The sequence below is a fragment of the Solanum lycopersicum genome, chromosome 6, assembly GCF_036512215.1.
Source record: "Solanum lycopersicum chromosome 6, SLM_r2.1".
Lineage (NCBI taxonomy): Eukaryota > Viridiplantae > Streptophyta > Magnoliopsida > Solanales > Solanaceae > Solanum > Solanum lycopersicum.
In genome coordinates, this window is record NC_090805.1 from 370,347 (window position 1) to 428,525 (window position 58,179).

General features: G+C 32.4%; 6 protein-coding genes, 1 long non-coding RNA gene and 2 other non-coding genes across 10 annotated transcripts; 4 read left to right on the forward strand and 5 right to left on the reverse strand.

Annotated features, from left to right (window-relative positions):
- Positions 1 to 803: 803 nt before the first annotated feature.
- On the reverse strand, positions 804 to 2,058 carry LOC101250698 (transcription factor MYB48-like). The gene is made up of 3 exons (XM_019214156.3): positions 1,834 to 2,058; positions 1,572 to 1,701; positions 804 to 1,472 (listed from the first exon to the last, which is right to left on the reverse strand). Exons 1-3 carry the CDS (start codon positions 1,946 to 1,948, stop codon positions 1,007 to 1,009), a joined length of 711 nt encoding a protein of 236 aa, XP_019069701.1. The 5' UTR covers positions 1,949 to 2,058; the 3' UTR covers positions 804 to 1,006.
- An 8,669-nt stretch (positions 2,059 to 10,727) lies between these two features.
- LOC101250995 (ras-related protein RABE1c) lies at positions 10,728 to 20,090 on the reverse strand. The gene is given in 9 exon segments (XM_069298934.1): positions 10,728 to 11,076; positions 11,160 to 11,252; positions 11,327 to 11,389; positions 11,605 to 11,702; positions 11,911 to 11,976; positions 12,448 to 12,548; positions 12,639 to 12,711; positions 19,571 to 19,705; positions 19,950 to 20,090. Coding segments are annotated over 8 exon segments (666 nt in total). The 5' UTR covers positions 19,644 to 19,705; positions 19,950 to 20,090; the 3' UTR covers positions 10,728 to 10,977.
- LOC101251888 (actin-depolymerizing factor 2) lies at positions 16,952 to 24,630 on the forward strand. Of its 2 annotated transcripts, XM_069298935.1 has the most exons (4): positions 16,952 to 16,968; positions 21,839 to 22,068; positions 23,749 to 24,008; positions 24,165 to 24,630. In XM_069298935.1, exons 2-4 carry the CDS (start codon positions 22,066 to 22,068, stop codon positions 24,313 to 24,315), a joined length of 414 nt encoding a protein of 137 aa, XP_069155036.1. In that variant the 5' UTR covers positions 16,952 to 16,968; positions 21,839 to 22,065; the 3' UTR covers positions 24,316 to 24,630. The 2 variants fall into 2 exon arrangements, with proteins under 2 accessions (XP_069155036.1, XP_069155037.1); XM_069298936.1 differs by lacking the exon at positions 21,839 to 22,068 and having other exon boundaries at positions 23,698 to 24,008.
- A 758-nt stretch (positions 24,631 to 25,388) lies between these two features.
- Positions 25,389 to 25,460, reverse strand: TRNAK-UUU (transfer RNA lysine (anticodon UUU)). The gene has a single exon. It is a non-coding gene; the product is annotated as a tRNA-Lys (tRNA).
- A 4,378-nt stretch (positions 25,461 to 29,838) lies between these two features.
- LOC101251587 (uncharacterized) lies at positions 29,839 to 33,844 on the forward strand. Its single transcript, XM_004240307.5, has 6 exons — positions 29,839 to 30,229; positions 30,411 to 30,786; positions 31,450 to 31,595; positions 31,902 to 32,178; positions 32,379 to 32,651; positions 32,997 to 33,844. Exons 2-6 carry the CDS (start codon positions 30,478 to 30,480, stop codon positions 33,474 to 33,476), a joined length of 1,485 nt encoding a protein of 494 aa, XP_004240355.1. The 5' UTR covers positions 29,839 to 30,229; positions 30,411 to 30,477; the 3' UTR covers positions 33,477 to 33,844.
- Positions 33,845 to 35,744: 1,900 nt separating this feature from the next.
- LOC101251292 (F-box protein At3g58530) lies at positions 35,745 to 43,641 on the forward strand. Its single transcript, XM_004240306.5, has 12 exons — positions 35,745 to 35,979; positions 36,118 to 36,177; positions 37,293 to 37,376; positions 37,771 to 37,901; positions 38,005 to 38,080; positions 41,243 to 41,313; positions 41,600 to 41,686; positions 41,848 to 41,920; positions 42,029 to 42,096; positions 42,186 to 42,254; positions 42,576 to 42,681; positions 43,175 to 43,641. Exons 1-12 carry the CDS (start codon positions 35,830 to 35,832, stop codon positions 43,238 to 43,240), a joined length of 1,041 nt encoding a protein of 346 aa, XP_004240354.1. The 5' UTR covers positions 35,745 to 35,829; the 3' UTR covers positions 43,241 to 43,641.
- A 559-nt stretch (positions 43,642 to 44,200) lies between these two features.
- TRNAK-UUU (transfer RNA lysine (anticodon UUU)) lies at positions 44,201 to 44,272 on the reverse strand. Its single transcript has one exon. It is a non-coding gene; the product is annotated as a tRNA-Lys (tRNA).
- An 885-nt stretch (positions 44,273 to 45,157) lies between these two features.
- On the reverse strand, positions 45,158 to 45,574 carry LOC109120503 (uncharacterized). The gene is made up of 2 exons (XR_002027912.3): positions 45,486 to 45,574; positions 45,158 to 45,364 (listed from the first exon to the last, which is right to left on the reverse strand). It is a non-coding gene; the product is annotated as an uncharacterized lncRNA (long non-coding RNA).
- Positions 45,575 to 49,828: 4,254 nt separating this feature from the next.
- LOC101252186 (histone H2B.7-like) lies at positions 49,829 to 50,505 on the forward strand. The gene has a single exon (XM_004240309.5). It carries the CDS (start codon positions 49,886 to 49,888, stop codon positions 50,327 to 50,329), a length of 444 nt encoding a protein of 147 aa, XP_004240357.1. The 5' UTR covers positions 49,829 to 49,885; the 3' UTR covers positions 50,330 to 50,505.
- Positions 50,506 to 58,179: the final 7,674 nt, after the last annotated feature.

A 58,179-nucleotide genomic window follows, 5' to 3' on the forward strand; every position in this document is an offset into this window, starting at 1 on the left:
ATTCAAATAAAATAATACTTCTTTTTTGTCATATGCACATTAGCAATTAAATTTCTACTTGAATTGAATGATCTATAGGCCAAGGGTGGATATTTTTCAATATCAAATTCCCTTTCATCAAGTTAACAAAACTCAAAATATTATTTGGCATTTTTTTTACACCTAATAAACATCTTTAATTAATTCATGGCCATCAACTTTAGAAGAAAATATTATCTCTTATATCATTTTATTGATCTCAATGAACTGGTTTGAAAACTAAAATAATTGTAGAGTGATACTATGTCGATGCAAAATTGTTTCGACGAGTATTATTATGCCCATGAGAAATGATTCTTACAAGTATATGGACCTTATGAGTCGCCTCGAATTTCGAGATAGATCTTTTCATCACCTTAGTAATCTTGGAAGGATATCTTCCCTCCAATTATTAAAATCTTTAATATCACAAACCACATAAATAAATTTAGATACTAAAAAGCAAAGAAACTTTTCTGCCACACCCCATACTTCTTTATTTTATTCACAACAACCATCATTTTTTAACAACAACTTAAATGGATTGGATTATTTTATTTTTGAAACTTCAAAATAAAACTTAAGTGTTTGAAGTCTTACTTTCTTCACTTGATCAATTCCTTAGAGAGAAATTTGTTAGATCTTTCATGCTTCCTTTGAGGTAGTTGCATTAGTCACCTTCGAATGTGAGTGAGAGATTGTAGATCATTACTTTTTATACTTTCGAAGATATTCTTTTTATGTTAAAATAAAGTTTCTTCATTCATGATTCTGATACCACGTTGTTGTTCGAAAATAACACCTCAAAAGTTTTATTTGCAATTTGCATTACACAAATGATAGTCATATTGCAACTTGTTTACCCATCTTATTTTTCTTTATTAACATGTTAGAGCTACAAACTCATCTTTCAATACCTACACCAACTATCTTCAAAAAAAAAACAAATAGCCTTCAAACAAATAACCCTTTGTTAGCCAAAATTGTGTTATATATCCTGGTTATCCAAGCAATAAAACATAGGAAACATCTTATTTTCTTCTTGATCATCAGCCATCCATAGAGTGTTTGGACAATAATCCCATATAGGTGATGACATAATTTGTTTAGTACTCTTTGTTTCATTTTCTTCTGACAATTCAATGTCTTTCCATATATCATCCATAGAGTATACCTTCATGTTTTTTCCTTTATCATGATCAACAACTTTCTTTTGTAGTCCACCTGTATCGTAGAAGTTTCTTTCATTGTTTTTCATAATGGGTGTGAAATCCACATCAGGACTATTAGATGAGAAAGATGAAGTATTAGAGAAGGATGAAGATGGAGAAATAATAGATGATGCTTTTTTTAACTTCCTCTCATCTTGAGCCTTCTTCCTCATATGAGTTCTCCAGTAATTCTTGATTTCATTGTCAGTTCTCCCGGATACTTCCCTCGCAATTCTTGACCATCTAAGTACATAAAGGAATTTAATTATATTATATTCATAGCGCGGTTAACGAGAAGAAATTAAAACACATAAAAGAAGTTTGAAGTATGTATAGTCAAACCTATTTCCCCATTTGGAGTGGAGTTCAAGAATAAGACGTTCTTCTTGTGGAGTCATCTTTCCACGTTTGAGACCAGGATGTAAGTAATTCACCCATCGTAATCTACAACTTTTTCCGGTTCTTCTTAAACCTATTTACAAAACATAAATACAAAAAATTGTATGTAGAAAAAAAAAAGAGTTAGAATTTGTTCAATGAAAATAAGATTTCATGTCTAAGACAAGCCTACCTAATTTATATGTCTCCCTCCAACCTTAAAAACCTGAAACTTTGGCTAAGAAATCCCATCGTCGATCGCCTAACAAGTTCACATAAAATGCAAGTTGAAGGTCTTCTTGTTCCATCCATGGTCCTTTTCTCATAGCTTCTTGTGCCATCTTCTTGCTCTTTTTCTCTTTTGAGTTGTCTCCTTAGCTATATCTAGCTTAGCCTTTTTCTTTGAGTCACTTACTTTGTTGGTACATAGTGTTTATGTACATGGATGATATTTATAGTGGAAAATATACTCATGATCAAAGGCATAAACGGATAGGATGTTTTTTTTAAAAATATATGTGGGTATATTATAGTCCATTACATTGGGGGTCCCGTTTACTATAAGTTGATTGTATTAGTATAAGGATATTTTATGTTATAATTAATATAATTTTAGCGATAGCAAGTTAATGTAATTTATAGAAAAGGTGTAGCGGCAGAGTTAGAAATTTTTTAAAAGATATCTAAGAATATTGATGTGCGATTATTAAAAAGAAATATTTGGTGTTTAAGATCAGAACTCCTGCACTCAAATGTACACTCATTATTACTACATCAAAGGCATAACTTTTGTCAAGGGTGTTCAACTTTAGATATATATCTTTCAAATGTACTACTTCCGTCCATTTTATATGTCACCTTTCGAATTTCAAAAGTCATATAAGCCTATCTTTGACCATATATTTTTTATAGATAGTTTAAACATTTTGAATTATCAATTATTCTGAGTACTTTTCACGTAGTTTACAAATATAGAAATTTCATTTTTTAAAAATTGAATATTCCACGTGAATCTGGCCAAACTGAAACTATTTGACTCTCAAAACATAAAAAGTGATATAAATTGGAACAGAGTGTGTGTATATATATATACACACACATGTTTAGAAGACTCTCACACATATCACTAGATTATTAAGTCTGAGTTGTAAACGTTCATTATTATTTTTTTCTTAATTTTTGTGATGTTTAATTATTGCATATTGATCAAGTTCAACACTAGTGTATAAGGTACGACCATTAAAGGGATAAACCGTTTACAATGGGAAATACGAATCAAGTTCAAGACTTTGAGGTTAAAAATGGAGGTAGTGCAGCCATCAACGACATGTGTCCAATTATGAGGATAATAATTTAGACCCTAATTACTTAAAATTTTATCGCTGGAATTTCGATCATAGTTCAAACGTGCTTATGTGTTATTCCTTTAAGAAACTAAAAGAAAACGATGAAAAATGTTCTAGTATATTGATGATTTATGTGATTTACGAGCTATTGTATAGGAATAAAATTTTACCCAGTGCGTCTCCAAAGAATAACAGTTGTTAATTTCTCTTGTCATCAAAAAATAATAATAATTTATCCTATAATTGTCCTTCATTAACCTATCAACTCATGGCGTTATCATTTGTTTCAAACATATCTTTGGACAATAAAAAATCATTCAACTATGCTTTTGCACTAATTTTGGAAACCACATAGAGGCATATTGTGACTTTTCTAATTGTTCAAAGAGTATCTTTGAAATACTTTAATTGTTTAAGGGTATATTTGACCTTTTAAATTTCTCAAATGCATGCATTAAATTAATATATTTGATATTAAATTTGTAGTTAAAGAAAATATTTTGACCCTTTTATTTAAAAAGATTAAAAAAAAAGAAAAGAGGGGTCCATCATCACTAGCTAGTTCACTTTGTAAGTGGTATACGACGGTCCATTGCCCCATCGTGGTGGAAAGAAGCCAATGTTGCATATATGATGTAAGCCACTAAAAGGAAAGTGCCTAAGTGATGATAAATGTTAAAAATAAGAGGTTGATATGTTGATGCAACTTTCATAACCAGCTCTCCATTTCACTATGACACTCATTGGATCGATAGTATTGGATCTCGATAAATTCAAATTAGTACTGGTTTACATATATTGAAAAGTGTTTCTTATTAAAGATTTTAGCATCTTGAACTTAAAATCACTGATTAATGAAAAAGCATCTCATCGACTACAATATATCCTTTTTTTATGGTAACTTTAGGAAAACTTAAATATGTAAATAGACGTGTGGGATGCACAAGTTTTTCCAACTAGGATTGCTATTTTTAATATCCAAATCCACCAATAAAGGTACGTAAAATATTGGAGGAAGACATTATCAATCGGTCAATGTTCATGGTTACAAACCTTTTAGTAGACGTCTAGAATCTTCCTTCATTTGTCCATTAAGTAGTGCTTAGTTATTCTCAACCTATGGACTATATTTGGTATTGAAATCTTATTAATTCCAACTTTATTTTCATATTCTTCGGAAAGGGTTCGTGATCTCATATTTATTGTTCATTTATTCAAAACAAGAAAAAATTAAATAGTACACAATACACAAATGTCTAATTCAAAAATAGCATATGAGTGAAGAAGGACATGATATTCCAACAGTTCTTTTGTTGAGTGTGCAATCATGACGAAATTGGAGGAAGAAACTATTAAAGCACTATCATCTTTGAATCGGCATTCAAGATTATATGATGTTTTGATGATTGATAAATCATGTATAAGAAACTGATAAAAAATTAAGCTATTTCTTGTATAAGAGACTGGGGCAGCTTTTACGTACCTCAATTAATTTCAGAGATATCTATCATCTCGCATCAGCAACAATGATCATGTAACTCTATCCACCAAGGCTAAGACAGATGAGAAGAATCACCCTACTGTTTTATTTTGTCTCCACTTAATTTTGAATCTGAAACCTCAGAATTCTCAACTACTTCATTGACCACGACCACACTCGTGGTGCATTAATCACCTTATAGAATTTTCTAACAAATGTGCATATCCTCGAAAATACAATGAGATATTTTGTGCTAGGAGCATAAATTAAGTCAAAACACTTCATTGCATGCGTCATTTACTATAAGATGTAATCTTTCCATATTCTTACTTAACCTAATCACTTTAATTAAAAAGGCAAATTCTATTTAACTAAAGTTTAAAGAAGTATCAACCTCAACATATATACAAGTACTAGTTAAACACCAAACATGGTTACGCGGACTTTTACAAAATACAAAATGATTAATAAGAACAAAGAAATCTAGAAGTGGGATATGGCATCATTTCATTCATTTTGCTAAAATCACATTGGAAATTTTGTTTCACAAATTTATAATTATTTTTAACCAAAACCAACGAATACAGACTTAGGCCTCATTTGTTTGAACTTAATAAGGATTTGAATCTTAATAATTTAGATTCAACTCATTAAGTGCATTTGATTTTTAGTCTGAATCTTAATCATTAAAATTCATTTTATTAAGTCCATTTGTTTCGTTTTTTAGAAAATCTCTTAATGGATCTTAATGAGTCTGAATGAATCATATATATAACAGAGTTTGAATATCATTCAGACTCTATTAATTAAAATAATAATTGTTCTTTTCATAAACAAATTATCTTCTTCCTTACTTCTCTTCTGGACAGACTCTATTAAAAATAATAAGTGTTCTTTTCATAAATAAATTCTTTTCTTCGACAAGTTTCAAGTTTACTTCTCTTAATTTTTTTATCTTGATAGTTAGAGTTATGTGAACATTAGTAATTATGCATAGATTAATTGTGCGTGTAGGAATTAGCTATGCATATGTGAGTTATATGTTGTTAAGTTATTTCATCTTCTAACTTTCGTAAAATAATAGAGAAAAGCTAATAGAACTCTGATCTTGTGAGCTATACTCAAAAATTCAGAAGTTGGAAACCAAAATAAGCCACAAAAATATAAAAGTAACTAAAATAAGCCACTATTTTAGTAAGTAACTAAAATAAGCTTAGTGGAAGAAAAAGTTCCACTATATCTAATTTTCTAAACGTTTTCCGTTACTGTCATAACGTTTATTTTTAATATATAACGGAACTTTTTCTTTCACTTTATAAAGTGGAACTTTTTATTCCACTTTATAAAATGGAAGATTTTCTTCCACTTTATAAAGTGGAAGATTTTCTTCCACTTTATAAAAAGTTACCTTTTTATCTTCACCTTCACCTTCTCTCCTTTTTCTCATGGCTTCAAAAAAAATCACTTTGAAAATGGTCATCTGCATCAAAAATTCACTTTAAAAAATAAGTGTTAGACATAGTGATAATCATCTGCATCAAAAGTAGGCGAGACATGAAAATTTGAGGATGTCTCAACATTTTCCGTCATTTCAAAGTGTGAGGACTGACCAAAATAATTATTTAGTCCATAACTTGGAGCAATATTCCTATCTTGCTGAGGTAAACCGCTACAAAATATATAATACTAAGAATAACAAATAATATAAATTAATAAATAATTGACAAAATCAACAAACAATAATTGAAATATAATAATTGAGCATTATCGATCACTATCATTGATAGTTTTGTTTAAATCAAAATCATATCGGCTGGTAAGAGTATTTTGATAATGAGTCATTTTAGGAAAATCAGTAGATTGAGTTATCGGAAATCCATCAATGCTATTATGATTTTCTAATTAGGGATGAACATCGACCGATAAAGGAGAACGTTGTTGACTAATCTTAGGCTCCTTCCTAACATAGATTCCAAGTATTGTTGACTTGATTTGATCTATATAGTCATTTGGAACCCTTAAAAAGTCAGTCAACGATTCATCATTATATATAATTCACTCTCTAAAATTTACTTGTCCTTGTGATAAAAATGAAGTAGGGTATTTTCCGGCTATAATCAAATTATAATCGTACTGTTTATACCCATTCTTTTATAAATTGATGAAATAAATTTATGATATCGGACATTTATTGGATATTTAGCATTGTGTTTGGGAGGACAATTAAAATAAATGGTATTTTCGTCATGTATAATTTCGCCATCCCAATAAATTGAAACTTTAACTTTAGGTGTAGAAGATATTTTTTTTAGATTGAAATGAACAAATATAGAAGACTTTATGTTGTAGGTGCTATCAACTATGCATAAACGTCTTTAAATAGATTTTTCAGAATAAAATAATAAAAATACATAATGAAATATTTTTTTTTGTTTTAATGACATATCAAATCAATATAATTTATATGACAACACTGTAAAAGCTTCTTCAAGACGTGAAAAATATTCTTCTTATAAAGTGTAATAAAAAGTTCTATATTATAAAGTGGAATAAAAAGTACCACTTTATAAAGTGGAAGAAAAAACTCCACTTTATAAAGTGTAAGAAAAAGTTTCGTTATATATTAAAAAGAAACGTTATGAAACTAACGGAAAACGTTTAAACTATTGGATATAGTGGAACTTTTTCTTCCACTAAGCTTATTTTAGTTACTTACTAAAATAGTGGCTTATTTTGATTACTTTTATATTTTTGTGGCTTATTTTGATTCCCAACTCAAAATTCAGTGACACATTTTATCTTTATAGGGCATATTATTTACCTATACTATTTTGAAATGAAATAAATATCGCCTTAAGAAATCATTATTTGGACTTTGGTAATTTGTAATTAGAATTATTTATATATTAGTTATGTGATTTTATATATGAAGATATTAATTATTTCATCTTCTATCCTGAACAAGATAATACTTCAACTTTCAAATATAACTTATATATACATTAATTATGTGATTTTCAAAATCACAAATCAAACCTCATACTAACTTTTACATAAATAACTTATTTTATAATTAGTTGTCAAAACACTATATAACTTATTCAGAATTAATACATAAATAACTTGTCCTAAATACCCCCAACTGTCGGTAGCATGAAGAACCAATTCTTGATAGGCAGAGAAATACACATACTGTCATGTGTAATATCACATTTTCTTTTAATTTCTTTAAAATATACCTATTTTTTCTTCCCTTTATATTTTAATTTTAAAACATAATATATTCAACCAAATCCAAATATCAAAGATGAGGAAAAGGGACAATCATTATTGTTCTTGTATAAATTTAAAAGCCATTGGAGGTGTGATGAATATATTTGAAGGTTGTTGAGGTTTTTAAGTTGATATTCAAAGTGTTAAACTCATGGTAGATCAGCACATAAAAGATGCAAAGAAATAAAGAAAAGAAAATATATTAAGGATATACTTAAATGTAAAGTGTATTTCTGAAATTTTATTCATAGGTCGAAAGTTTATATGCTTTTTTTTGAAATAATACGTAGACCATCATAACTTATATATGTATTAATTATTCAAAAAATAAAATTTCGATGTACTCGACTTTTTAAATATGGCAAGTGTCTTTTACACATATAGATGAAATGAGGAATCCGCCCATACATACCGTTAATTTTGAAAGACCACAACCGATTCTGATAGCAAATGAATGGTAAAAATAGCATGTCTTATAAATAGAAAGTTTTTTAAATTATCGATTGTATCAAAATAATCCCTTATTTCACGATAGTTGGTTAGAATGTAAGTTATTCATTTATAAAATTAATAGAACGTCACATAACTAATTTATGTATAAGTTTTTTTTTAAAAAAATAGATCTTTTATTAAATATTATTCAAATAAAAAACGAGTACATCAGTAATGAGAAATGGAGGGTTAGTATCCCACTCCATCCAACCAGACAGAAATAGAGGCTTTAAAAAGGCAGTGAGCAACCTGTTTCATAATTTTGGATGATTACAAGTAGACACTTCAACTTGTACAAAATTGAACAAGTAAACACATGAGTTCTACGTGGCATAATACACTTAAGACACCACGTAGAGTGAAAATTGTCATGTAGAATGTCACGTAGGACGTGTATATATCTATTTAACTTTATACAAATTTAAGTGTGCTTGTAAGTTATAAACATCTAAAATTAAAATTGGAGAACATAAATATAAATAAAAATTATGTATTATGTCTAATTTGAACTCTTGATAAATATTTATACCTACATAATTATATCATATTTTTTCTATATTATTAATATTTGCATAACATTAACCAGCTACTACTGAACCATCTTTCCTTGAATAGTAATTACTATTGAAAGGGTTTAAATAGTGCAACACATATAGTGAGAACTTAGATAGATGGTGACTCCTTTTAAGTGGTAAAGTTTAGTGGTGGCTTCTGCGGCTCTAGGAAAACTTGGCCCAAGAAAAGATGAACAACATATTGACGTGGATGTCACCACTATTATGATAATTCCACTAAGAAATTAATTTACTTAAATATTTTTAATAAAAAAAAATTATACATATATGGGCAAGCATTTTTCATGATATGATAAAGCAATGGCAATACTATAATATCATTCACCACTTTCCACAATTTTAGATATGACAAAGCAATGCCAAAATACTATATCATCCACCAATCATAATCTACTCAAAGAAGTTACTTTATTATTATATTATTCGATTAATTTTTGTACACTTTAACTAATTTTAAGGATATAGTATTTTTTTATCAATAATATGTAAGTTCTTTGTCTTTATGACAGATGAAAAGAATCACTTAATATTCTTTCATTGTCAATCATATTATGATCATCGAGATCAATTTTCTCACACTTAGACTAATTTCATGACATGTTTATCACCTCCTATCAGGTTCAAATATCCAGTAATTTGTGTCCGAAAACTATGATAGATGGAAAGACCTACATAAGTAATGTTATCTCTGTTGGAAATATTTGAATCCGAGTGCTCATAGCTTTTTGATCACCTTATTGATTATTATGATTAATAATTAACATATTTTGGATTTACTATTCTCATTATTTAATTTTGTACGATATTGTTATTTTAAAAGAAGGAAATTTCTGTGTGTTTGGAGGTAGAAAAAAGTACCAAACATTCAATTTAACTAAAATGACACTTTAGTACATTTACTAATAATAATATTTATGAATATATTTAAAATTGTGTATTAAGAATATTTTAATATGACACAAATCTTTTTTATCAACAAAAGTGGTTTCTTTATGTTTGAAATATTGCGTATGTTTGATTATTTAAAAAATGAGAAAGAATGAACTTTGAAATTTTTTTCCCTTTAAGTATATTTTAGTTTCTCCTGAGGAGTTCGGCATCTAAATAAGCTATAAAAAGTAAAAATGAGTGATTATTTTAGGAAGTAATTAAAATAGGTTTAGTGAAAGAAAAATTTTACTTTATCCAATATTTTAAACGTTTTCGTTAGTCCATCACGGATATATTTTAATATATAACGGAACTATTTCTTCCACTTTATAAAATGTAAGATATTCTTACACTTTATAAAATAGAACTTTTTCTTACACTTTATAAAGTCAAAAGAAAAACTTACATCCAACAAGAAGGCATATTTTTCAAGTTATGCTCTCTTTATGATGTTTTTGTAGTATTTGTCATACAATTATATTGATTTGACATATCATAAAAATAAAAAACTTATTACACAATGTATTTTATATATTTTTTTTAATTTTGAAAGCTCATTCAAGCTCTATTTAAGGACATTTAAATATAGCACATTCAACATCTTTAGTCTTCTATTATTCTTCATTCAATCACAAAATAATGTATTCTTAATCGAAAGTTAGAGTTTCGATTCACTGGGATGACAGAATTACACATGATGAAAATACCGTTTATTATAATTGTCCTCCTAAAAATCATGCTAAATATTCAATTAATATCCGATATCATACAATATTTCTTTCACCAATTTATAAAAGAATGGGGGTATAAATAATATGATTATGAGTTAGTTTCTGTAACTTAGTTTTAATCCGAACCCTGCAACACCCTAATCAGAAACCCTCTGCCAACAAAAGAAGTTGCATATATCCATTATAGATAGAAGTAGTATTTCTTACATGTAAACTTGAGAAAAATGTTAGGTTATGAGTTATCACATTCACATCCTTGAGCTAATGAAGTAGAAAATGAAACAGGAACTGTGTTAGTAACACTTTCGACTTCTCAAATGGAAATCAACCTATCCTTCACACTCTAACACAAGTTTCAAAAGAATGAACAATAAAAATATTACAAGCCCCGAAAATATTTCCTTCAAAATTAGCATTTGCTTGTTCTTCTCGGTGGTTTAGAGATCAAAGAGTGCACCTGCTCCTTGTAAGGATCCCATTTATGAACCACAACAAGATGATTTTTGGCCAGGTTGACCACCTCCAGCTCCTGCGTCTGGTTGATTAATTTTGATAGTTGAAGGCTGCAACATCACAACTATTAGCCTTCAACATAGGGAAAAAAGAAGTTATCTGGTATCCTTTTTCCGTTCTCACCCCAATCTGCACAACTCCTTTGTTTTATTGAGTAGGTTATCGGGTATGAGAAATTCTATTAATTCAACCAAACTAGATCAAGTGCATACCTTCGCTTTGGAGTCTGTGTCTGAAAGCATTTGCTTTATATCCTTTGCTATTGACATGAAAACTTGTTCCACGTTAAGATTTGTTTTTGCACTCTGCATGGGAACAATCTCTTAGTACCGGCACACCAACCAGAAGTTATTTCCATAGGTTCTCACACCATACTTACACTTTCAAAAAATTTGATATCGTACTCATCGGCAAGTGCTTAGCCTTTAGAGGTAGGGACAGCCTACAAAAAGTTCAACGCAGCAGAATATTAGACTTGAGAGGCTCATGCTTAATAATTGAAATACAAATCCAAACTTATTTTTTACACCCTCAACGTTTTTCTTGGTTATGTTGTCATGCATTTTTGATGTTTTTCATCCATCGTTTTTTTTTTCTTTTAAGGATGGGGGGACATGTAAGGTGACTGATAAATAGTTGAGCCAAACAATAACCTACCCTCTTGCTTTCATCCATATCAGTCTTGTTCCCTACAAGTATTTTGTTGACATTGTTTGAAGCATGCAGCTCAATGTTACGAATCCAGTTCGTGATGTCTGCAAACAGGTACAAGACAATTACATTCCATCCACAAGGGGGAAAGGGAACCATTTCTTAAAAAGAAAAAAAAATGGTATTCTCCTGCACAAGAAACTGATGACAGGGCTATCTGGGGTCATCCAAAAAATTCACCAGAGTCAACTAAGGTGAGCTCATAAAGAACTAAATTTTCGATGACATGAATACTAGGGGAAAGAACCTTACTGTTAAAGGAAGATTCGTCAGTAACATCATAAACCAACAATATACCCATGGCTCCACGATAGTAAGCTGGAGAAATTCTTAAACACAAAAAAGGAGCCAAATAAGTACACAGGTAAAACATAAAGCAGGGATCTAAAATGAAATGTTCTTTTATAAGAAAAAAACAAGCCAAGTATTATGAAGAAAAGGAAAATGTATAAATGTTTCCAAACTTGGTAGCTTACTTCTTTCTTTTGAGAATACTCAAGCTTATTTAACTTTCTACTAACTTGATACGTGAGGTACATTATAATTAACTTTGTATTTAGTGAGGCCATGGGATGAATGACCACGTTAATCTGTAGGGATGTTACAAAAGGCGACAATGACATGACAAACAGTAAGCTTTTAAAGACAAAAACATGACACATTAATTAATAAAACAAATGAAGGGTTCCTTCCTGCTATAATGAGATTGTTTTGTACAAATTTCCTGTTATGATGACCTTAATTTTGTATCATGAAAAGATAATTTGGTTAAAAGTCGTAAAATCTTACCCGTGGTGATTGTTCGGAACCGTTCCTGACCAGCCGTATCCCAGATTTGTAGTTTGATCCGTTTCCCTTTGAGCTCAATGGTCCGTATTTTAAAATCGATCCTGACAGAAAAATAACAGTCATTCAAACTTGAGAAGCATTTAATTTAGAAGTAATACCAAGTATAGAACACCCAGAAGGAGAGAACTAACCCAATGGTGGTGATAAAGTTTGTGGTGAAAGAACCATCAGAAAAACGCAAAAGAAGGCAACTCTTACCAACACCTGTAGAGTGCACATCAGAGCAAAACAGAAAACTCAGTCATCTTTTTCTATAGCACTAACCAATGCAGAGACATTAGATATCTCCAATCACGATGAAGAAGACGCATAATACAAACTTGCCCAGACTGGACAATATTCTGAAAAAGGTTAATGCAGGAAAAATATTTATGGAAAAATGTTTGTGCAAATGAAAAATGTACTTGGTGAGAGGATTATGTGAGTGAAAGAGACTGCTTGGTTGAGAAGGTCACTCAAGCAACTTAAATCAAAAAAGTTTCTTGAATTTTTTTTCTCAAAGTCCCTATTCCTCCAAACATCTCCAAAATCTTTTGAGGGGAAGGATATAAATTCTTGTGTAGTTACCAAAGAGAAGCAGAGTGAGATTGTTAGTGCTAACTAAGCTGGTGACATAAGTTTCTCATCAGGAGTAGATGAAATATTTACCACCTTTTATGATAGCAGTAATAATCTCTTCTTTTTTGGAGAAATAACTGTTGCTGCTAATCATAAAAAAGGTGGTAAAATATTTTATCTACTCCGGATAAGCAACTAACATCTCCAGCTCTCAGTGGAGTAGACAGAAATATGTATACAAATAATTTGGCCACATTGGTAGGTCGTCCTATAAATCATGTTTCAGCTTCACATAAAGGAACATCTAAAATTCAATGTAGTTGTGCAATCAAGGGTATAATTAAGTAACTAACTAACAGATGCAACAAACAACGCATGTATGATAATGACATGGATAATCTCCTGGGCTGGCTATTCAGCTAATCATAGCCTCCACCGTGATCCCATCAGAACTAATTTAAGTCCAAGTTAATAGAGTTGAGTCATCTCACCGTTTAGAAATCAAACATGCTTGCCAAAATGAATCAATGAGAACAACCAAACTAAGATAATTCAACTGAGCATCCACAGTAGCTGGTACAACTAAAAGTGGCCCAAAAAACGAAGAGATTAAAATAGCAAAATCAAGCAACCAACCAAAATCACATTTCTTTTCCTTCTCTTCGTAATCAAGTTGATTGAACTCTCATACCCAAAACTCATACTTCTGCATGCTACTCCTGGTCCTAAAGTTGCCTTCAAAAGGATATGTAACCCCACGCAATAATTAAGACTCTACGGTCCAAGCACACACAATAACTAATGCCATATTCTTTTAATGATTCAAAAGCAACAGTTATGAAAACAAAAGCTGACAATACAGATCCCTTTAGGCATGCAGACTGCAGCCTACCCAAGAATAAGCTTCCCTCATGTATCTAAGACATTAAGTAAAGGGTTTATACTATCTGGTTCTGTAATGACCCGGAAGGTCATTTTTGGAAATTTTGAATATTTGCTTAACTTGAGTTAATTAATGAATGAAGATTGCATGTGAATTAAAAAAAAGAATTTGAACAGAAAATTACGTGAACTGTTAAAAAAACCATTTGAATCATTAGTGGATCAATGATTGGTTCATGATGAGCCAATCATTAGTGGGTCAATGATTAGTTCATAATGAGCCAATCATTAGTGGGTTGAAAAAAAAACATAATGTAGAATACGTAATGGCATCATTAGGCGTAAATTTCAGAATATTAGTTATTATATTATGGTTCAAGTTTTGATATATTTATAATAGAAGAAGAGGGCAAAATTCAGCGCTACAGGGGAAAGCTTTCGCGTTATAGTTAAAACCACAAACCTTCTTTTTAGTTCCTGGGAAACTATATTGCTGCTAAGATATGAATATCTATAATACTATAATGTATGGTTAGAAAGCAATAGGAAACATTGGTTCTTAAATAGCTATGGTAGACAATTTGTGGTGGGTACGTAATGATTGACAATGATTACCTTTTTGAGGATTCAATAATAGGAATGAGGAAGGATATATGTAGTAAATTCATCATTTTAAATAGTTTACATTCTGCAGACTATATTTTGTAGTTAATTTATTTCGATTTCGATTTTCACTATCATATTATAAGTATTATTTAATACATTGAGATAAGGGTTTGGTGTGATGAGTAAATTGCTAATCTAAATTAATATAAGGGTGGGGTGCATAATTCCTACGAATTATAATAGTTTCTATGTTTTAATTTCAGTTTGGGAATACATCTTACAATCGTGTTGTAACTTCAATTCTTTTAATATGCATTGAGATATGTAATGTGTATTATGTTATAGGAGAACTATTAGGGTTTTAGTGTTAGAGAAATAATGACTTAATTTTACACTTTAAATTTAAGAAATATGGAATTTGACATATTAGTTGGGATCAAGACTTAAGAACATGAATATAGTAATATGAGTGTTGTTAGTATTAAAATCTTATTATAATTCCTCACTTGAATAGATTGCTTTGAGTGAAAGTTCACCGAAGGGAGAAGGCTCAAGTCCTGAATTGATTGTTCTACTATTTGAGGCAAGTGGATTTCTAAACTCTTGTTAAGTGTATGAAATGTGTGTATTTCCTTGTGGTATATGTTTTGGAGTAACAGGATTGGTGATAGATTGACTTGTCCACATTGATTAATTCTAATGATGAAAAAAAAAAGGGATAACAAAAGGCAATGTGATTAATTGTTTATGTGTGATGTGTTGAGAAAGGGTTGAAGGTTTATTGAATCATTGTTGATGTGATTTCATGCTTGTGTGGTTATGAACTGTGCAATGTTATTAAAATGGTCATCTCCTCATTATTTGTGTGAACTTGTCATCTGCATTATTATGAGGCATTGGTGGTGACAAGTGTTATGTGCATTGAGAAAGAATGAGTACTTAAGAGGATGTACCATTTCGAGGGATGTATTGCGCGCCGCAATGGATACTATATTTCGAGGGATGTATCGCGCGTTGCGATGGTTACTATTATTGAGGGTCGTGTTGTGCGCCGCGACAGATGCATGGATAGCGGGTGTGTATCACTAGGTCAGACATGCATCATTATACTTGACATTGCATTCCATTGCATTGTCCATACTTATCATTAGTAAACTTGATATCGTGTTTTGTTGATCTTCTGATTGTCTTTCTGTGAAACTTGTGATTGACCAATATTAAACTTGTTATTGCGGATATATAATTTGTTGAAGTATTATTGTTGAGGATATGTAATTTGTCAAAATGTTGTTATTGAGGATATGTAAAGCGTTGTTGTTGAGGATATGTAATTTGTTGAAGTACTATTATAGAGGATGTGTAATTTGTTGAACTGTTGTTGAGGATATGTAATTTGTTGAAGTATTGTTGTTGGGGATATGTACTTTGTTAAAGTGTTGTTGTAGAGGATATGTAATTTGTCTAAGTGTTGTTTTTTTTAGTTACGTGCTATGTAAACTGTGAGTTGTTAGGTTGGGCTGATGTTTATGTAGGTTGTAGTTGTGGAGGTTCGGTTGGGGGTGGTAGGAGTACCCGTATTTCATCCCCTTAGCTTGTGTTTACAGGTTTACTTGCTGAGTACCGTGTGGTTTGGTACTCACCCCTTGCTTCTACAAAAAAATTTGTAGGATATGAGCCTGGATTTTTGTTGTACTTGTCATTCTCTTCTTTTCCGAGGCTTCTTGGAGATTTGTGAGGTAGTTGTTTCCATCTCAGCAGACTTTCTTCTCCATAATTATGATCTTGTTCTATTCTAGAATAAGTTCATTTGAGACTTGATTTTTTCTTTTGAATCAATTCTAATACTTTAGAGGTTTGTACACGTGACAATTAGGTTTTGGGGTATAATGTAAGTCGATAGTAAATTTTCCGCATTTTGTTGTAATAAGTTGAGTTTTAGGCTGACTTGTCTTGGTGGGATAAGATAAGTGTCATCACGTCTTTTTTTGGGTCGTGACAGGTTCAGGATGAACTGCATTATGAAAAGTACTCCCTCCGTTTCAATTAGTTTGTCTTAGTTTCACTGAGCACAGAGTTTAAGAATGTAACGACCCGTTTAGTCGTTTTGAGCAACAGACTTCAATTCTGGAAAAACTGGCAGAAGCGACGGACCCCACGACGGACCGTCATGGGCACGACGTACCGTCGCAGGGTCTCGTTTCAAAACACTTAGAAAATCTGAAATTGGGTGCTGAAATCGACTCTCTGAACTTTGTGACGGAATGGCAGGACGGACCGTCACAGGTGTGACGGACTGTCACAGACCCTTGGTGGAAATTTGGGTCTCTGAACCTTGCGACGACCTGCAGGACGGACCGTCGCAGGCACGACGGCCCGTCACAGGTTGCGCAAATCCCAGGCAGAATCGGATTTCTGGTTAAGTTTTAAGGGACGTTTTGGGACTATTCTTTCCTTAATTATAGATTTCGTGGGTTTATATTAATAACTCAAATTCTTGGGGGTTAAAAGAGGTAACCCTAAGTTAATTAGTGGGGTATTATTGCCATCTTTTATTCTTAATTGTATACTAATTAGGGTAAAAGAAAGAAGGTTTGAATAAAGAAAATTTGAAAGAACAAAGAAAAAGAAAGAGAACAAGGAGAGAGAAATTGATCGATCAAGAGGCAGAGGGAATATCAAAGCTTGGGAAATCGCTTGTTGATTCCAATTCTTCGGTGGAGGTAGGTTATGGTTTTCATGCTTTCATAGTAAACTCTTAATAGAGAATGATATGTATTGGTAGTATTGTAAACCCTACTATATGCTTAATTGTATGTTTGCATGAATATGATTATGTGATTGTGATAAGATAAGCATGATGAAAATATTGAATCCCAAATCTTGAAAAGAAACTTTAATATACATTATTAATGATGATGCCTTGGTATAGAAGAAGGCTTGATGAATTAAAGGAATGGGATTGATGATGCCTTGGTATAGAAGAAGGCTTGATGAATTAAAGTAATGGGATTGAGGATGCCTTGGTATAGAGAAGGCTTGATGATTTACAGAATGATATTAGTGGATCGGAGTGTCACATTCCGACACATAAATTTAGTGGATCGGAGTGTCACGTTCCGACACATAGATTTAGTGGATCGGAGTGTCACGTTCCGACACATAGATTTAGTGGATCGGAGTGTCACGTACCGACACATGTAGGGGATCGGAGTGTCACGTTCCGACACATAGAATTAGGGGATCGGAGTGTCACGTACCGACACATAGTGGTAGGGGATCGGAGTGTCACGTACCGACACAAGAGGAGGAAAGATAATGAATTTTGAAAGATGATAATATACTCAACTTAATAAACTTAATTCCCAAATGAGTATGGTGTTGAGGCTTGAGCCCTCATGGATGAACTTGATGGTGCTTATTGATGATTATAGTACTTGTTGTTGTTACATGCTGAGTTTTATAGTTGATTTACGATAATATTTGATATATATTGTTCCTTATTTTGAGTTGGCCGATGATATCTACTCAGTACCCGTGCTTTGTACTGACCCCTACTTTTATTGTTTTCTTCTTGTTTAATTGTGGAATGCAGCAAACGTGCCGTCATCTTCGACTCAACAATAATTCAAGTCAGTCTTCGTCACACCGGATCTTCAGGGTGAGCTAACGCTTCTAGCTTGGACTGGATCTCCTCCTTCATGTCTTGATGCCTTGAACCTCCGGCACGGACTAGCTTCTTATGTATTTTTTTATTTTTATTTTTTTAGCTTTTAGAATACTCTTAGTTTAGTCATTTGATTGTAGATGTTCTTGTGGTGATGACTTCCAGATTCTGGGGATAATGATAAGTTTTTGAGTTATAGAAATTGATTATTGATTTTACTTATGAGCTTAAGTCTTCCGCATTACTTTCTGTTGTTATTGCATTGAAATGTTAAGGTTAGATTGGTTGGTTCGCTCACATAGGAGGGTAAGTGTGGGTGCCAGTCGCGGCCCGATTTTGGGTCGTGACAAAGAATGTAAAGAAAATTAATGAATCTTAAGGTTGTTAACAAAAAAGATGTATATTATACTAAAATGCCCTTTAATTGTGTGGTCATAAAGATGACATGTGGAATTTTACAATTAAAGAGTTGTCAAATTAGGAAAGAGTATTCTTTTATAAACTGGCTAAAAGGAAAAGAGAAACAAATTCAAACAGAAGGAGTAACTAATATGCTTCTTGATTGGCTACAAAACCTTATCATCTCTTCATTGCCTCTAGGGAAAGATTTGTTACTTTCTTTTTCTGATTAGTCTTGTAACACAAATTCTCTATTATTCTCTGTAGCTGAACTTTCTTATGTAATAAGGAAAGAACTTAGTACTGAAATAGAGTTGGCAAAAACATCATAACCAGAATCATCCATATAAGAAAGAGCAAGATAACGATGTTATTTAGGAATAGAGGCATTTCTAACAACGGGACTGGCAATAAAAGAGACAAGCTACTCCAAAGACTCTTGGAGTTATCCCCCACCATGCTCATATTGTTACTTGATGAGCTTAGTTCTACCTAGTATGTAGCATATACCCACCACTACACTCACGACCCATATAGACATTAATAAAACAATACCATATCCTGGTCATTTGACAAGTCATACATCAAAATCCCACATTAACCTACGGCAGTCCGCTGTTGGTGCAGCATATACTGTTCTGTATGTTTCAAAAACAAGTCACACCCAAGGACAAATAATGGGGAAAAAAGGTCCAGCGAAATAGTAGGCAAGGCCATTAGAGGTTAATCATCTGCATGATCATGAGAAAATAGAAAAGTTCCACAGAAAAAGAATGCAGAAAAATGACCAAATCTAATAAACTTAAAGTTGTACTTTTGATATAAAAATGCATGACTCATATAGATGTCAACAATACGATCCTCGATACAGTCAAAACTCGGGATGAATCAACATTTTACCAATATGTGATTAGATCAAAGGATTAATAGAGAAAAATCTCATAAATCACTTACCGCTGTCGCCTATCAAGAGGAGCTTTATAAGGTAATCATAATCTGCTCGTGCCCTTGCCGGTGGTGCGGCCATTGAATAATCAATTCAAAATCACCTAACACTTCGATTAATTCAATATCCACACACACACCTCTCTGCACACAATCAATCACAGAAATCAATTAAGCAAAAAACATTAAATTTCATCCATATATATACATAACGGAGCGGCATTGGAGTGTTTCACAAGCAGATCTAGGATAGAAACAATTGCAATTATATAATGCATCCATTGCCATCAACTCCAAACTACATATAAAATTAATCAAAAAAAAATTGAAAAATTTATGCACTGATTTCAAATTCTTGATTCAGGAGAGAGAGAGAGAGTAGAATTACCTTTGCACGTTAGCGAACTGTTGGCAATGGCACCGAGGAGAGGGCGGAGGGTGAGAGATATTTGCGGTGCTCACGCGCTCGCGAACAAATTTTGAAAAAAGAAGTGTGCGTCGCGGCGAATTATTATTGGGGGAATTTTTCTTTTATATTGGGTATGTTTGTTCGTTATAAATTGGTAATGGATGTTTTGTGTAACTTGTTTTTAGATATGAATACTGAATATACATAATAAATATTTAATTTTAATAAAAAATTGAATATTTATTAAAAATGATTAATCAAATAAAATTATGATTTTAAATAAATGGAAAGCTTAATATACTTATCGGTGATAGTGGAGATAGTTTGTAATGGTAATAGTTATTGTTAGCGGCTGGTGAATGGTGATGATAGTTGTGCATGGAGGTGGTGGTTGTTACATTGACTATCATAATGGTGAAGATTACTGTTATCCAATATTATTGTATTGTACAAGCCACGAGTTTGAGAACAAGCATTGAATCTACATATATCATAAAAGGATGTAATGTAGAGAAAATTATGTGTCAATGTATGAAATGTACTGAACATTTAAAGAATACTAACATAATCATATTTTGAGGCATATGTAGGAATAATAACATAAGGTTTCCAAAATCACACACATCAGAAAAGAACATTAGAGAAAACAGATGAAGTTAATGCATAAGTATCATTTAAACTTCGTTAAAAACATATACAAGGATGAGCCTAATCCAGTAGCCTTACATGACCATATACATAATGAGACCATATTTGTAATGTCTGAAATAAGCTTTTACTAGTCAGGACAGAAATATAAATTTGACGTAACATAGCCCTCCAGCTACCTTAAAATCAATGACATACTATAAGAACCAAACTAAAGTCTAACTAAATGCATTTCATAAAGTCCATTAGAGACGGATTTACCAACTGTAATCCAATATTGTTGTAAGTGCACTAACTGCGAGTCTGAGAACAAGCACTAAGTCTATATGCACCATAAAAAGATGCAACGCAGAGAAAAGCATGTGACAATGTGTGAAATGTACTGAACATATAAAATAATATTAAAAAAATAAGTTTAGAGGGGAGAGGAGGGGTAATAGGATCTTAGTTTAGTTAAGGTGTGTCTCTGGAATTTCGGTCATTGTCTAGGGGGTATTTGTGCATTTTACCTATGAAATTATCCCTGGTTAGACATAAAATATCGAAAATTGTATTACCAAAACAAGCAAAATTTTTTGTATTTGGTATGGTATTTGGGAGTAAAATTTTAGAATTATAATAATCAGATTTGAGTTTGTTACGAGGTGTTAAAATCATTTGGTATTCGGTATTTTTCGAATATCAAATTATTTACTTAATGAAGGTCATATATCAACATATTTATTACTCATTAGTACAAGTCCAAAGAGTGTTAAAGAAAAAACATGAATAATCCAAGTACATGTCTTTTAGTTGTATCACTTTGCTTTTCTTGATGTCGTGTTGATGTTCTATTGTATAGTGTGTCCACATTAAAGAAAATAGAAATAATTTGAGAAATAATATTAACTTTGTAATAAAATTAGCTACAAATTCAATATGGTATCACCGAATATCGTGTCAAATCGAATTTAATATATAGTTTCTTGAATTACAAAATCAAAACTTGAAAATTAATATTTGTTATCTACTTTTAACTATGGATTACCGAATTATCAAATCCCAACTTAATATCCAATGTCCATCCCTAAAATTATACATTAATTTTATAAGGTGTATAAATATTATTTCTAGTAAATATTTGGATAACAAATGCATGAATGAGTCTAAAGGGGTAATTCAGTCAATTCAATGAAGCACGTGGCGTGTTATAATTGGTACAACTATCTGTAGCTTCAAAGTATGACCGCCATCATGATATTTTTCGTAGGGTCAGTGGGGTAAAAGTAGGGGTGGGTGGTATCCACCGAATAGCAAGGGTAGAATTCGGGATTCTTCAGACAAATTGCCTTTGTTATCTCTACAAGTCTTCTTCTAGTCCTCAACGCTCCCTCTACCTTTTTTTTGTTCTCTCTCTCTACATCTGCATACGTTCAAAAATTATCAGCTCAGATCCTTCGGATTCATCATGGTAAGACTTAATTTTTGTTGATTTATGCTGTTTTGATTGTTCATTTTTTTGCTGTGAATTCAACTTAGAACGAGATGAATCGTTGAGTATAACTACTGGTTTTGTTTTGTTAGTTTGTTGTACTTTATTTGTGTGCTGATCTTTTATTTTTGGCGATTTGATCTGTGAATCTGTGTGTTTTGTGTGGTGGAAACCCTAGGTTTTGGTTTAATGATGATGGATCGGATTCGATGTTGTTCAATCCATGGGATTTGAGTTTGTTTTACTGGTTTGATCCATGAGCGTTTGGTTGTTGAGGTCTAATTAATGATGTTTGTTTTACTGATTTGATCGATGAGCATTTGGTTGTTGACTACTTGTCTATAAGCGGAGTCTGTTTTACTGGTTAGTTGTTGAGGTCATTTTTTCTAAAAATGGAGTCTGATGAGAATTTTTTGCTGGTTTCATCCATGAACATTTGATTGTTGAGGACGTTTTGTCAAAAAAAAAGATGGAGTGGTTTGATCCATGAGCATTTGGTTGTTGAGTTCATTTTGTGTGAAAATGGAGTGTGGTTTACTGGTCTGATCCGTGAACATTTGGTTGTTGAGCTCATTTTGTGTAAAAATGGAGTGTGGTTTACTGGTTTGATCCATGAACATTTGGTTGTTCGGGACGTTTTGTTGGAAGTTTTACTGGTTTGATCCATGAACATTTGGTTGTTGATATCTTTTTGTTTATTATTTGAAATTTATCCAGGTTGTTAGGATGTAAGAGCATGCATATTTGTTGTGTATATATGGAGTAGAACTTTTTCAAAAGTATGGAGTCCATATATACAGAGTTGAGATTTTTCCAGAAAGCAGTTATGTTTAGGAACTTGAAATTCATTTCTCTCGAGAAGTTGTGGACAATGTCATCAATATGTGGTATTCAATTTAAAGAACGACTAATTAAAATTTTCTGTACTTAGTATATAGTTTTTGTTTCATTTCCAAGCTGTATGTGGCTTCTGTTTTCCATGCCATTCTTTCTGCCAAGCTGAGACCTACTGCCCTTTGAAATAATGGAATTCATTGTTGTGCTAAGTGATTTTTAGTTGTGAAGCAAGTTTTCCAACTACCTCATATCAAGTCCACTCGATAATTTCCTGCAACACATTTTGATTTTCTTATTGCTAAATAGGGAATCATCTTCGTATTGTCATGTTGGTTTTTTTAAAAAAAATAGCTTCAGGGCACGATTGCTCACATTGGGCTAGTGCATATTCATTTATCAGATACAAGTAGAAATGATGTGTATTTTCTTAACTACAAATAGGAGTGTATTTTCTTGTTTGTTTGAAGTTTTTGAAATTAAATCTCTTGTGCATTTTACTTCCTCATTTTTCAAAATCTTAATTCATTGTTGTCAGTTCCATGAACAGAAAGGCATGAAACATCTTCATTGATATTGGGTGAAGCAATCAATGCCAACACTAAGCCTCATCTTCATGAATTTCTTATATATATCTACTTTATTCAAGCTATTGTTTCAGAATATTAATCATAGTTTAACTGTTATATTGGTTGTCAACCAGCTATGCTTTGATATAGTTGGAATCGTTCACATGTACATTGTACAAGTATCTATAGAATAATTTGGTTCTAGTTTGTTGTAATGTTATTAAGAAACTTTATTCACCTTGGATTTTCTTTGTAGGCTAACGCTGCATCAGGCATGGCTGTGCACGATGATTGCAAACTGAAATTTTTGGAGTTGAAAACTAAAAGGGCTTTCCGCTTCATAGTATTCAAGATCGAAGAAAAGCAAATCATTGTGGAAAAGCTTGGTGAGCCAGCTGAAAGTTATGAGGACTTCTGTACACACCTGCCTGCAGATGAGTGTCGTTATGCAGTCTATGATTTTGACTTTCTGACAAAGGAAAGTGTCCCAAAGAGCAGGATTTTCTTTATTGCATGGTATTGTCAACTGATTGGCTTTGTTCTTAGTATAATCAAGTATTTATATGCTTGTATTGCCTGTAGTTATCCCCAAAAAATGTGCTTTTATTGCTCGTCTTTGTAGTGTGCTCACTAACTGTTCATATTTGTTTATGGTCTGTGTGTTTTGCATAGGTGTCCCGATACCTCTAAGGTTAGAAGCAAAATGATCTATGCTAGTTCCAAGGATAGATTTAAGAGGGAGCTGGACGGAATTCAGATTGAGCTGCAAGCAACTGATCCTACTGAGATGGGTCTGGATGTTTTCAAAAGCCGTGCCAACTAAATAAACATCTCTAGTACAACATTGGATGTTCTCTTTACTTTGTGGAAGAGAAATGTTAATATTTGTTGGGACAGGAGGGGTCGGCTTTGTTGTTAAACTCTATTTGAAAGGCTTGTCAACTTGTAGACATTATGTGGTTTTGATCTTATTTTGTGATGTTTGTGTGTGGAACTCATACCATAAGTAGCTTTTGGGGCTGGTACGAATCAAAATTGTTACTGGATTGTTCCTTCTTTTGACTTTGTATGTTCTGTTGCAACTTTTGTAATCCATTTATTCATTATAATGCTGGTTGGTTGGCCGCTGCTGCGATAATTTTCTGTCGTGCACTCGTGCTTAGATGGTATTCTTAGTTTTACTTTAAGTTGGCATTAGGATTTTGAATTCTTCTTGCCTCTTATCAGTTTGATTACTATCTTGTTGGTGTGATGATAGCTTGATACTGACATGTTTGTAATTTTGAGCCAAAGATTTTATACATATAAAACGTGTGCTTCTGAGACAACACATGTTGAATCAATAGGTGATGATAGTTAACTCCTTAAAGATAATTTACGTGAACAATAAATCCACGGGATTAAGTAAGTAAAAGAAGATTTTATAATATTGCTCCAATTCTGGAGGAAGTAATATTTATTGAATGAGTTAGATTATCTAGCACTATACTTGAGAGAATGAAATTTATAAATTCACTCTTAATGCTTAGTATTAAGAATGATTTTATTGATATAAAGATTTGAGTTAAAGTGATTTTATTGATATAAAAATCTAAATTAAAGTGACTTTTTTTATCCAAAACAAAACTTTATAACTTTGCTAGATAAATTTCTTAACTTGAGTAATTTTTTCAAATATTAACTCCTTGGATTATAATTAGATGAAGAACGAAAAAGGAAACAAAAGTAAAAAAGAAGAAAACTAAAGGAGGATCAAATATACAAAAAGAAAAAAAAATCATTTTAAACTTTGATGATTCTAAATTTAAAGAAGCAAAAGGAACTAAAAGTAAACGAAAGACCAAAAAATAAAATAAATAAATAAAAAATCAAAGGGAAAAAAATAAAAAATACTAACGCCGTCTGTGGGGATCGAACCCACGACCACGTGGTTAAAAGCCACGCGCTCTACCACTGAGCTAAGACGGCTCTGATGACATGTTCAACTAATCGTTAATACTAATTCAATGAAACTTTAAATCAGATAAAAGTGGAAAATAGCAAGCATTATTGATGTAGTACTTGTTGGATTCGGTTTTAAGTATCACCAACTACATACGATAAATCTTATCTCTATCTTTATGGATAAAAATTTCGTTCTCGATACACCCTTAACAAGAGTATCACCGATGCCACTTTAAGCATTCTCATTTTGAAGCAAAGTGAATCATGGTGGGTATAGGAGTGTGCATGTGTTGGTTTGGGTAATTTTTTATTTTTTTTTTTGCTAAAAAGAATAAATATATCTTCGAGCTATTGTAAATGATATCTAAATATCCTTCATCATATTTTTAGGACGCTGATGTCCTTACCGTCCAAATTTTGGGACGTATATACCCTTTCTACTAACAACGGGACACGTGTCACAATCTAACCCAATTTTTATTATAATTTTAACCCATATTTAAATGATTTACCCAATTAATGAAAAGCTTACTCAAATAACATAATACTCACCCCAAATTATAATCCGAAACCCTCAAACACAAGTCATTTTATCTTACTAGTTATGTATCATATTTATTGATTTCACATAAAAAAAATATTATACATTAAATACAACGAATACATCAAAATCATTGTATCTTACTAATTTCAACATGTGATGATGTGATAATAAGATCATTCAAGATGTATTATCAAACAAATTTTATCGTAGGAATTAGAAGGCTATGAAGTGAGACAAACTGCTCTAGCAAAGATCAATATTTTGATGCTATCAATCTTGCAATCCCTGTTTGGATACAAATGTTCACTAAGAGACAATAACAAACTATTTTCGACACTGTAATGGTGAAAACATCATTCACTAACTTGATGTCATAGTTAATGATCACGATAGCACAATGAAATGGATGACAATAACCTACTAAAATATCTGAGTGAAAATGGTACATACTCTAAGGTCTAGAGCTTATCTATTTAATTTGGTTTGATTTTAGAAATTTAACACTGACTAAATTGATTTGATTTTGGTTTTAACCAATAACCGATCCAAATTGAATCATGAACACCCCTAATCATAATATCAAAATATTATTCTATACATATAATAAGCTACACTTTTAGTTTATAATACAGATGAACTTTTATCGATGCAAATCTTTATTTTAGTTATTTTACCTTGCACAAAAATCAAATACTCCATTTTGTTTCAACTTGTTTGTCCTACTTTTCTTTCTTAGTTCATCTTTAAACAAAATATTGTAATTTATTCTTAGCAACTTTTTAATTTCAATGACTTTTGATATATTTTGAGATATATTTGATTTAAAATTATAATATTCAAAAGTTTATTTATTGTCTTAAAACTTTGCATCAAAACAAAACAAATAAATAAATTGGAAAGAGTAATAAATAAATAAAATAAAATAAATTACAATAAAATGCAATCATGAACATACTTAGGGCCCGTTTGGATGGGCTTAATAAAAGCAGCTTTAAAAAAGTATTTTTGAAAGTGCTGAAACTTATTTTTAAAATAAGCAGTTATGCGTTTGGATAAAAGTGCTGAAGTTTAAAAAAAAAGTTGTTGATGTGTTTGGCAAATAAGTACTGATAAACAGCTTTTTAAATCAAAATGTCTGAAATACCCTTAAAAGCTGTTAACATAATAAAAGTAAATTAATTTATATTTTACAGTCATAAATAATTATATTTTGCTATCATTCACATATTTCTTTCTCATCACAAATTATTTATAAGAGGAATATAAAACTTATTATAGATTTTAAAGATATATAATTTGAATAGATTAAAGAACGATTTAAGATTTTATTTTAGTTTCATCCATAGGTAATAATAATTGTCTATCATTCACATATTTCTTTATTATCACAAATTATTTATAAGAGGAATATAAATTTTTATTTAAGTTATATGTGCAACTTATTTTACATTTTAATAATATATAATTTGAATAGATCACTTGAAAAATTTAAGATTTATTTTATTTTCATTCATTAGTGATAGTAATTGTCTAACATCCACACGTGAAAAGGGAAAAATAGAAGAAAGAGATGTTAGGGTTATGTGGGTAATTTGGATATTGTATAAAAATATTAAGGGCAAAAAGGTAAAAATGTGGTCAACTTAAAACAACTTATAAGCTGGGGAAAAAAAAGCACCCCTAGCCCAGCTTTTAACTTTTGGCTTAAAATAAGTTTTTTTTTAACTTAAAATAAGTTGTTTTGAGTATTGCCAAACAGCTAAATAAGTCAAAAACCAGCTTTTAAGTTAGTTTGATCAGCTTTTAAGCTGCGCCAAACAGGCTCTTATTAATACATGATTAATCTATATATTTTGTATTTATCATTGAAATTAGTATACAAAAATAGGATTTTCCTCTAAGAAATATACCTCTTAGAATTTTGATTATATCTTCTATTAGTACTTAAAATTGGATGAATTAATATGTTTTTGTGAGTTAGAATACATCAAATCATTTTTTATGTTTTGAAAAATCTTAAATTTATCTTTCAGATGATATCATATAATAATTTTAATCTTTCAAAATATATTCGATTAAAAAGCAATATTATATATACATGATAAATAGTTTAAAAAGAGTCCATTTAGAACTCCATTACCAAAAAATAGGAGTTTGATATCATTTGATATATAATGAAAATATAAGTCAAATTAGAATCGTTTCCCGTATATAATTACTATCTCTCTATATATTTTAACTCTAAATTGACGGTTCAAATAATTTATTGTATTATCAATATTTTCTTTAAAATTTGTCAAATGATTTTTCAATAGCTTGCCATTTAATTTTTATTTAATATTTTCAAGCTCCAATATTTCGAGAATTATTCTAAAATTATATACATGACAAAAAAATATATAATATTGTCAACAGATTGAAAGAATTTAATAATTTAAAAGTGTAAAAGATTCGTTGATGGACACTTTCACAAAGCTAAAAATTATAAATCAAATTACCTAAATAAAAAAAGAAAAAAAAAAACTTGATGAAAGCACATGAAACCCAACACTGCATAAGTAGTATTTTATGTGATAAATGCAATAAAAAGTTAATGTATTGATGGAATGAATCATGTGATGTGATTAGTAAATAGCTTTCGATTAACACAAATTTTTCATAACCATTTAATTATAATAATTTGAGATCTCTTTTTAAGAATATTTTTCTTTAATTCTAATTAAAAATTTATTTAAAATGTTTTTGTAGTTATTAATAATATAACTCAAATATGATAAATCAAATTATCGATGGTAAAATCGATACCTAGTTGATTATAACTATCAGAATAATATTTTAATATTATGACAAATAAAAGTATTCTAAAACATTAAATTAATAGGATCATCATATAATTAGTAATGATGTAATATTAAAACTATTTTCAATAAAATATTAACAAGTGATAATATTATAAAATTAATTTTTTTTAAAAAAAAACAAATATTAAGGGCATTTTTATCATTTCCTTTGTTGCCCTTTATTCCTCCTCTTACTGTGTGTTGCATCCAATACCCTCTTCCACTCACTTCATAATCTTTAATCTTTGCTTTATCAAGTAAACCTTTTCAGTTAGCAATTGTCAGAAATTCCTTCTTAAACTAGTTAAGAAATTAATTCACTGTTAATATTATAATGCTATAACATATAAAATTATCTACTACAATATTAAGTTAATATTAATATATTACTATGACTATTTTTTTTTTAAAAATAAAACTTTCATGTATAGGCGCTCAAAAATAGCCTAATTCCTCTCTATAGCTATAGTTTGAGAATTACAATTAATAACTACATGTTATAGAGAGGTGAGAGGCGAGTGAGAAGGGAGAGAGAGGGCAAAGAGTGGGAGAGAGGTGAATTGTATATGTATATCGGTTAGAAAATTATATATTATACATATGTACTTGCATATATAGCAAGCAAGATTGAGGGAGGGAGGAAAGAGACGAGCAAAATAGGGACAGGGAGGAGAGAGTCGAGTGAGATTAGGCTAGGAAGGATAAAGATGAGTGAGCAAGGTTAGAGTGTGGGAAAGAGGAGAATTATATATGTATATCGATTAGATAATTGTATATTATACATATGCATTTGTATATATATGACAAGCGAGATTGGGAGAGGAAGGAGAGGGCAGAGAGTGGAAAAGAAGTGAATTGTATACCATTCATATACATTTGTGTATATATATATATGGAAAATGAGATTGGGAGAGAGAAGCGAGCGAGAGAGGGCAGAGAGTGGAAAAGAAGTGAATTGTATACCATACATATACATTTGTATATATATGGAAAACGAGATTGGGAAAGAGAAGCGAGCGAGAGAGGGTAGAGAGTGAGAGACAGATGAATTGTTTATGTATATCGGTTAGATAATTACATATTATACATATGTATTTGTATATTCTGGCGAATTATACCTATATGAACGTCACTAATTATACAAATTCGATATCAATCTACGTAATAAATGTATAATGTTAATCGCGATGAATAATAAAATAGTATAAGTTTATTTAACAGTGTAATTTTCGATATTTTTATTCTTAAAAAAATTTCCCCTTCCCATAGAAAACCTCTTAACAGCTCGAACTTCCATTTTCCTCAAGCCTCCGCCTTGTCTCTCTTCAAATCTTCAGTCCCAATTTACTGTATATCAGCCCAATCTTTTGTGCTGTGAATTGCTCTGCGCCCGATTGATCATCGAGATTGTAAGTTCGCCAGTAGTTTTAATACAACAATTGATCGATTCTTGCAGTTCTACTAATAGATTTGTAATTCATTTTTTTTTGTTGAAAATTCAATATTGTTGTTGATTCTGGTTTATCTGCGCAAAATTTTGTAAATGGGTTACTGAAATTCAATTTGATTCCTTATACATATTACTTACAGGTTTGGATATTTATGAGTTTTGAGGCATTCAACTCTGATAGTTAATAAGCCTTAGTTGTGAGGAAGTATGGTTAACTTGGAGCAGCCAAAGAGAAGAGTTGCTTTTGTGCTTATTGATGGTATAGGAGATGTTTCTCTGCCAAGATTTGGTTATAAAACCCCACTTCAATTGGCAAAAATACCTAATTTGGATGCTATAGCATCTGCCGGAGTTAATGGTCTGATGGATCCTGTTGAAGTTGGCTTAGGTTGTGGAAGTGATACTGCTCATCTTTCTCTACTTGGATATGACCCTAGGGTATACTATCGAGGTCGGGGTGCATTTGAGTCCATGGGTGCTGGGTTGGCAATGTCACCAGGAGATATTGCATTTAAGGTATGAACATTTCCTTGTCTCCTAGAGATGTTATATATGTATGTTAGTATGACTAGACCAGCTCTACATGAATCAAATACCATCACATAATCGTAAAACAACGAAGGAATTGCGAGGACCTTAGTTTCCAAAACATGAGAGGCTTAGCTTTCATAAAGGAACTTCTTTTATACAAAATGAATTCATGATAAGTGGGTTAAAACATAGATGTTAACTAACTGCCCCGGAAATCTGATGAAAAAAAAAGGAAGGATTTCCCAACGAAAAGAACCGCAGGACACATCAGACTGAGTAAACAGCAAGATTGCTCACTGACATTGTTCTTTGAACTACAAGCAATAACTGTATATCCTGCTTGGCTATCTCATCTGCACATTGAGTAAATACAGGGATTCTCAAATATTATCATGCATTCTGCCTTTTATCGAGTTTGAGAGAGGGACCAATATCTGAGACATTCATTGGGAGTGGGCTATTGGTTTGAAAAATTGTTGTCATCTACTCTAAGATGAATATCAAGATATATGCATGATACTGTGATTTGCTAACCGTTGAGCCTATTCTGTGATTTAAATTTCGCTGCACTTTTTGGTACTTCTCTTTGTATATGAGGTGAAAGTGTTATCCTTGGCATATTTTTACCTTTTCAATTTTCAACACCAGTCAAACTTTGCTACGCTGGATGAGGCAACCGGGATAGTTGTTAGCCGGAGGGCTGATAGGCATTTTGAAGAAGAAGGGCCGATTCTTTGTGCAGCATTGGATGGAATGAAGTTGCCTTCTTTTCCTGAATATGAAGTTAGAGTCAGGTACATTCCGCCCCTTTTCTCTGAACTCCTTTGTCCTTTATGTATCACTGATGTGCGTAATCATATGTTAGCCAACAGGGTTCAGTTATACTTTTCCTTTGTCTGCTACATGCTAGGCTCGATAGTTTTTTTCCCGAAAGGTATTCTTATGAGAGGAACTGCTGTTTCTCAGTAGTGTACCATCCATGCTTAAAAAAGTATGCAAACAATTTTATTATAAGTTGCTCTTGGCTACTGCATCTGGAATATGAGTTGTACACAATATCTATTACTGAAGAAAAAGAGCAATATACATGTTTATTTTAGGTATGCTACGGAGCATAGATGTGGAGTTGTCATCAAGGGACCAAAGTTAAGTGGAAATATATCGGGAACTGATCCATTGAAAGACAACCGCTTACTTTTACAAGCGAACCCTCTTGATGATACAGATGAAGCAAAGCACACAGCTGCAGTTGTCAATGAACTGTCTAAAGAAATTTCACGTATTTTGCTTGCCCATCCATTGAATGCAAAACGGGCAGCAGAAGGAAAGAATGTAGCAAATCTGGTTCTTTTACGAGGATGCGGCATTAGAATTGAGGTATGCAAAGTGTGTATTTTAAGTGTCTCTGCGTGAGGTTTTTTTTTTGGGTGTTTTGCATGGTCAGTATGCATTGTTATGGTAACAATGTAGAACTTCTCCACTAGCAAATTCAGCTTAGGACATACTAGAAAGAAGAAAGTCATTTTCTTCTGGTTGTAGCCGCCTTATTTCTCAGTTCTGATTTGTTCTATCTGTAGGTTGCTCCATTTGAAAAGATACATGGTCTCTGGCCGTGCATGGTAGCTCCTACCAAGATTATTGCTGGCTTGGGTTTGTCGCTCGGGATTGATATTCTGGAAGCTCCTGGAGCGACAGGAGACTATAGGACATTATTAACATCAAAAGCAACTGCCATAGCCAGGGCACTCTCAGCACCTCTGCAATCTTGTCCCAATGTTTTTGTGCCTGGGGAAGATGAGCACAAGCCCGGTCGACTTGATGGCTATGATTTTGGATTCCTCCACATTAAGGTTTAACATCAAAATCAATTTAGCTTTTTCTTATGATGCTTCAATTGTTGACAATCAATTTTCAAATAACAGCTTCTGATGAGATCATCATGTGTTTTATAGAATACGGAGATGCTTGTCAGTCTGGTTAGAAAAGTTTCATTTAGGAAAGATCTATCCATTGGTCATATTTTCTTAGACTTCATGTTTAGATGGCAGTCTTCTTAAGAGTAACAAAAGCATACAGAAGAATCGCGTAATGACATTTGATTGTTTTAGAAAGTTTGGTGTAATTTTCTTATGCTGTTTTACATCAACTCCTTTTTTCTTCTTCCTCCTGTTATATGTTCATTGTTGGATTTGCAGGCAATTGATGATGCAGGTCATGATAAAGCAAGTGTGTTCAAAGTGAAGGGACTGGAAGCTGTCGACTGTGCTATAGGTCAATTAGCTAGGCTTCTTTGGGAGGCGGAATCAACTGGGAAATTCAGCTATTACCTTTGTGTCACTGGAGACCACTCCACACCGGTAGAATATGGAGATCACAGCTTTGAACCAGTGCCATTTGCATTATGTAGTTTAAAAGACTTTGTGAGTGCTTTGGGTGGCGAATCTGTCCTCTCAGGTATTTCTCTTGATCCATTTCCCCTTCCATCCATCCAAGCTGGTGAAGACGTAGATACTGGTACAAGGATTGAAGAAGACAAAAATAACAAGCTTCAGTTTTTTTCTGGTGATTTGGTTGACAAGTTTAGTGAAATAGCAGCTGCTAGAGGTTGTCTTGGTAGGTTTCCCGGAAGTGAGATGATGGGAATCATAAAGGCATATCTTAAACTTGAAGCTTGATTAGTGTGAACCTTCAAGTTTATAGCTTCAAATCGGACAATAAATTAACCTTCAAACTGGAGGAGAAACATAGCTGTTAATAAAACGGAGGATCGTCGTTTTTCTTAACCTAATCAATCGGCTATAATTTAGTTAGATTCCTTCTTCCTTCTTTTGCTGATGGTGTTTGATAGTATAATTTGATCAAGATGATGAAAGCTTAATCTTGGAAGGAATGTTAGGGCTTGGCTCATTTTAATTATGTATGTATAACCAAATTCATGGGTTGTAAGGCAAAATCTATTTGTATTTTTTCTTATGACAAAGTTGAGCTAACTATACATCACTTGAATATTTGAGTAAATGTTTTATCAACTTGCAGTTTTATACTTATTTTTTGTTCATTTATTTTAGTAAATTTTTTAGGAATGCCATAGTGTAAAAGAGCAAATTACAATTTATCCCTAATTTTTTTCAATTTATAGAAATTTCTTGAAATTGTTTTCATCTGGATACATCTTATTTTTCGGATACATCACATTTGATAAATTATACAACTAGTTTAAATGTCAGTTCCCCAAATTATGCAAATTAAATTGATTCAATCTCTCCCAAATAATAGCTCCAAACAATTCAAATTTCAATTTTTCTTCTGTTAAATTCTTTTCCAAATTGTAACAGATTAAAAAAAAAAAGCGTAAATAGGTAATTAATCTTTTATTTTATTCTCCTTTTCCTACTTTTTCTTACCTTTTATATCCATGGCTACCTGTAAAGTCACACACACTTGCATACATTTTTAAAAAAATGTATTTTGGTATAAGAGAAAATAAAACTCAACTGCTTATTCTTTGAACATAAAAAAATAATTTAATTCAAAGTTAAATTATAGAAAAGTAAAGTAGTTAAAATATAGTAAAGAAAAATGTAAATGGGGTATTGGAGACTATTTTTTAGATTAGAATGAAGTAATTAGATGATACACATTGCTATTTATAAATTTTAAACAGAGGAGATGAAAGAAATTGTTTTTAGTCATATGAATTTTGGTTAGAGGTAGGGGATATTAACAATCTAATATCCTTAGATGTGGATAATATAATTCAAAAAATGAAGAATAATTATTATTTTTTACAATTACATGAATATTTATTTATTTTCCTATAAATTGGATTAGGGGTCGGCATATTAGGGTCATGGCATGGTGGTGGAGGTGCAGGGATTTTTTTTTAACATACTCAAATGATATATTTCAATACGAAGATAAAAAAATATTGATTTAATCAACACAATTTTCTCCACAATCCACAATTCAATACTTAAAGCCTACATCTCTAGTAATGGATTAAACAATTCCACTACTATATTACGATTTATTAATGATAAATTGAAAGTTTTTACTCCCTATGATCCAATATATAAATGAATTAGGACAACTTTCACATATAGCAAATAAAAAATTCATATTTGTATGCTATAGCAAACTTTACATAATTGTCCTCCATAGAAAACATAAAACTGTGTAATTTGCTATACATATACAATTGTATAATTTGCTGGCCTAAATTGTATAATTCGCTGGCCTATTTCGCTGCAATTGTATAATTTGTTTTGCATACAGTTGAATCGAATTAAAATGTATGTATATTGCATAATTATAAGTGTATAGCAAGAAGATATATGTTTTTCTCGCTTTATACAAAAACAGAAACACAATATATACACTTCTGTTGTATAAAGCTAGAGAAATATTTCACTGCAATTGTATAATTCGTTGTCCTTTTTCTCTGCAATATTTGAAGTAAAATGTTTGTAAATTGTATAATTAAGTGTATAACACGAAGATATACATTTTTGCATGTGTATATACAATTTTCTCTCGCTTTATACAAAACAGAAACAGAATTATACACTTCTGTGTATAAAGCGAGAGAGGCGAGCGAGAATGGAGAGTGGCGAGCGAGATTTTTGGGAGAGATGCTGACAAATTTTAGCTAATGTTTGCTATGGAGCACAATTAAATCAAACCCTAGCTATTCTATTTAATTTAGATTATTAGTTTGCTATTATATACAATTTTCCCGACGAAGGACTTATTAGGCTATAACATACCACTTCCAAAAAAATATCTAAAAACATTAATCAAAAAATAATTTGTCAATATTGTTCTTAAAAAGTAGAGATAATCATTATTTGAGATTTAAAAGTAGTTAAAAATTACAATTAAGAAAAAAAAGATTATTCTTAATTTTTTCAAAATAAAAAAAGTGTCAACAATTAATTTATATTGGCTTTAACCAATACCTACTTCATCAATAAAGAAGAAGAAGAAGAAAAGAAGTTGAGCATTTGTCAAATTTCCGGTGAAGGAACAATGGCGGCAGAAACCATTTGGAACAAAGAAACAGTGCCAAAAGTGATGAAATTAGTGACCACGAGGCTTCAACAAAGAGACCTCATCACTCTTCTACTTGTCAGCCCTTCGATTCACCGTACTCTCCTTTCTCACCCCTCCCTCTGGCTGGTTAGTTCACTTCCCAAGTCGATACGGCTTGCTTAGTGCGGTTTACATTTACGTTATTGTTTGGTATTTATTGCGCAATTGGGTACCCTTTCCCTTTTTTTTTACTACTTGTTTTAATTTTTGGTGTTTCTCTTATAGGTTCTTGATTTTCATGAGATGAGTGATGCTGGTGATCGCCTTGTATCAGCTCTTTCTTTGGTTTGTTTCCTTTTCTTTCCTGTTTTCTTTTATTGGGTATTTGTTAAGCTGATGGATTTGTCTGAGTAATCAGTTTTGGTTCCAGAAAAAAATGTAAGAAGGAAAAGTTAATAGCTTTAGTTTGTCTTTTGGGGAATCTGGGAGAATAATTTGAATGGAGAAAGACTGGAATTTGGAGGCTCAAAGATAGAGGTAGTCATATTTTGATCTTAAGTGTTTGGTGTGAATGAAGTTTCTTCCACGGAAAATGATTTCCTAGAAAATGTTATCTTGGAAAATAAGTTTGTTCGAAGAGAATTTATATGTTATCTAGCAAAACAACATGGAGACGGTATTGGATGGGGAGTGAATGTTCAAAGGGTGGTAAGGGGTGGGATGGTCAATGGGTTGGGGGATTGGGTGGGTGGAGAGGAGGAAATAAACTTGGAATGCCACTTATGCAACTTGTCTTTTCTACTTCCATTAGGGAAGTCATTGGCCTCATTTTTTAGGAACTTGTTTTTCCTACTCCCATCAGGGAAGTCATTGCCTCATTTTTAAGGAACTTGTTTTCCGAAGATGTTTTCAAAACATTTTGACCAACCAAACATAGGAAAATTGAAGAACATGTTTTGGATGTTTTCCTCCATTGCAAACACACCCTATTTAGATATTGTATATTTCTTTGGTAGCTGCTATTGTTTTTTTTGGTTGTTTTTCTCAACCAATAGAAGGTCTAGTAGTACTACCTTGTTGTAAAATTACTATTAGAGAGGAGACCAATATTTAAGTTGGACATAAACCATGTATTAACAGGATAAGAACTGGATTACTTGGTCTCAACACCTTCTTCTTAAATACTCACCACTAGGCCAGACTAATTTTTTTTCATAGATAACCACTAAGACAGGCTTCATTGGCTTTTTTGTTTTTGTTTTTGTCAAGCAACAGGAACACTAGTAAGGAACTAGTGCCCTTTGTCATAACCTCCTTCATATTAACTGATAACAACTAGGCCACGCTTCTTTGAATCTTGTACTTTTCTATTGTGTTGGTGATGGAAAGAAGCAATATAGAAGAATGAGTTTCTTTAACTTACGGATGCAGGTTGTTTGTCTTATGTTTTCTTCTTGCAGCCGAGATATCGCAATGTGAAGCACATCAACCTTGAGTTCGCACAGGATATTGAAGACAAGCAACTGGAAAATGTTAAAAGCAAGGTGGGATTCAGAAAATCGAAAAGTCACAGAAATTAGCATGTTTCAGGTTATTTTTTTAAAGAATCTCCAGTCTGTACAAGTTCCAGTGTGGAGGCTGCCTTGTTTGATTAACACCTCTGGCCTGTTTTTGACTTAGTATCAATATGTACTCGGAGCCAGGTTATAATCCTCAGAAAAGTTAAAAATGTTTTTTTGCTTGTTGTGTCAACAACTTGAGTGACCTGTATTTAGGGGTGTCAAAAAATGAGGAAACTATTCATATCTTACCATCTAATGAAGTTAAAGAAAGTTTGATAATTCCTGTAATTTGAGGTAACAAGTTACTTTTAACGTGACGTGCATGTTACCATTTTTGTCACATAATTGATGTTCCCGTGGTGTCAAAAATATGCAGTGTGGGGATTCCCTATTAGATTTGGAGATTCTAAATCTAAATGGCTGTCAAAGGATCTCTGACAAGGGAATCGAAGTAGTGACAAATACTTGTCCTAAACTGAAGGTCTTTTCCATTTATTGGAATGTAAGGTACCTCAAGCTTCACCTAATGCTCTCTCCCAACTATGATATAGCTGTTGCATTACTGAATAGATTTAACTTTGTCACCTGCAACTTTTTGATAAATGTTTAGGGTAACAGATGTTGGCATTACTCATCTGGTGAAGAACTGCAGATATGTGGTAGATTTGAACTTAAGTGGATGCAAGGTACATGAACCTCTAATTGCTATACACATGTTTCAGTGATAACTTGATGAGCTTGTCTTACATCGACCTCCAAATGCACCATTCATATGTATGCAACCATGGCGATTCAAGCTGTTAAAAGAGAGACGAGATAGGCCTAAAATCTAATGGAAAGAGGTTGTCTTGAAAGGCCTACATTCTCCTTGAATTCATGCAGTACAACGGAAGGAAAAAAGATCCATTTAGTGGTGCCAATTAGTTGGGCTTAAGGCTTAGTCATGGTAGTGCGCTCATCCGATATTCGCTATGTCTGATATTTGTATGATAGAGAGAAAACACAGAGAACCTAAACCTTTTATGTTTGATTAAGACCGGTCTAAATGGAGCGACATGTATAGCAATGATTTTCATATAGTTGATCCCAACTAGTCCGGGTTTGAGACATAGATGCTATTGATATTGTATAAATAGACTTTATCATCCTTTCTTAAATTATTATTCTTGTCTACAGTTTCTCAACATTCATATAGATGTCAGGAGAAAAAAGTCCCTCTATACAAGTACAGCCAAAAAAGTGAAGAACCTAAACCGGAGATTTTTCTCTAACAAAAGCCACCAATCATCTACACAATTAGGGGCATGGTGGATCTACTAAAGAGAAACTAGAACATAAGGCTATTCCTAGAGTATACAGTGTCATTCTCGGCGGATTCAGATGTGTCTCTCTTTCCAAAGAACCCACATAGTGGCTGAAAAAGCAACATCCCATGCTCAGAGTCCTCTTTTCCTTTTCCTAAAAGCCTAACAGTAAACCACTTTCTTCACTCTGCTTCACATAACCCATTGTACTAAAAACTGGTTCAGGACCGTTCACCATGAAACCGTAGCCATATGACAATGGAGAAGGAGGTGATATGTCTTCTCCTGCACGCCACATAACACTACTTGACAAGTGTAATCCTTTCTTCATCAGGTTGTCGGATGTCAGGATCACCTCCGTAGTTGCTGCCCACACAAAATATCACACTTTCTTACTCGCCCAGGATACCCATACCTAGGAACACAGAAAATTCAACTCCACCCTCACCAACATTTCTAGTAGTAAGCCTTGAGTGACAGACTGAGAACATTCCATCTCTCCATGTACTCCATCTTCACAAATCCTGCTAAGTGTATGGTATATTCTACTAATAAAGTAGGTCTACTAGGCATTGAAATTTGTCTTACTCCTACTGTAAGATCTCTCCTCTTGAGACATTAATAAATTGCTAAATCCTCTATTAATGATGTTCTAATTTTGTTGATGCCTTACTTGAGGACTAGACATGAATCTACTTTATTCCTACTTGTAGCTTTTCTTTTTTTTTTTAATATATAGTTATATACAAATCCATATATCTACACACACCTTGCTTTCTGAAACTATTTATTCCTTACATGTGACCCAGGTTGTAAGATTAATTATTTCTTACTTTTACTTGTAATGGGTTTAGAAAAAGGGCTTTCTTTTTAAATTTTAAAGTAAAATGAGTGGGAACAGAATGCTGTTATACTTACCAAGTAAAAGTAGATGATAGAAACTGTAGAGATGAAATCTCGGCTTAATTAGAATATATTCTTGATTCTTGCTAGGTTTAAAACTAGCCAAATACCTTCATAGCCCCATAATCATGGCATCATTTGTCAAGTAGATACCTTAACTTTGCAGTGACCAGTTAGACACTTCTTTGTCTTATAAACCCCCCTATCTGACATATTGTACATGGCTAGCAGTTGTCATTGACGTGCCAAATGAACAATGAAATGACGAAGCATGTAAAAGAAGTACGATAATGAAAATAATCCCATCTCCCAAGTTCCAACATCAGAACCCCTTCCCCCTCCCCTGTTTTTTTGTTGTTTTTTTTTTAAAATTTTAGGACCATTTCTCCCATAATATTCCTCAGCTCTAATAGTTCGAAATAGAGGAAAGATGGTAACTGGGAAGAACCGTGAATAGAGGATCCGATCTTTGTCCTTAATTAGTTTTCTAGCCAACAAACTTGTCGGGTTCCTCAATGGCAAGATCCTGAAAGTTGTTGGCAGGGGAAATGTCGACTTCCAGTTGATGTCCTTCTACCATGTTGTGACTTGTTTTATAAGCCAAACAAGAGTCTCTCTAAGAAGATGATATTGAAGATCATTAAAGAGAGAAACTCGGATTAAACATCTATAGGTGTTTAGACCAAGGTCTGTACAAGGATTTTTTGGCCACATTGGTCTATTAATGTCTTCTTCCTCTTCTCGCCAAACATATTTTCCTCCAATACTCGTCCGGTAACTGGTTTCCCCTTCTTGGGTGCAACCATTCTGGGCTTTCAATGTAGCCACTTCTGCTGCCAACAGATCAATAATATTTAGGTTTGATGCCATGACAGATAATTGTTGGGCTAGAGATTCAACGTAGGGAGTGTTTTCTTGAGAAGTAGAAGATCTGTTATTGACCATATTGGATCGATTTGTTCTGATACCAAACTGATAGAAACCAAGATGAAAATAAAACTTTACTGATCAAATGAAGTGCAAGAATCTTAAACACTGCATTAATCAATAACTAAGTCCGTATGGAGTGGACAAATATCCAAATATAGAGACAAATATAATACTTTTCTTCTTCTTACAGAATCTCTGCTAGATACATATATTTATACTAAGATAACTTCTAACACAGAAATAGTTACTGCTGTTTTAGAAAACTGCCTAATAGCTGCCGTATTACTGCTGCCAAAAACTATTATAGATAAGTACTGCTTATATATTTTATCCTCTTTAAAAAGAAACTAAACAGGTATCGTATCATAGTCATATCATCCTGTTTATCTTATTGCAACTTTAATAGGAGCCTCACCAAGAGATACATCAGGCTAGTCGAATTTGCTCTTCAGATATACACGTCAAATATACTGAGGTGTCGTTTGTGACGTTCAACTCAAAATGTTTCAAGTTCTTCCTTTGCTTTTCTTTTCTCTCTTTCTTTCAACTGACAAGTATCAGTATCCAATTCGTATTTTGCCCTTTCAACAGTTTAAGTTGGCACTATGTAGACAAGTTGCCTTGCTTCTCATTAAGCAAATCCTCTTACTTTCATTTGATCCATACTCTTACTTCTGAAGATTTTGCTCTTTGTATTGATATGTTATGCAGAACATTACAGATAAAAGCTTGCATCTGGTTGCTGACAACTATCAAGAATTGGAATCATTGAACATCACTAGGTTGGATGTTTTCTCTCAGTCTGCACGAGATCAGTTAAAGGAAGAGTTGTTTTAAAATGTTCTGGATAACACATAGCATCTCTTGGACTAAGGATGCCCTTTCTTGGCTTAGGCCTATGTCTGTTGTAGGGGTGATGATAATATAAGCCTCCCTTTCTCTAAGAAGGACACTTATAATTGAGTATCTTGAGAGTGTTTCTAATTGTTTGGTCTTTTTAACCTTTTTGAGAGGGAACAAATATGATTACGTTTTCTTGATTGTACTGATTTTGTTTGATGCGACTAGGTGCATCAAGATGACGGATTCTGGTTTGCAGCGGATATTGCTGAACTGCTCTTCTCTTCAGACTTTGAACCTTTATGCCCTTTCAACGTAATCGCTTGTTTCATTTTATAATATCTCTCAAAAAACATGTCCATTTCATTGCATATAGTGTGAATGCACCTTTCCTACCACTCAATGGTATACTACAATTACAAAATGCACATGTTTGAGTTTCTACTTAGACAATCTGCTTCCTTTCTTTCTTGCAGCTTAACAGACGAAGCTTATAAGATGATATCTCGTCTACCTCATCTTAGATTCCTGGATCTCTGTGGTGCTCAGGTATAGTCTTCAGCATTTTCTTGAACTGCTTTTCTAGATTATGCTATTGCTTGGTGCAATACCGAAACTGTTTAAGTGACATTGCTATTAACCCCAGTTGTCCTTCAGAATCTGACAGATGATGGACTTTCTTGTATATCGATGTGCAAAAATCTGGTGTCTCTCAATTTGACATGGTATGTATCCTAAGTATATTTCATTTTCATTGGGAGCAAAAGGAGATGCAATTGTATGTTATTGAACTGATATATATTCACATTTACAGGTGTGTACAAATCAGTGATGTTGGGGTCATAGCAATAGCTCAAGGCTGCAGGTCTCTTGAATTATTAAGGCGAGTTTGGACCTAAAATTATCACTAAAATAGGAAGACCAAAATGACCTGTGCTATATTACTTCAGCACCTCCACAAAATCGACAAATATCCTATCTTGTGAACTAACTAGATAGAGATATCCTGATTTTGAATACTCCAATGTTTTTGTGTAGTCATTGAGTCTCCGGCTCAAGCAATTATAAAATACAAAGTATAACCAATTCCTATTGACTGCAGATTTATTTGCAATTTTATTAATGAGCTGGACTATTTTTGTAATGACTAAATTCGTGACCTTTCAGTGAAACTGACTGCTATTTTTATTTGTATTGACTGCAGTTTGTTTGGGATACTTGGGGTCTCTGACAGGTGCTTAGAGGTGCTTTCTAGCTTCTGCTCCAATACACTTACAACCCTTGATGTAAATGGGTGCATCAATATAAAGGTACATATTATCTTTACTCTTTAGAATCTCCAGCCATGGCATCACTTTTGTTTCCTAGAATCAACGACAACGACATAACCAATATAATCCCACAAGTGGTGACACATTTAAGCTTCGGTGACACATTCTTATCACACAGTATCCCGTACGCAAGTCCCCATTTCACCCATCTCGCCCCAATTAATGCGATGTGCAACATCATTGTTGATCTCCCTGTCTTTTTGTGAGGTTAAAACATAAGAGAAATAATCAGTTTCCTTTGTTTCCTGGAATATTGGCTCATAAAATCAGATGTGATGAAATCGAAAAACAACTGGATCGTGCGGTTTAGCAATTATAAGCTAAGCCTTTCAATATGGTTTTCCCAGTAGGTTTTCTAAGTTTATTACTTGGTCAGCTGGAAGTCCCTGCTCTTCCCATATGCCCTTGCACATCTTCTCATATTTCCCCATGATTCATATGAATTTCTGACTGTTGATACATTACTTTGTAGAATCGCAGCCGTGATCAACTGCTTAAGTTATTCCCGAACCTGATATGCTTTAAAGTGCATAGTTAAGTTGTGACTTGTCAAGGATTTCATCTGCTCTTCCTTAGTGAGTATCTCAGCTAGCACAGAGTGATCGAAAGAAACTGATCCCAAATTGCTAATGGATTACGCCGAGCCCAACAGTAGAAACAGAATGGAAGGGGGAATTTGCTTACGTGCTTCTACGAAAGATCAAACAGGGGAACTTAGCATACTTATGTGCCACTTAGTTTAATCTTTTACTGGCAAAGCTTTATTTATTCCTTATACGCTCATCGTTATGGTTCTCTCTTATGCGATCCAGGCTCTGTATGTTCAAATATATTTGCTTAGCATGGTCTGTGGCTTTACTAATCCCTGAATTATAAGCACTACATGTAGCTACACATCTTTTATGTACATTTTTATTGGAGAGAATGTATTATTGTCAATTCCCTCTTTATTCATGTGTTATGGTTCATATATATGAAACTAATAGATTATTGTTCTTTTGTTCCTTTGGTGAACATGATATTCTTCTTCTCTTGTCTGAAGGTAAATTTCGATAAGTATCATTGGTTCTTCCTGGGAATCGTGAAATTCGTCTCACCTCCCTCACGGTGAGTGAGAAGGACAAATGTATTTCTCCACCTTGTTGGTGAGCGTTTGATTTCCAAAAAAAATCAGCAGTTTTACTGAATATTAGGGAAGAATAACGATATCAAAACTAAGTAAAGCAAGTGATTGGTAAATCTTGGTTTAGAATGAGTTGTTTATTTCTTCAACTTTTTAGCAAAATCCTTTTTACACACCTATCCATCACTAGAAACCTTTTACACTCATATATTTCACAAAGCGTGTATATATATTATATGTACACATACAATATATTAACGTTTTATAAACAATTTTCATGTATCAAAATTTAATTTCTACTAATATTTATAGATCTTTAATTTAATAGTTATTCGAAAGCCATGCAAAGACAAAAGAATAAATAAAAAATACTAACGCCGTCTGTGGGGATCGAACCCACGACCACGTGGTTAAAAGCCACGCGCTCTACCACTGAGCTAAGACGGCTACTTGTTATATATTTCTAAAGCTAAAAATAGATGTCAGTCAAAACTAAGTTAAAAAGTATGTTTATATATCGTGTTTTTATTTATCAAAAGTATTGTTGGATAAAATTTTACCATGCGTTTGAACGATTTGGCCATAGCTTTTGGGAGAAATATTTGACTTTTTTTTTAAAAAATAATTTATATCCATTAGTTCTATTGTTTTTTCAAAATGCTCATACATTTGTGTTATCATTTTATAATAAAAATATTCTGTGAAAAATAGTGGCGATAGACATAATTAATATGAATTTGAAAAAAAGAGAGAGGAAGAAAACAAAAGAAAATACTATTTGTAATCAGAAGTAACTTCGGAGAACAAATTTAGATAAAAATTATATAAAATGCCATAAATTTTGTATAACAAACTAGAAAATAAATTAGTCCAAAACTATAAATGACGGGTATTTTATAAAATATAAAAATTCAGGAATAATTTTTAAAAAAACTCCCAAATTCTAGCTTTTTCTAGAACCTGAGAACTTGGCCAAACACCAATTTTCGATTTTGTTTTTCAACTTTTAAAAAAATATATATATTTGTGGCCAAATAGGTCCTTAGCCTTATGTAAACCGTAAGTTCGCAGTAACTTTAATGGTGTTTGCGACAAAAAAGATTATGTAGTTAAATGTAAAATTTATCGATCAACGTTGTAGAATAAATTTCGTAATGATTAAACATACAAATAATATATTGATTCAAAATTCTAAGTTGATAATTTTCTTTCAGAAACGATATATTTTATAGGTTATTTAAATAATAATTTATATGTTACATTAATTTGATGTCTATTTGTTTTTATATAGTCTCAATCATTCAATGGACACGTATAATTACTCAATTAACATCAATAATAATCACTTTTATTGCATAATTTTGTTTTAACAACGAATTTGACAGGTACAAAGACTTTGAGTGCTTCCAGATGCAGAACAAACACAATCATGAGGCATCGAACTTGCTGGCCACTGTAATAGAGCTAGATTTCCACAATCAATATTAGCACATACACCATTAGCCGTAAAAGTTCCTGGGCAAAATTTAGGACCGTCACCTGATACAAAATAATGAAAAGATTGCTCATGATTAAAACGATGAATAATAAAAACCTATATTATAACACATAATTATAGATAAAAGAATTTCATATGCATTGAATAAAAAAAAAATCATACCTATTGAATGATTAAACAAAGTGAAAAATATTGTCATAGAGAAAAGAATAAACATAGTGTAACTCTTCATATTTTTTTTCACTATTGAACTTTTGTATGCTATATAAGTATGAATTGTTGATGTCATTTGGGACTCTTATATAGGGGCTGAAGGAAGATGTGAAGTTATTATACTATTAATTAGTATAATCTTAATAAATCTGTAATTTATAAATTACTTTATAAAAGATATAAATGAACTTATGATACTAGTTCAAATAAGGCCAGTAAATCTGTATCTTTAAAAAATTATTGGCCATAAAATAATATGTTCAAATAATTCTATGTAATTAATTGCTAACAGAATATAAATGATATTATGATGTTGGAGTTTATCTGGCGTTGTTGCTAAAAAAAACTATTTATTTCTAAGAACACTTCTTAATAAATGACTTTTAAAGAAAAAAGTAATTTGTGTTTGACTAATATATTTTAAAAATATTTTTGATAAGTAAATTATGTTTGACTAATCATTTTTAAAAAAGTTCTTTTAAGAGTCAAATTATGAAAAGTGTAATTATCAATGTACTTCTAGTAGTAAGTTTATTTAATAGAGAAATAACTATTTTAAATGTATATTACCAATATTTTGATAAAAAAAATTAATTTAATTAAATTAAAAATTATATATTCAATTTTTCAATCAATATTATACGTAGATGAGTTTATGGTGTAGTTCAAATAAGGCTGATGAATTTATATCTTTAAATTACTGGTCATAAAATATTAATAAAATAATTTTATGATAAATTCAAACAAATCTATGTAATTAATTGCTAATAGAATAAAAATGATATTATGATGTTGGAGCTTATTTGGTATTGTTGCTAAATGCTGGTTATTTTTAGAAAAACTTTCTTAAAAATGACTTTTAAAGAAATGCTTTTGAAAAACGTAATTTGTATTTGACTAATTTATTTGAAAAATGCTTTTGATAAGAAAATTGTGTTTGACTAACCATTTTTTAAAAAAGTGCTTATAAGAGTCAAATAAAGAACAAATGTAAGTATCAATGTACTTTTAATACTAAGTTTATTTTATAGAAAAAAAACCATTTTAAATATATATTACCAATATTTTCAGTTAAATTAAAATTTACGTATTCAATTTTTCAATCAATATTATACATAAAGAAATGTAACACCTCAGAATTTGGAAAGGAAAGATTTCACTTGTTAGCTACTGGTTGTGTTCTACGAATCCTGTATACATAAGAATACGCAGAATATATAGGAGATATACATTAATATACAGAAACTGTATACAGTCACGAAAATGAGGCCAAAGCCCCAAAGATTTCCAGCAACAGATTTTGAATGAAATGGGCCGAAGTCCATTTATTTTGGCTGCCTTTTGTGTTAGGTTTAGGACAGGGATAGAATAGGCCGAAGGCTCAAAATCAGAATTAGGCCCAACTACTTGCTCAGATGGCCAAAAACAAGACTTGGGCCCAAATCTCTTTCTTTATTGTATTTTTAATTGAGGAACTTTCACATATAGCCACTTAAAATTAATGAATTACTCTTCATAGCTATAGTTTGATAATTATAATTTGTAGTTATATGTTACATGGAGAAGAGAGGCGAGCGAGACTGGAAGAGAGAGGGGGGAAAAGAGTAGGAGAAAGGTGAATTGTATATCTATATTGGTTAGATAATAGTATATTATACATATGTATTTGTATATATGGAAAGAGAGAATGGGGTAGGGAGGAGAGAGGCGAGTGAGACTGGGAGAGGGAGGAGATAGGCGAGCGAGATTGAGAGAGGGAGGAGAGAGGTGAGCGAGAGAGGGCAGAGAGTGGAAGAGCAGTGAATTGTATATTTATATAATTATATATTATACACATACATTTGTATATAGGCAAACGAGATTGGGAGAGGAAGGAGAGAGGAGAGCGAGAGAGGGGATAGAGTTGGACAGAGGTGAATTGTATGTGTATATAAGTTCAATAAATTATATATTATACATATGTATTTGTATATTTTGGCAAATAGACATATATAAACGTGACTAATTATACAAACTCGAAGTCAGCCCACGTAGTTAATGTATAATGTTAGTATCGAGTGGTAATTATAGCGAACTATAGCTATGATAAGTAGTTAAATAGTATAAGTTTGCTTTATTGCGTAATTTTCCTTTATTAATTTGTTTAACTTTTATTTACTTATTTGATGATAAATGTTGAAGTTTAACTTACATCAAGCTCGCTAAAGATGAGTCATTCTCGTTTTAGTTATTTATAAATCCTTTATTTGAAAAATTTTAGACTTTTTACTTGACAAGAATATATATATATATATATTTTCTTTCAAAAATGTTTTAAGTGTAAAATATTTCAATTATTTTCTTATTTTCTTAAGTAATATGCATATCTACTTTCTTTTAAGTTATTAGTCAAATATTTTAAATCGTCGGATAATCACGTGTTAGCAGACACTTCAAATCCTTTAAAACCTTTTTTAAAGTAATAATGTGAACCCCAAATCCCCCTTTGGCATTTCCATCGATTTTTTTATTTTAAATTTTTTGAAATTCTAAGTTTTTTTTAAAATTACTGTCAAACTCTTTTCTAAATCGAAATAAATCAAACAATGGGTATAATACTTATTAGGTCACCAAACATTTTTTAAATTAAAAAATAACAATAGCTCACTAATGTATTGTAAATATGGGTGTGCATTCGATTTTCGATTTGATTTTATACTATTCGATTTGAAGTTTTCGATTTTTTTGATATTTTTGATTTTGAAGATGTATAATTCAATCTGAACTAAAATAAATATGGTTTGATTTGATTATTCTGTTATGTAATAATTAGAAATATAATCAAAATTATACTTGTGATTTGAATATATATGAGATCCAATATTATTACTTCTCTTAATATATAAAAGGAGAAGTAATAATATTGAATCTCTTACTATACCTTCTAATATAAATCACAAATAAAACGTAAAACATAATACTTAAGAATACACCAACTATAGATGTTGAACCATAAACTATAAGCTAAAATCATAAAGAAGGATAATATACACACTCTCTTTATATATATATATATATATATATATATATATATATATATATATCTTTATGTTTAAAAAAATGCCACTATAAGTTAAATTATAAAAATTAGGGCAACTTTCACATATAGCAAATAAAAAATTCATATTTGTATGCTATACAAAGTTTGCATAATTGTGCTCCATAGCAAACATAGAAACTGTATAATTCGCTATACATATACAGTTGAAGCAAATTGTATAAAACGAAATGTATAAAACAAGAAAGAGAAAGACACTTGGGCAGAGAACTGTATAAAAACGAAGTGTATAAAACGAATTGTATTATTATAAGTGTATAGAACGATTAGATACAATTTGAATCTGTATAAAATGAGAAAGAGAGAAAGACAAAAGAGACTTGACAAGGAATATACAATTGAATCAAATTGTATAAAACGAGAAAGAGAGAAATTATATACAATTTGAAAATTGTATAAAACGAGAAAAAGAGAAAGGCAAAAGAAACTGAGCAGTGGAGTATTTTTATTGTATATTTATAAGTGTATAAGATGAAAATATATGTACTTGCACGTGTATATACAATTTTCTCACGCTTTATATATAAACAGAAACGCAATTCATACATTTCGCTTCTGTTTGTATAAGTGAGAAAGGTGAGGGTGGCGAGAGAGAATTGGGAGAGTGGCGAGCGAGATCTGAAAGATGGAAGAGAGGGGAACAAAAATATATGTATTTATACAATTTTCTCTGCTTTATACAATTAGAAACAATTTTTATACAATTGTGTTTGTATAAAAAGTGAGGAAGCGAGCGAGAGATTAAAGGAGAGTGACGAGCGAGATATTTGGGAGAGAGGCGCCTGACAATTTTTTGTAAACGTTTGCTATGGAGCACAATTAAATCAAACTGTAGCTACTCAATTTATTTTAGGTTATTAGTTCATTATTATATATAATTTTTCCAAAAAATTATCATGTATTTTTGAGAAAAAAAAGAAGAAGTTGAAACCAAATCATTCCATCCAACTTAAAAATAAAAAAGTGAATTATAACAACCCAAAAAGCTAGTTATTTTTACTCATTCCTCCCCCTCTTTCGACGCCATTATTTCCGTAGCAAATGAATCTACACGTGCACAGTTCCACTATCCTCTTAAAGCCGTTGATCTTCAAACCAAATCCAACGGTTCTGATCAATCCACGACATCGATCCTCGTCACTCCACATTGTCCAATCAGAACCAACTTCCATTACCTATAAATACCAAACCCACACCCTTTCTTCTCCATCATACAAAAATTTCATCCTTCGCTAAATTTCTACACTAATCCATGGCTCCTAAAGCAGAAAAGAAGCCCGCCGAGAAGAATCCGGCATCGGAAAAACCTTCCGACGATAAAGCTCCGGCGGAGAAGAAGCCAAAAGCCGGAAAGAAGCTTCCGACGAAGGATGTTGGTGTTGGTATCGGAGAAAAGAAGAAGAAGAAGGTTAAGAAGAGTTCCGAAACGTATAAGATCTATATATTCAAAGTTCTGAAACAAGTGCATCCTGATATTGGAATTTCAAGCAAAGCGATGGGGATAATGAACAGTTTTATTAACGATATATTTGAGAAATTGGCTCAGGAATCTTCTAAACTTGCGAGGTACAATAAGAAACCTACGATTACGTCTAGGGAAATTCAAACTGCTGTTAGATTGGTATTGCCTGGTGAATTGGCTAAGCATGCTGTTTCTGAAGGAACTAAAGCTGTTACCAAGTTTACAAGCTCTTAAAAAATTGTTATTTTTTGAGAATTGGTCATTTCGTTATCATTCAATTGTTTAGAGTTGATAAAAAGATTTGTTTTTTTTAAAAAATTTTCTTTATTTCTTATATTCTAGTTTTGATGGGATGATGTAAAATACAATGCTGTTCCTAATCAATGAAATCTACCTTTATTATATTGTAATTTGGTCCCTCCTTATGGATTGCTGGCGTTACACATTGAAATATTTGTTTAGTTAATATGCGTAGCATATGGGGTTGGGCATTTGTCCTGCAATTATTACCATTTTGCTGTATTTGTTTTTGATAATAGAGCGGGTGGCGAAGGATAGGAAGAAGCTCCTCAATGCCATGAGCAAATTGGTGCAGGCTTCTCCGTATGAATGTGCCCCTGTTTCTTTGCATTGGTTGCGTAGCTCCATCTTGAACATGCCCTGATTGTACACCTCTACTTCAAGTGGTTGCTCTTTACCTCCTTTCACATACACCCTTGCTGTATCAACACTAAAATATGTGTTGGGCTCTTTGTATTCGGTGAGTGCTCTGCTTTCTGCATATCTTTTTCTAGTGTTGTAATATAATTGAAGAACAAGGAAAAACAACTCATTTCAAGGTAGGCTCTTGTTTTGAATTTACTTCTATAATAAACCTGAGATAGATAGGATAAAAGTGTAGACTGGCTTTTATTTTTAATGAGTCTTTTAAACAAGTTGTTATATATCTATCCAAAGACAATTTGATTAACTGAAATTCTCGCTTTGTGTTGAACCAAGCCTGGTTAAACTTGAATTGTATAACTTTTAGTCAAGGAATAAATCAAAGTAACTTGGGGAACTAAGCCTGCAATATGGACCACAACATCATCAAACTGAGAACTTAACTATTCATCTTTAAGAATGATGAATTATCTTTTCTGTGTTGTTTTGTGGAGTAATGTCTCCGATAATTGTTGATGCCTATATAATATGTTGGTGAATATATGAGACAAAAACACTAGGTGGTTTCTTTATATTTGTCCTAACCTTGATGAACAGAGTTACTTGTTGATACCTGTTGCTATATGTTGGTGAATTTTTGAGACTAACACCTTATGCTTTCTTTGCATTTGTTCTAGCCTTGGTGGACAAAGTTATTTGGTACATGTTTCTGGGGGGAGGAGGCAAGTATCCCGTGGAATTAGTCGCGGTGTGGGCAAGCAGACCGAAGGTTATCAAGAGAAAAAAGGTAGTGAATTTTGAGTGCTCAGGAGGTCTGGCTGTGCAAAAAAGGATTTTGAGGAATCTAGATTGCAACTGTATGTTTGTTTGTTTGTATGTGGATGTTTTGTGTCCGTGTCTGTTAGATTTGCCATCTGCAATATGAAGCGTAGTTTATTATTTCTTGAGCTTGTGAATTTATTACTAACAAAATTATTTCATCCTGTGAAAGCTACTGCATATGGTTGTCATCAGATTTGTATCCAGAGTGCTTACTTAGAGCCAGTGGTCTTTTTTGTTAGAAGAGGAGCTAACTTTTTCTTGAAGCTGCATCTACATTAGGAATTATCTTCTGCTACAATCCAAGCTTCGCTCCACTTGTCTTCTGTTTCCACTTCTTATTGGTAAAGGTGCCTTGAGGAAACTGTTTTAAGGGTACTTAAAAATCATATCTCGTAAATGTTCGTGTGACTCCCACTGCTCCTAATATGCTAATTCTGGGTGTTCTGCACTTCTAACTATTTTATGTATTCCAACTGTAACCTTTTGAAAGCTATAAGGTGAACAATCATGTAGACAATTGACCTAGAATGTGAATAGAGTCTTACTTTTGTTTTTTGGCAGGACTGTTGCATATTGGCTAATGGTTATTATTGCCAGACTGAATGGATTTCCAGTGTTCTAACATAGTTTTTTTTTTTCAATTTGTGTTTTGAACATTGGCATTGCTGATTTTGTGTCTCTAGTCTTTTCTTGAGAGTGCAAGGTTTCTCGATTTTATCATGAGACTCGGGCATTTTCTAATAGGATTGTCTCACTTTCAGTTTTAGCTAGCGTTTGGCCATAGATTTTCAAATATTATTTGAGTAAAAATTTGGGTGAAATTTCACCATGTGTTTGTCCATAGGATTTGAAAAGAAATATATTTCACCTTTTTAGAAAAATATGATTTATACACACAAGTTTTAAAAACTAACTAAAAGTTTGTATTACAAGTCAATTGGATGTTCGTTACAACAATAACAAATAGTGTCCACGACACTAAAGCAATGTGGTAATTTGGAGTGAGTGCAACAAGAATTATTTCATACATCGTGAAAAAGACAAAACACATGACTTTGTTACCTAGAGTCAATTTCTAATAATTTTCAGCAACAATCATATCATTCTTTAATATTTACTAAATATTTCATCACTATTTTAGCATTCACGTAAAAAATTATGCAATAATCGGTTTCCTAGTTTTCCTAAAATTAGGTGGCGACTCTTTTTTTTTAAAACTCATTTATTTTTTAACTTTGTTAAAATTGAATCAATTAATTATTTTTTGAGTTGCCGCGACGTTTCGACCTATTTCAAAAGAGTAGGGATGTAAACAGAATGACGACTCTGCTGGGGACTTTTAGAGGTTTTAACCAATACGAATTTATTTATTTTTTCAAATTGAGAAAATTTTTGCTTTATTATTATGTTATATTTTGTATTTTTATATTTCGCTGATTATTTGTGTATTGTATTTATTCATTATTTATCTTGTTGTGGGTATATTATCATTGCATTCATGGCATAATATTTTATGTCAAACGACAATTATTTCATTTCCACTAAAGGACGATTATGCGGGTTCGCAGTCGTTCATTAACCAAAGATTTTCTCGGGACACCCTGACGAGTGTAGTTGGCTACTTGATAGTCAACGATCGGTAACTGTCCCAGCTCAAGTAGTCCGCTTGGGTTACCTTTTCCACTATAAATACAACTCACTCCTAGTAAACTAGTGTAGAGTCGAGCAAAATCCCAAAAATAGCGCATTTGAACTAAGATGACCCAATACCCAAGGCGTGTTGGGTCCATTAGAAGACCACCTTGAGTCCAAAACAGCCCACGGCTTAAATGGACGTTCATACTTATGTGTTTAAATTTGAAGGATGTATACATTGTTTGAGAAAATCATTGTCTCATAGGATAAATATTAGATTATAGTTTGTTTATGTTAAAGAAAGAGTTTCATCAGCTGCAAGCCTATTCGAAGATCTTAGCACCCGGATATGACAACAAATCAAGAAAGCAGAAGGATATTTCGCGAAGCCATAGTTTAGGGTCGTACCCATGTGTGGGACTGATTATTTTGTATACATTTCCCCTATTATGTATCCCCATTAAGTTTTATTTATAAAGTTTGTATAATTTTGAGTTTTGGGGCAATGAAATATTTTGAAATGACTTATACATCCTTCAAATCGATAGGCCTACCCTAGGCATAAAAGGGTCACATATTTGTATAGGACGCGCAATAATTGTTTATATACTGTGTGATATATTCAGCTTGTCTTTAATTAAAACAGTTTTTATGTTTTTTATTCATTATTTTTTGTGATATTTTGAATTATCCACTATGTACAGGAACTAACACTTTTACATTTTTGAGTTGTTCTTCTTCAAAGAGAAAAGTTGATATTTGTCCTGCAAGAGACAAGAGGATTAGCGAAATTAGAGTCCTCGCATTTCTCAATTATATCACGTCAAAAACGATAAATCAGGGGAGTATTTGACTATGAGGTCACATCCACTTATTTTTATTATTATTTTGCATGACGGTCCTGCTCTCACATATTTCTCATATTTTTGTAGGAATACCGTCCCCGACATCAGTCGGGGATGGTCATAACAGTGTTTGGATCTCGTGAAATTTGGAAGGAGACAAACGTCCAAGAAAACATCCAAAAAGAGTACAACAAATCATTACTGTACAAATTCGTAGGTTACGTTCAACTGACAGTATAAATATTGAAGATTAAGAGGCTATAAAACATATTGGTACGAAAAAAAAATTCATCACTACAAATTTAGTGGCGCTAGATCTAGGAATTTCTTTGAGTTGTCTAAATCTTCAAATTCTTATATGCCTTATCTGGACGAACTACGCGTACCTGATTCTCATTTTAATGAGATACGTAGGCAACCCTTCTTGGGTTCGGTATTATCTTTTCAAAAAATAAAAATAATAAAAAATAATAATAAAAAAAAAAGAGTTTGTGCATATTTTCAAAGTTATATATGCACGAACTACGCGTACCTGATTCTCATTTCGGTGAGATACGTAGGGAACCCTTCTTGGGTTCGGTATAATCTTCTAAAAAAAAATTAGAAAAATTGTTTGTGTATATTTTCCCAATCATATCTGGTCGAACTACGCGTACCTGATTCTCATTTTAATGAGATACGTAGGCAACCCTTCTTGGGTTTGGTATAATCTTCTAAAAAAAATTATAAAAATTATTTGTGTATATTTTCCCAGTCATATCTGGTCGAACTACGCGTACCTGATTCTCATTTCGTTGAGATACGTAGGCAACCCTTCTTGGGTTCGGTATTATCTTTTTTTTTTAAAAAAAAAAAGTTTGTGCATATTTTTCAAGTCATATCTGCCGAACTACGCGTACCTGATTCTCATTTCGGTGAGATACGTAGGCAACCCTTCTTGGGTTCGGTATTATCTTTTTCTAAAAAAAAAAGTTTGTGCATATTTTCAAACTCATATTTGCACGAACTATGCTTACCTGATTCTCATGTTAATGAGATACGTAGGCAACCTTTCTCGGGTTCGGTAATCATTTTTCAAAAAAAAAAATTGTTGTTTGTACATACTGTTACAGTCATGTCTTCAACTCGGTCGGGACCTATATGGTTAAGAGCATGTAAATATATTCGATATGATGAAAAAGACTGACTTTGCGGTAAACTACAGATTCTCGTGGTACCTCTTATCTGTACTTCTGTGATGCTTGAAAATTCTCTTGCATTCAATCAAGATAAGAATAAAACTAACCTTATGTTTCATAGGCATTGTGTGGTGAGATTTTGATCAAAGTTCAATTGTGTTACATTGTTGATCTAGAACTTGACCTGAATGTTTTTCGAGGCGAAATCATGAGTAATGTTTGGTTTGAGAAAGGATTGTAGGCCTTTTTGACTCGATTGTGCCTTTCAAAGCCTACCAAATTACATTAATCCCTAGTTTTCCCATTTTGAGCCTGAAACCTTCATTTGAACAACCACATCTTAACCACTACCCTTTTGAGTGCTTACGAGCACTATCCTCTCTTGGCTCAACCTTCTTGAGTTCACAAAGAATGTGCAAATTATAAGAGGAGATCCGTGTTTGAAATTTCAAAAAGCAAAGATATTGAATCTCCCAAAATCAAGGAAGCAAAGACTCTAGAGAAAAAGAAAAAAGAGGTGGAAGAAATAAAGAAAGGTGAAGAATACCCTTACAGGGTCAGTGAAAGATGGGAAGGAAAATATTCCAACAAAAAAGGGAAAATTATTATGATAAAGAAGTGAGTAAAGAAAGCTCCAAGGAATAAGGACCAAAAAGAAAAAAAAAAGAGAAGAGAAAAGCAAAATAAAAAAGAGTTAAAAAAAAAGGGCGAGCGTTTAAAAATGAGAATTCAAAAGAAGATGAAAGGTGGGAGAACAATGAAGAGGATCTGACGTCAAAGACGTACCAATCATTAAGAGCAAAAATTATGTGTGACGCTCAAGGAGGAATTCAGTCACTTTTATCTCAAATAAATATCATACCCATCCCTAAGCCTACGTTACAAGCCAATGACAAGCCCTACATGATCTCATTCCAAATGTTCTCACATTAGTGGAGATTTACATAAGGGTCAAGCATATGGTATCACAGTTGTGTACATTGAACATTCTTGTGAGTGTGAGTGCACTTTGAAAAATGTCCTATAATTAAATGTCTCAAATATGTGTGAAATAGGACTAGCTTTTGTCACGAGGGCACTTGAAACATGAGGATTGATACAATTCAAAATCTTTGTTTGAAACAAGATGAACAGATCTTGTTAATCCTTAAGTATATTTGAGGAACCACTTGAAGCTGTAGGAATTACCTTAATTCAATCTTAAAAAAAATGAGAGATTTACCTGCAATCTTAACTGTTGGTACCAATCGTGGTGAAAATTTGACTATCTCATCGCATTTTTATTTTTGAAAAAAAAAAGAAAAAAAGAAAAAAATTGCCTTTTGAGTTGTTCATTATAAAAGGTGTTGTTAAGTTAATCTTATATATTTGATATGTCTTGTTTTAGGCTTTGAATATAGTAAAGGATACCATTTGCATACTCCATCATGTTCATATTGTGCATTTTCTACTAATAATCTTTTAGATTTTTTGCAGCACTCGTCATCCACAAGAGGGGAACTACGTTTGACCTGATTCCTGCTCCAACGGGATATGTAGGCGCCACAACGGCTCGGTCATATTCCCAGCAAGATTTCCATCTCTCTTCATAATGGAAACTGGGACAGAATTTTTGAGAGGATCTCAAAAATTCATTGAAAGTTGGACTTCTTTAACAAGTCAAACAGGAACATTATCGAGCCATCCACCTCGTTACAGTTGGAACATTATCGAGCCATCCACCTCGTTACAGTTGGAACATTATCGAGACATCCACCTCGTTACAGTGGAACATTATCGAGTCATCCACCTCGTTACAGTTGGAACATTATCGAGTCATCCACCTCGTTACAGTTGGAACATTATCGAGACATCCACTTCGTTACAGTGGAACATTATCGAGCCATCCACCTTGTTACAGTTGGAACATTATCGAGTCATCCACCTCGTTACAGTTGAAACATTATCGAGCCGTCCATGCCTCGTTAAAAATCATGCATCGAGAGTCAATTCATGCATCACTAGTCAATATTCATGCATCACTAATATTCATGCATCGAGAGTCAATTCATGCACCACTAGTTAATATTCATGCCTTGCGAGTTAATATTCATGCATTGCTAGTCAATATTTCATGCATCGCGAGAAGATTTCATACCTCGCAGAAAATTCATGCATTGCGAGAAGATTTCATACCTCGCAGAAATGTATGCATCGCAGGAAGATTTCATACCTTGCGGAATTCATGCATCACCTAATATTCATGCATTGAGAATCAATTCATGCATCGAGAGAAGATCTCATACCTCGTAGAAAATTCATGCATCGCGAGAAGATTTCATACCTTGTAGAAAATTCATGCATCGCGGGAAGATTTCATACCTCGCAGAAAATTCATGCATCGAGAGTTAATTCATGCATTGCGAGTCAATATTCATGCATCGCGAGTCAATATTCATGCATTAAGAGTTAATATTCATGCATCGAGAGTTAATTCATGCATTACGAGTCAATATTCATGCATCGAGAGTTCATATTCATGCATTGCGAGAAGGTTTCATACCTCGCAGAAAATTCATGCATTGCGAGAAGGTTTCATACCTCGCAGAAATGTATGCATCGCAAGAAGATTTCATGCCTTGCGGGATTCATGCATCACTAGTTAATTCATGCATCGCGAGTTAATTCATGCATTGCGAATTAATATTCATGCATTGCGAGAAGATTTCATACCTCGCAGAAAATTCATGCATCGCGAGAAGATTTCATACCTCGCAGAAATGTATGCATCGTAAGAGGATTCCATACCTTGCGGAATTTATGCATTGCGGGAAGATATTCATGCCCCGCAGAAGATCATGCATCGAGAGAAAATTCATGCATCACTAGTTAATTCATGCATTGCGAGTCAATATTTCTGCATCGCGAGAAGATTTCATACCTCGCAGATAATTCATGCATC

Bases quoted from the DNA above. Each gene is read 5' to 3' on its own strand.
- LOC101252186 (XM_004240309.5), top strand. From the start codon at position 49,886: ATGGCTCCTAAAGCAGAAAAGAAGCCCGCCGAGAAGAATCCGGCATCG.
- LOC101251587 (XM_004240307.5), top strand. From the start codon at position 30,478: ATGGTTAACTTGGAGCAGCCAAAGAGAAGAGTTGCTTTTGTGCTTATT. The intron at 30,787-31,449 runs GTATGAACATTT...TTTCAACACCAG, and splicing joins CAGGAGATATTGCATTTAAG to TCAAACTTTGCTACGCTGGA. The intron at 32,652-32,996 runs GTTTAACATCAA...TTGGATTTGCAG, and splicing joins TTGGATTCCTCCACATTAAG to GCAATTGATGATGCAGGTCA.
- LOC101250698 (XM_019214156.3), bottom strand. From the start codon at position 1,948: ATGGCACAAGAAGCTATGAGAAAAGGACCATGGATGGAACAAGAAGAC. The intron at 1,702-1,833 runs GTTTTTAAGGTT...TTTTGTAAATAG, and splicing joins TTTCTTAGCCAAAGTTTCAG to GTTTAAGAAGAACCGGAAAA. The intron at 1,473-1,571 runs GTTTGACTATAC...TTATGTACTTAG, and splicing joins CACTCCAAATGGGGAAATAG to ATGGTCAAGAATTGCGAGGG.
- LOC101251292 (XM_004240306.5), top strand. From the start codon at position 35,830: ATGGCGGCAGAAACCATTTGGAACAAAGAAACAGTGCCAAAAGTGATG. The intron at 41,314-41,599 runs GTTGGATGTTTT...TGATGCGACTAG, and splicing joins GAATCATTGAACATCACTAG to GTGCATCAAGATGACGGATT. The intron at 41,687-41,847 runs GTAATCGCTTGT...TCTTTCTTGCAG, and splicing joins AACCTTTATGCCCTTTCAAC to CTTAACAGACGAAGCTTATA.
- LOC101251888 (XM_069298935.1), top strand. The intron at 24,009-24,164 runs GTATTGTCAACT...TGTTTTGCATAG, and splicing joins AGGATTTTCTTTATTGCATG to GTGTCCCGATACCTCTAAGG.